Here is a 72,089-nt window from a genome sequence, read left to right as displayed (position 1 = left end):
TTCCAGTGAAAATGGGATCTCTGTCACTTACAATAATATTTGGGTTGCCATGTAGCTTTTGAATTGTTTCCATAAATGCAGTAGAAACTGTACTGGCTTTAAATGCATGTGATAATGCACAAAAGTGTGCATACTTGGTAAGTCTGTCAACTACCACCATGATGACACTCTTTCCCTCAGACTTGGGTAAACCTATGATAAAATCCATTGAAACCTCCTCCCAACGTTGGCTTGGAATGGATAAAGGTTGTAATAGACCTGGTGTCTTAATTGTTTCAACTTTGTTTAGTTGGAAAACCAAACATTCAGCCACAAACTTTTGAATATCTGATCTAAGGCCATCCCAAAAAGATTCCTTCTTGAGAGTGCATCTGCCACCACATTTTGCTTCCCTTTTTTGTACATGATTTCAAAGTCATAACCCAACATCTTTGTGACCCACTTTTGTTGCTCTTCAGAGGATAATCTTTGTTCTAAAAAGTATTTAAGGCTATCATGATCCGTTTTTACCTTGAAGTGTCTACCCATTAGGTAGGGTCGCCATTTCTTAAGTGCATGGAGTATTACCAACATTTCCTTCTCATAAATAGCTTTGCTTAAAAACTTTCCCTTGATTGGACGACTTTCAAAAGCAATGGGTCTTTCATCTTGCATTAAAACAACACCAATTCCATTTCCTGAAGCATCATATTCCATAATAAAGGTTTTTGTGAAGTCCGGTGTAGCTAAGACCGGTGCTTAGCACATTGCCTCTTTAAGATGTTCAAAGGCCTTTGTTGCTTCCGGAGTCCATGAAAATGCATCTTTCTTCAATAATGTTGTTAGAGGTGCTGCTATTCTCCCATAATTCTTAACAAACTTGTGATAATGCCCTGTCAACCTGAGAAATCCTCGTAGATGCTTTATGGATGTGGGGATTTTCCATTCCTTAATGGCTTTAATTTTGCTAGGGTCTACCTTAACTCCTTCATGAGATACAATATGACTCAAATATTCCACCTCCTGGACTCCAAAGAAACATTTGGATCTTTTTGCATATAATTGTTTCTCCTTCAATAGTTGTAGCACCTTGTCAACATGTTCAACATGATCCTTCGAAGACTTGTTGTAGATTAGTATATCATCAAAAATACTAACACGAATTTTCTAAGGAATTGTTTGAAAATTGAATTCATCAAACCTTGAAATGTTGAAGGTGCATTGGTAAGGCAAAAAGGCATGACCAAAAGCTCATAATGACCCTCATGAGATCTAAATGTTGTTTTCGGAATGTCTTCAGTCTTCATTCTGCTTTGATGATATACTGAACGAAGATACAACTTGGTGAAGTAAGTTGATCCATGAAATTCATCCAGTAATTCATCAATGACAGGAATGGGGAACTTATCTTTAATAGTGAGCTTATTGAGCTCCCTATAATCCGGACACATGCGCCATGATCTATCCTTGTTGTGCACCAATACTACTGGAGCAGAGAAAGAACTTTGACTCAGTTGAATTATACCACCCTCTAGCATTTCTGCAACCATATGTTCAATTTCACTCTTTTGGACATAGGGATATTTGTACGGCCTGATGTTTGGAGGAACACTTCCTGGAATCAGATGAATAGCATGATCATGATCATGCATAGGTGGGAGACCTTTGGGAGTCTCAAATACCTTGGAATGATTGTCCAAGATTTTTTGGAGATCTGGAGAAATAGATGATTTCGATGTGGAAACATCTAGCGAGCATAATTTTTCAATTACACCTCTTTGCTCCTTTTTTAGAAGCTTTGTCATACTATTAGAGCTGATTATCTTTCCTGGTTTCCCTGCAATACCCCTTAATTCAACATCCTTTCCTTCCGTATAAAATTTGATGAGAATTTCTTGAAAATTAAAAGCTATTGTACCCAGGGATTGTAGCCATTGGACTCCTAGTACAACATCAACAACTCCCATTGGAATGGAAAGCATTGGGCTAGTCAATACATATTCTCCCATGGATAGCTTGATATTATGGAACTTTCTAGAGCAATTTATTGTTCCTCCATTTGCAATCATCACTTGACATTTTGGTGCTGGATATAGGAAGCAATTCAATTCTTTTGCTACCTTACAATGAATAAAATTTTGGGTGCTTCTTGAATCAATCAACACTATTATCTTTTTCTTCTTGATTTGTCCTTCTATCTTGATGGTTTGAGGAGTGTTAATTCCCCCCAATGCATTACAAGATATGGTCGGATTTATTTTTTCTTCATCTAGGCTTTGTTCCTAGAGTATATCCTCTTCTTTTGACCTTTCTTGCTCCTTTTCTTCTTCCTCTTCACAATCTATGTAGAATAATTTCTTCTCAAAACACTTATGACCTTTAGTGTATTTTCTATCACAACTATAACAACGCCCTTTTGCTCTTTTTTCTTCCAATTGTTGTGGTGTCAACCTTATAGGTTATGGAAGACTAGGGGCAACAACACTTCCATCTTTATAGTTGTGAGTGGTATTCTTCCTGGTTGCCATAATTTTGTTTTCCATTTTTCTTGCTAACCTGAATGGCTTCTCTAATGAATCAGGTTCCCAAAGGCAAACATCATGTTGGATATTATCCTTTAAAGACCCTATGAACACAACAATCCTATGCTCCTCTGGAATACCTTTTACCCTTATGTTTAATTTTTGGAACTCCTCAATGTGCTACATTATTGAACCCTTTTGTTTGAGACTTATCAATTGGCTAAAAAAAGTGTTGCTTTCTGTATCCTCATAATGTGCTATCAATTCATCCGTAAAAATTGGCCAAGTGATAAATGGTTTACGAGAGCAAAGCCATTGACACCATACAAACTGATTTGGTTCCAAATATAAAGTTGCCATACGTACTGATGGCGGGGGTGCAGGCGTTAGGGACAATCTCCCTAAACTGTCAGCAAGTTCCTCAATGTCTTGATCAACTTCCCTTTCCTCAGGCGTATCAGTCATTAAACTGATATTTCATTTCTTCCTCTAAAAACCCACTTTTTTGCTTTATTGACAAAGAGTGGCTTTATTCGGGAATTCTTAAAAGAATTACCCCAGTGCTATTGGCTTAAAACAGTGGCTGTAATTGTATCGGCAGTAATTCTAAAAGAATTACGCCAACACACTATTGAAGGCCTTATAAGAAGGGTTATACCCCAACACTATCGACGGCGTCTTTGCAAGTGGAGGACTTACACATATAATATATCCCGCCTTATATTCTCCCTTTTCTCTTTGGCCTGATGCGATACCACATCGACGATGGTTAGCGGTGAGGCTTTATAATGGACATAGGCTCCGATATTATGGACCTGACGGCTATATATATCCTCCCTCTATGCTGATTTCGGGTCCAATATATATATCGGCAATTTCCCAAATAGTGATCCTCGTTCCTCCGAACTAACGGACCCGGTGACCCCTTTCCGAGCCGCCCTATAAAGATTTCGGGTCCGGATCTTTTCAGCGGTCTCGTTAGTCACTCCCCCGAAGTGTTACAAGTCCTCCGTGGACCCGATCCACTTATATACACTGCCTTTATAATTTCGGCGGTTACGCTTTTCGGCGGTCGCCACAATTAACAATTCTCCCACCTCCGAAATGGCGGACCCGCCGATAAATATATCGTAATTTATATGACTTCGTCTCCGGATACGGAAAGCTCAGTCGGAGGTTTTGCAGACTCGACGCCTTATAGAAAAAGCTCAATGATATTTCAGCGCCGAATATCGGAGCTTGCAACCTTATTGTGCCGAGGGTTCCTTTCGGACCCGAAAGGGTTATATGCTGCCTTTATAATATATCGGCTCCGGGACTTCGGAGCACACAATTATAATATCCAAATGCCCTTTCCGACACTGATATGGGTTCGGACCCAATAAGGGTAAGAACCAGTCACTATAAGATCTCATGTCCGCTCCTGTTCCGCTTAAAGGAAAAACATCATAACTTCTTTGTATAAACAGAGTTATACACAAAACTTTAATAAAATGACTTTGAGAGCCTACGGAAGCAGCAGTGTAAAGGAGATAATCACCAAGGCTTTAGTCAAGCACTATGCGGGAAAACAAGTCAATTTCACCAACTTCTTATGTACAGTAAATAACCATCAGAGACGCACACACATTAACGGAACCATTAACAATCATAGAGCAGGCACTTCATACGTCCGAATATCATTAGAACTATGCATATATTAATCTGAATGCATTAATTTACATTGAAAGACTTGGGTTTCTCATACCTCACAGATACACAGGCACGCAGGCCAAACATTCAATGCCTCCCTCTCTTACAGGCCAATTATCAATTTTAATGCCTCTCCCCTCTGTCTACTCTATCTCTCTCTCTCTCTCTCCCTCTCTCTCTGATGAGAGCTTCGCTGCCTATTTATTTATAATCATGGATAGGCCTTCTCGGTCCTTATTCGATACAAAAGCATGCTTTACAGAATGATTTAAAGCGTGAAAATCTTTACTACATCTTAGCATAAATAGCATGTTTTATTTCTACTTTATCCTATTTTTTAACTAAGAAAACATAGAAATTGCAGGCTAAAGGACCCCACTCCCTTGCCTGTATATTTTTTTGGATTTTTGGAATAATTTTGAAGATTTTTTCCCTCTGAGTCATATGCTCCCGCATCAGACTCCCAAGTTAGAAAAATTTCATGATCTCCTGATCATGTGTTCAGATCTATATTTGTGTGGATCCCATATCTTGTGCTGCCATTTTCCACTTGTCGATGCTTCTGTTTGTTGTTCCTCTCCAAGTCTCCACACTTTATGCTGCATCGCCGCACTGAATAGGCTTTCATAATCTTTTGATATCTTTCTTTTGCTACTTCTCCTTTGTTTTACTGCTGTTGGCCTCTTCTGGGATACTGCCATCATCAGTTTTCTGATGCTTTCAATCTCTTGGTCCAATAAATCTCCCCGCGGTTGATTTCTTGCTTCTATGTTGGTCTCTGTTCTGACTGCCACCCGATCATCCACAACCTCTTGTCTTCTAGAACAGAGAACTTCTTTTCCCTTCATTTGACTGCTCAACTCAGTCAAATTTTCCTCAGCACCGACGACAATACCTGCTCTAGTTGTCACTGTAGATGTTGCTGCCATTGATGTTGCTATCACTGCTGCCATAAATGTTGCTGCCGTTGCTGCCATAGATGTTGCTGCCACTGCTGCCATAGATGTTGCTTCCTCCCAAACTTCCTGCCCCTCTGCAACATTCTTTGGCTCACCATCTTCATCTTCCCCTTCGACAATCTTCAGTAATTGTCCACCATCATCTTGATTGATTTTCTCAATCAAATCAAGTTCTTCAAACATTGTAGCCTCGTCTTTTAACATTGTAGCAGCTCCAAAATTCTGCATACTAGTCTTCTCTTGGCTATTTAGGTAAGCCAACTCTTTATTGTCACCCATAGAAACAAGTTTCTGCATATGAGACATGACTGTCTTATCTTCTTTTTGCAACAGTTCTTCTTCTCTCGAGACAATTCCAAGTGATGGACTGTCTTCTACATCACCTGCACTCACAAAATACTTGTTAAAATTAAAAACACAAGGCTGCTGTGCCTTATCTTCTTTTGGCGATAATTCAATTTGCTACTTTGTCTTCTCCTTCTTCTCTGTCAGCATATCAGCATGCTGATTCGAATTCTTAGCAAAATTCATGAGACTGTCCATTAGTCTTTCTTCTACACCATCTATTATAATGATGCCTTCTTGCTCTTGTCCACTGTACTGAACTCTTTTATTTGCAATCTCCCTGTCATACTCTCGATTCTCCAACAAGTATTCCAACAATGCAATTTCTCTGTGACATTGTTGCAGCATTTCATCATCACTTATAGTCCCTGCATTCACACACAAACTGTCAGTTTGAAAATCACAAAGTTCAACAGTCTCAACTGTTGCTTCACTTATCTGTGCTACAGACTGATCTACTTCATCTGCATCCATAAGAATTTCCTCTTGTGTTGTAGCAGCTTCACAAGATTGCACATCCTTTTCAACCCCTGTAACCATATCAAAAGTATTAGCTACATTATCCAAGTATTCCTTTCTTCCAAGTAACAGGGTTTTTTGATTAGTCTTCTGTTTCAGCTCATCTTCTTCTTGCAAAGGCAACAATGTATGATTAACACCATCTTTTCCAAACTTGTAGGTGTTTCTGTTTCCATCATGTATGGCTCCTCTGTCATATTGCCAAGGTCTTCCAAGCAATATGTGACATACGTCCATTGGCATCACACCACAAACAATTTTATCTTTGTACTTGCCCACTTGAAACTCCACTTCACACTGTTCACTTATCAACAGTTGATGTCCCTTTTTCAACCATGACACTTTATAAGGTGTTGGATGCTTCTCTGTCTTCAACTTCAAATTCTCTATTACTTCTGTAGAGACTAAATTATCAGTGCTGCCACTATCAATGATCATCTGGCAACATTTCCCTTGGACTTTGTACACTGTCCTAAATAAAGTCTTCCTTTGTGGCGGTTCAGCCATCTCCTTTGCTGGCTTAAGCAAGACTTTATTAACTACCAGAGATTCTCCTCTTTCTGGTGCATTTTCTTCTTCTGCTACTGCTGCCATTGGCATCTCTTCCTCAGCTGGAGCAACAATTGCATTCCTCTGCTTTGTTTTTGCACTCTCTGGGCACTCAAAAGCTCTGTGTCCCAGATTGTTACATCTATAACATCTTATTTCTCTGCCTCCTCTTCCTCTAGAAAAACTCCCTCTGCCTCTTGCATCACGTCCTGTGGGTGCATGCTGGGTTGAGCTACTGCTAACTCCTTCTTTAGGTGCTGTAGATCCTCCTCTACCACCTTGACTTCCTTTTCCTCTGAAAGTCTCTCTCCCTCTGGCAGACTGCTTCCTCATGAGTTTTTCCTCAGCTTTCAGCGCTATCTGATAAGCTTCCTCTACTGTTTTAGGAGACAACAGACTTATCTCATCCTGAATGTCCATCCTAAGGCCATTCATATATCTAGCCACCTTCTCATCTGTGTCTTGGGTTTCTCTAGCTCTTATGCTCACTTTATAAAACTCTTCTTTATATTCTTTTACTGTTAAAGCTCTCTGTCTAAGATTTTGCAATTGTCTAAACAACATTTGCTGATAATTACTTGGCAAGAACTTACCTCTTAACTTTGCTACCATCCTGCTCCAATTCTTGATTGGCTGCTTACCAAGTCTCTTCCGTTCTACCTGTACACCATCCCACCAGAGTGTTGCGTGGCCTTTTAACTTGGTGACAGCAAACTTTACTTTCTTCTCATATTTTGTTTCTTCGTAATCGAAGAATTTCTCCATGCTGTTAATCCAGTCAATCAATTCTTCTGGATTCAGTCCTCCTTGATATACCGGTACTAATTGATTCCATGGCCTGGCTGTGGCTTTCAACACTGACTGAAAGAACCTCATCTCAGGAGTAACCTGTACAGCTTCCTCCTATTCTGCAACATCAATTTAGGGCTCACTGACATCTCCATCATCTATGTTTCTGTCTGAAGTTAACGCATCCATTCTAGCTCGTAGCTCTTCTACTGTTTCCATTAGTTCAGCATTTGCAACAGGCCTTCCTCTTCCACCACGTCCTCGTCCTCTTCCAACTCTGAAAGCCATCCTTCTCCCACTCCTGAGAATCAATTCAATGTCAGTTGATGGCTCTGATACCACTAATGATGGCGGGGGCGCAGGCGTTAGGGACAATCTCCCTAAACTGCCAGCAAGTTCCTCAATGTCTTGATTAACTTCCCTTTCCTCAGGCGTATCAGTCATTAAACTGATATTTCGTTTCTTCCTCTAAAAACCCACTTTTATGCTTTATTGACAAACAATGGCTTTATTCAGGAATTCTTAAAAGAATTACCCAAGTGCTATTGGCTTAAAACAGTGGCTGTAATTGTATCGGCGGTAATTCTAAAATAATTACGCCAACACACTATCGAAGGCCTTATAAGAAGGGTTATACCCCAACACTATCGGTGGTGGCTTTGCAAGTGGAGGACTTACACATATAATATATCCCGCCTTATATTCTCCCTTTTCTCTTTGGCCTGATGCGATACCACATCGGCGATGGTTAGCGGCGGGGCTTTATAATGGACATAGGCTCCGATATTATGGACCTGACGGCTATATATATCCTCCCTCTATGCTGATTTCGGGTCCGATATATATATCGACAATTGCCCAAATAGTGATCCTCGTTCCTCCGAACTAACAGACACGATGACCCCTTTCCGAGCCGCCCTATAAAGATTTCGGGTCCGGATCTTTTCGGCGGTCTTGTTAGTCACTCCCCCGATGTGTTACAAGTCCTCCGTGGACCTGATCCACTTATATACACTGCCTTTATAATTTTGGTGGTTCCGCTTTTCGGCGGTCGCCACAATTAACAATTCTCCCACCTCCGAAATGACGGACCCGTCGATAAATATATCGTAATTTATATGACTTCGGCTCTGGATACGAAAAGCTCAGTCGGAGATTTTGCGGACCCGATGCCTTATAGAAAAAGCTGAATGAGGTTTTGGCTCCGAATATCGGAGCTTGCAACCTAACTGTGCCGAGGGTTCCTTTCGGACCCGAAAGGGTTATATGCTGCCTTTATAATATATCGGCTCCGGGACTTCGGAGCACACAATTATAATATCCAAAGGCCTTTTCTGACACTGATATGGATTCGGACCCGATAAGGGTAAGAACCAGTCACTATAAGATCTCACGTCCACCCCTGTTCCGCTTAAAGGAAAAAAATCATAACTTCTCTGTATAAACAGAGTTATACACAGAACTTTAACAAAATGACTTTGACAGCCTACAGAAGCAGCAATGTAAAGGAGATAATCACCAAGGCTTTAGTCAAGCACTATGCGGGAAAACAAGTCAATTTCACCAACTTATTATGTACAGTAAATAACCATCAGAGACGCACACACATTAATGGAACCATTAACAATCATAGAGCAGGCACTTCATACGTCCGAATATCATTAGAACTATGCATATATTAATTTGAATGCATTAATTTACATTGAAATACTTCGGTTTCTCATACCTCACAAATACACAGGCACACAGGCCAAACATTCAATGCATCCCTCTCTCATAGGCCGATTATCAATTTTAATGCCTCTCCCCTCTATCTACTCTATCTCTCTCTCTCTCTCCCTCTCTCTGTGATGAGAGCTTCGCTGCCTGTTTATTTATAATCATGGCTAGGCCTTCTCGGTCCTTATCCGATACAAAAGCATGCTTTACAGAATGATTTAAAGCATGAAAAGCTTTACTACAACTTATCCATCTAAGCATAAATAGCATGTTCTATTTCTACTTTATCCTATTTTTTAACTAAGAAAACATAGAAATTGTAGGCTAAAGTACCCCACTCCCTTGCATGTAGATTTTTTTGGATTTTTGGAATAATTTGGAAGATTTTTCCCCTTTGAGTCATATGCTCCCGCATCACGTACCTTTTGTGTGTTTTGCACATTATGTAGATCGAAGAATTGCTCCATCTGTAATATCCATGTGGCAGGATCCTTGCCATCAAACTTCCTCATATCAATTTTTGGAATATGGTGAGTCTTCGGTCCAACATTAGCGTTTATGGAATCATGATTAACATTTCTTTTCTTCTCATCATGAGTTTCCTTTAGTACCCTTTCACCCTTAGGGACCATTTCTTGTAGCAACTTATTCATATTTATCTTCAATTCGTCGATGTATGTCTTCAAATCTATCTTCAAATCATCCATCTTAGCTTCCATGTCAATCATCTTAGCTTCTACGCCTTTCTTTAAACAGTCCATCTTAAATTCTACACCTTTCTTTAAACCATCCATATTAGCTTCTACATCTTTCTTTAAACCATCCATCTTAGATTCTGTTCCCTTTTGTGCAAGGGATGGTTGGTGCACTTGGTCTTGTAATTTCGATATATCATGTTGCATTTCTTCCTCTTCTTCATGAGTCATGCTAGAGCTTTCAGGTTCCTTACTAGGTGTTTGCATTTTTTTTCCTTGAGGCATCAGCTACCAATAATAATTCTCTATTATGCCCTTTGAATTCCTTCAAAATAAATTTTCAAACCAAGCTTAAGCAAAAATTTAAGAAAATCTACACACCTTTTTTCACTTTGTAGGAGCTCGATATTGCCTCTGATGTATCTCTGTACTTTCTAGTCATCCAGTTCTAAATTTGTGAGTTGTAGTAGCCCTCTGTGTCCTCTTTCCAATGCCACAAGTCTGAGCCAAATTGGATTCTCCAAGGAAGAGCTATGTGAAATCTCCCACAGTGACTTGCTTATAGACTAGTTCAGTAGAGAGAACTTGTACGACATGCCACGAGTCACTGTTTCGACATTGGATCTAAAACATCCATAAAAGAAACTAAAATCTGTCCTCTTTCTGTACCTTCTTACAAAATTTAATTCTGATCCCCAGAGAGAAAGTCATGATGATTCTCCCCATGTCACCTGTTTTGAATGTAATTCAGGAGTCTACAAAAAGACCAAATTCCTCAGATCATATATCTGCAAATATCACTCGAAACGCTCTGAAATTCAGACCCAAGGTTCAGCGTGATTTCTTCTCAAATGGATTTTCTTTGTGACTTTTGAAACGTCACAGAAAAACAGTTATAGCGAAAATGCCACAATGACATGTTTGGAGCAGCGAAACCCTAGAATCCAAAGCTCTGATACCAAATGTTATGAAACTAGCTCAAGAAAAGATAGAAAAGATAGATCAAAACCTTGGAATTCAGCCTCTTCGAGGGGGCAACCTCCTTTACATTACATGAGTGAACAATTCTTGGATGATTCAAATGACAAAACCTCCTTTCTATATATAGCAGTCTAAGGAGTCACAATATAATCCAGCCGACCTAACAATAATAATATAAAGCCACAAAAATAAAAATAGAGGGATTCTATGGGGCACAGTAATAACAATATGGGGGCAATAGGGGCACAAAAATATTAATAAGGGGTATAACTACAATAGTAATGGGGTAATCACTAGTATTATAGGGACCCAACAAATTGAGTGAGCAAATATTGCAAATTATTTTCAAAGATTTAATGAAGTTGTGAACACCATAAGAGGGAAAACTATTTTCAAAGAGTTAATGAAGTTGTGAACACCATAAGAGGGCTTGGTGATAAGGTACATGAATACGTGGTAGTTCAAAAAGTTATGAGATCTCTTCCTAAGAGGTTTAATCCCAAGGTGACACTAAAGAAATGGAAAACCTTAGCACTCTTACTCTAGATCAACTCCTTGGAATACTCACTAACATTGAGATGAGGACTTCTAAAGGAAATTCTGCACTGAAAGAATCAACCTTCAAAGCAATGAATAAGTGCAAGGGTGAGCATGATGACTAATGATGTAAAATAAAGAAGAAGCTAACTTTTTGAGGAATCTTAAGCGGGGATGAGGCAAAGATAAGGGTATGTTCCCCTTTAAATGTTTTAACTATGGTAAAGTTCACCATTATGCATCAAAATTTCCCCAAAAGAGGAAGGATTATGATCCAAAAAAATATTCAAGAAGGTGTAAAGTGATAGAAATAAGGCTAAGAAGAATTATTTCTATGTTCAAGAGATATCCTCTGAAAGTGATACCAACCAATCCTCATATGAGTCCAAGGATGAGGATAGGTGTAAAGAATTCATTTTTACTTCAATAAAATTCCTACAAGTGGAGGTTATTTTTGATGATGAAGGAGTAGTTGACCTTGAAGGAGAACTAGTAAGTGTACTTGAGGAAATTAAGATACTAAGAAATATAAACAAAACCCACAAGAAATGTATGAAAGCTAAGGTTGAGGCTTTGGAGCCATTTCTTGTGAAATTAGAATAAGGTAAGAAAATCCAGTAAGCCTTAAACCAAAAGTTGAATGAGAAAGTTTAGTTATGATAGAAACTAGAAGGAGAGATTGTGGTGGTGAGAAATGGGCTAGAGAAGGCCAAAACAAGAGTCATTTTGAGCTAGAAGTTTAGCAAGGGAGTGTGAGATTTTTTATTCTCAGCTCATCTCTAAAGATAGTAGTGGTCATGATTTTGATGATGAATCCACTGCAACAATTGAATTAGTAGGTAAAAATAAAATAACTTGTTTTCACGTAGCAAAAGAAGGGCCCAAAATCTAACCATTTTTTAATAAATTTGAGTTTTTCCATAGTAAAAGAACCAACAAAATTTGTATATTGAGCATTGAATAACTAGTTGAGTGATTATATATTTGGTGTATGATTTTCTTCCCCATGATTATACATTTGGTGCCAAATACTTTTTACCAAAGAAAGATTCTTAGTCTTAAATAATTGATGGCTTTAAAGCTTGTGGTACTCTACTCTTTAGAATTAGATTCCAAACAAATTCAAAGAGTGAATATTTTGAGTTTTATGAGTCTTTTATTGTTGTTTAGTTCATTTCCTTCAATAGTGTCATTTTTCTTTTTATATATTTTCACATAATTTTTTATATTGCATCTATATTTATCATTAAACATGTGTATAGATTTTAAGGTTCACTAAAAGAAATCTATATATCTTTTTGATATTGTATTTTTGTTTTGGGGTAAAAATGATTGAATTAATTATATTTTCTAGTATCATTTAGGGTTTTGAAACATTATTTGAGCATGTTTGGGCATAATTAGGCATAATGTATTTATTCTTAGTTAGGTACAAAAGAAGAAAAAAACATATTAACAGACATTTATCTTCTATTATTTTTCCATGGATTTTTTATGTTTTTGTTTTAAACTAGAAATGGTTGAATGAGTTATATATTCTAGTGAGATTTATGTTAGTAAAACATGAATGTGAAAAATAAAAGATAGTTAAATATTTAAGTGAGCACCTATATACCAAAAAGTAAGTAGAAATGAAATTCTATATGCACATATTATTTCATGTGGTATACTCCAAAGAGTGCCACAAAGGATTTCCAACATGGTGAAACATGTGTAATTACTTCATGTATTGTTTGGCACTACAATTTTAATTCCTAAGCAATAGATCATCACTATGTAATTCAAAGGCACTAAAAATATATATGTAAAAAAAGGGCTTTACATCAACTTTCCCAAAAAAATTAATAATGAAAATTATAATATAATTTTTTAAAATCTAATTTCTAGATTATGGAAGAATTTATCTTCAAATAAATTAATCAATTTACAACTTTGTAAATAAGTATACATTTTTTTGGGTTAGATTTACAAATTAAATTGAATTGGCACACTTAATATTTAATATTCTAAATTTACTAGTTAATTATAATGTTTTAAAATATATTAAATGGATATTAAAGGTATAAGTGTATCTATCTGGAAGGTATAAGTGTACACTTTGGAGTCTCACTTAAGTTAGGGCATAGTTGTGTTGAGCAGAGATTGGTGGGACGTGACTTGTAGAATCAATTTTATGTTGCTACGAATGCTTACAAATATGCATAGCATGTAGAAATTTGGTTTTTCCTACATGAAGGAGATTTGAGTTGTTTGAACTATATTGAAGTTATATTTTGTTAGCATACATTCTTGGGCTGTTATATGCTAATATTAAATAGGCAAAGTATGCATGAGTATGTTAAGACTGAGGTTGAACAAGGAAATTGTAGGTTATTAATCTTAATGATAGGAAAATTTTTATAACTAAATTTGTTATACTATGCAATAGGGAGAAAATGCCTTAAAAGTAATGTTGTTTGATTTTGTTTAATATTAATAACAATTAATGCATATGGGAGGAAGATATAATTCTCAAGTGGCACACTTACATATCTTTCCATAAAGTCATCAATTTTCCTCATGTTTTTATTAGCACTTTTTCTAGTGATCCAGAATCCTTCTAAATAACATAATGTGTGGGTCAGGGGAGTGAATAGAATAGTGCAACCACCCCAAGATCGTTGAATCACAATTGCTTGCCATTCATTCAGAATAAATAAAAACTACTTTACTTCTGAACCCACATCATTAAGAACAAAAAAAACTAAACTCAACATTTAACAAAATACGAAATAGGAGCAAAGATGACCAGAGGCTTACCTCACTCAGAAGGCTATCCAAAGTTAAAAACAAGAAAAATCTCTAAAAACAAGCTTAACCAAGGAGATTAAATAAAATGATTTTGAGACAAAGTGTGTGTTGCACTCACTTGTCGGTATGTTGTTTTCAGTGATCATATATTGCAAAAAGAGTTGGTGGTTGAGAGATTCACTTGTTTTGTAAGCGCAAAGGCAATTTTGTTGTTTCCCAATGTGAAAATGGATGAGATATTAAAACAGTGAGTGTCTAGGAAGTCGAATCTTGTTGATTAAGGCATGATTTTCCTTAGAACTGGTGGTGGAGAATTAATGTGGATGTATCTCTTTTGAGTTTTAGGTGATAAATCAAGAAGTTATAGCTTAGTGTTGGTTGTAGCGATAACATTGTAAGTGCAAGTTGTAACTTTTCCTATGAAAGAGAGATAAATTAGGAAAGTTACTTGTTCTTGTGTGTTCCATTGTGATTGTTTACTTTAATGGTTGTTATGGTAATATAAAGCCATTGTTGAAATATTTAGGGGTGTGCACAATGTAAAAATAAATTTAATTTGGTAAAATTCATACTATATTGATTCAATATTTAAATGGTTTCCAACAATTGGTATGAGGAAAGTTGCTTCTAATCACCCTAACACCTAGAATAAATATCAAGTACCATGGTGAACTAGGAAGGATGATTTACGAATAAGGTAGCTATGCTCAATGGACACAATTTTGTGTTCTAGAAAGTGAAGATGAGCACCTATGTTCAGTCACTTGGATCAAATATATGGGATGGTGTGGAAAAATAATATATAAGACCTCCAACAATGATAACTAAATATAAGAAATTGGAGTTACAATGCAATGCTAAAGAGATGCATGACCTCTTAGTTTCCCTAATTAAAATAGAACCTATCAAAGTAATGGATTTCACATTTTTCAAAGCTATCTAGGAGAAGATGAACAATTTCTCTGAAGGAGACAACAAGGAAAATAAATCTAAAATCCAAGGTTCTAGGATCCCATTTAATTGAGTGAGCGGATATTGCAAATTATTTTCAAAGATTTAATGAAGTTGTGAACACCATAAGAGGGAAAAGTATTTTCAAAGAGTTAATGAAGTTGTGAACACCATAAGAGGGCTTGGTTATAAGGTACATGAATATGTGGTAGTTCAAAAAGTTATGATATCTCTTCCTAAGAGGTTTAATCCCAAGGTGACACTAAAGATATGGAAAACCTTAGCCCTCTTACTCTAGATCAACTCCTTGGAATACTCACTAACATTGAGATGAGTTCTAAAGGAAATTCTGCACTAAAAGAATCAACCTCCAAAGCAATGAATAAGTGCAAGGATGAGCATGATGGCTCATGACGTCAGATAAAGAAGCAGCTAACTTTTTGAGGAATCTTAAGGAGGGATGAGGCAAAGATAAAGGTATGTTCCCCTTTAAATGTTTTAACTATGGTAAAGTTCACCCTTATGCATCAAAATTTCAAAAGAGGAAGGATTATGATCCAAAAAAAATATTCAAGAAGGTGTAAAATGATAGAAATAAGGCTAAGAATAATTATTTCTATGTTCAAGAAGAGAGATCCTCTAAAATTGATACCAACCAATCCTCATATGAGTACAAGGATGATGATAGCTTTAAAGAATTCATTTTTACTTCAATAAAATTCCTACAAGTGGAGGTTATTTTTGATGATGAAGGAGTAGTTGACCTTGAAGGAGAACTAGTAAGTGTACTTGAGGAAATTAAGATACTAAGAAAGATAAACAAAACCGAGAAGAAATGTATGAAAGCTAAGGTTGAGGATTTGGAGCCATTTCTTGTGAAATTAGAATAAGGTAAGAAAATCCAATAAGCCTTAAACCAAAAGTTGAATGAGAAATTTTAGTTATGAGAGAAACTAGAAGGAGAGATTGTGGTGGTGAGAAAGGGGCTAGAGAAGCCCAAAACAAGAGTCATTTACAGCTAGAATTTTAGCAAGGGACAGGAAATTTAAGTGAGATTTTTTATTCTCAACTCATCTCTAAGCATAGTAATTGTCATGATTTTGATGATGAATCCACGGATACAATTGAATTAATAGGTAAAAAGAAAATAACTTGTTTTCATGTAGCAAAAGAAGGGCCCAAAATCTAACCATTTTTTTAAGAAAAATAGATTTATCCATTCTTTGAGTTTTTCCATAGTAAAAAAACCAACAAAATTTCTAGATTGAGCATTGAATAACTAGTCCAGTGATTACATATTTGGTGTATGATTTGCTTCCCCATGATTATAAATTTGGTGCCAAATATTTTTTACTAAAGAAATATTCTTAGTCTTAAAGAATTGATGGATTTAAAGCTTGTGGTACTCTAGTCCTTAATATTAGATTCCAATCAAATGCAAAGAGTGAATATTTAGAGTTTTATGAGTCTTTTATTGTTGTTTAGTTCATTTCCTTCAATAGTGTCATTTTTCTTTTTATATATTTTCACATAGTTTTTTATATTGCGTCTATATTTATCATTAAGATTTTAAGGTTCACTAAAAAAATATATATCTTTTTGATAATGTATTTTTGTTTTGGGGTAAAAATGATTGAATTAATTATATATTCTAGTAGCATTTAGGCTTTGGAAAGATGATGTGAGTAAGTTTGGGCATAATTAGGCATAATCTACTTATTCTCATTCAGGTACAAAAGAAGAAAAAAATATATTAACCAACATTTATCTTCTATTATTTTTCAATGGATTTTTTGTGTTTTTGTTTTAAACTAGAAATGGTATATTCTAGTGAGATTTATGTTAGTAAAACATGAAGGTGAAAAATAAAAGATAGCTAAATATTTAAGTGAGCTCCTATATACCAAAAAGTAAGTAGAAATGAAATTCTATATGCACATATTATTTCATGTGGTATACTCGAAAGAGTGCCACAAAGGATTTCCAACATGGTGAAACATGTGTAATTACTTCATGTATTTTTTCGCACTACAATTTTAATTCCTAAGAAATAGATCATCACTATGTAATTCAAAGGCACTAAAAGTATATATGTAAAAAAAAGGTTTTACATCAACTTTCCCAAAAAAACTAATAATGAAAATTATAATATAATTTTTTAAAATCTAATTTCTAGATTATGGAAGAATTTTTCTTCAAATAAATTAATCAATTTACAACTTTGTAAATAAGTATACATTTTTTTGGGTTAGATTTACAAATTAAATTGAATTGGCACACTTAATATTTAATATTCCAAATTTACTAGTTATTTATAATGTTTTAAAATATATTAAATGGATATTAAAGGTATAAATCTGGAAGGTATAAGTGTACACTTTGGAGGAGCTATTTTTTCAATTAATAAAAATAAACAACAATAATGAAAAATAATTTGGTATTCATATTGATAATAATTTTCAAACTAAAATATGAGTATATGTGTACTTTTAGGGCATGTAGAGGATGTGCTTATGTAAAAAATGAATAAAACCCAATGAATTGATTCAATAGAAGTATCATAAATTATGCATTATTTGATATCCACATATAGAACCAAATACTAAATGTTGACATCCAAAACAATGATGATCTTGGTTCAAATTATAGACTTTTAATGTACTATCAAATAAAGACAACTTTAAAAAATTCTATCATAATTTTACAACAACCCTATGTATTTTAGTCAACAATTTTTTTATCAAGGTACTTCATTAAGGTGTAATAAAAAAAAAATTAACTCATCTATGCTATCATAAAAAGTGAAATACTAGAAAAACCCACTAAAAAATTTTGTAAACAAATTCATAAAATTTAATAACACTGTATTCTCCTTATGATTTCAATAACTTTAATATTTTTTTTAAAATCATAACTTATTTTTTATAATATTTTTATAGTGCTCATGGTATATAATGAACAACTCTCCTTATATTAAAACTATGTACGTTCATGTATTTATTATGTTATATTAATTTTTAAATAAAAAACCATTAGCTAACAATAATATTTTAAATAACTTAAAATTAAAAAACAAAATAAAATAAAAAACTTAATATAAAAAATAATTTAAAATAAAATGAGATACAAATATATTTTATATTTTCATAATGAATTTTTATAATGCATAAGGAATACAAAACTTTACAGTCAGTAGATCAACATGATCATTCATTCGTATGTTCATATTATGCTTAATTTTGACCTTAGAAATCCTACTGTATTGGTTCATTATTTAAATGGTTCCCAACAATTGGTATGAGGAAAGTTGCTTCTAATCAACCTAACACCTAGAATAAATATCAAGTGCCATGGTGAACCAAGAAGGAGGATTTATCAATAAGGTAGCTATGCTCAATGGACCAAATTCTGTGTTCTAGAAAGTGAAGATGAGCACCTATGTTCAGTCACTTGGATCAAATATATGGGATGGTGTGGAAGAATAATATATAAGACCTCCAACAATGATAACTAAAGATAAGAAATTGGAGTTACCATGCAATGCTAAAGAGATGCATGACCTCTTAGTTTGCCTAATTAAAACAGAACCTATCAAAGTAATGGATTTCACATTTTCCAAAGCTATCTAGGAGAAGATGAACAATTTCTATGAATGATACAACAAGGTAAATAAATCTAAAATCCAAGGTTCTAGGATCCCATTTAATTTGTGAGGACCTAATCCAAACTATATACATTTTTTTTTTTTAACAAAAAATACAACCAGAAAAGAAACGCATTGAAATTCAAATTTATTTAGCACACACATTCCTGCCACTCATTTTAGGAAACATATCATGACATTTTCATACTTTTAACTAAGATCAATAGTAATGAAATACATATGTACCGTTCACCAGAAGGCAAGAGTCCACTTGCTCTACTGTTGCTGGTATTCCCTTGTAGCTGTCACCTCCGCGAGTGAATGATGACGCACTTGATCCGAATGCAAAGGCCCACCGGTTAACCTCCCAGCCTACTCCGTGGGTACTCTTCTTCCCCGCGGACTCCCGAGCTGCAATGGGGTTGTACAATGGAGGAAAGAACTAGCTGGTAGAGGAGAGCCCACCTTGGCTCCAGAGTCCCCTCTCTAACATCCTCTACCTCACCAAACTCACTATAGCTTCGTAATCACTGCTTTGACATCATCTCATCCATCCAACAATAGGGTTCCTAATCCTCCCTTCTCCCATGGCTTGCCCCTTCTTTTATAGGAGTCCTCATAGGTGACACTTGTCATGTTATGCATAATTAATTATTTTTATTATAATTCAATAGCTTGATTATTCACCCACCCATGTGTCATTCTCACATCAAGGGTCTCCCAAAATTATTTACTTAAATTTTTATTTAAAACTAATATTTTCCTCACCTCTACAAGATTCCTATTTCTTCTCCTAGTTGTCTCTTTACTCCCCCCTTTATTTCTTAATTTGTGTTCATTACTTGAATTCAATTAATGAGTCAAGATTTTATCCCCAATCTACTCCCTAATTTAACTCAGGTTATCTCCTAGATGGATATTCTTATGTTGGTTGTTGACACATGGAGCTTCTGTACATTTCTCTAAATTTAATTTATTATTCTCATTTTAATTCACCTTCCTCTTTTCTTAATTAGGTTTAAATTAGTTTAGGATTAATATTTATCCTTACCATTATGTTTGTCTTTCCCCTTTTTCCTAATTAAACCACATATTCTTCCTAGTATTTTCCAAAATGGGAAGGGTAGAGTTTTTAAGGTACTCTATTTTAATTCTTCCTATGATCCTCCTTATTCCAAGTTTTATTTTTGATTTAAATGCATTGGTTTCTAATAATCATTTACCCTTGATGTAAATTTACCTAGTTTTCATTCCTTGCTTATATTTATTTATTATTATTTATTTTTAATGATTCCACGGATGCCAAGTGTGGTTGTGCCCTTCAAGAACTTCCCTAGAAGTTCTAAGGGTGCCACACCTAATAGCTTATTTTTGATGTCAAGGATGCCAGTTTGGTTGTGCCCTTCAAGAACTTCCCTAGAAGCTCCAAGGGTGCCACACCTAATAGTTTATTTGTGATGTCAAGGGTGCGAGTTTGGTTGTGCCCTTCAAGAACTTCCCTAGAAGTTCCAAAGGTGACACGCCTAATAGTTTATTTGTGATGCCAAGGGTGCCAAGTTGGTCGTGCCCTTCAAGAAATTCCCCTGAAGTTCCAAGGGTGCCACACCACTTGCCCTTCAAGCATCCAGTGATTACGAGGGGAAAGTATAATGCAACGTCATAGACCACTATCATCTCTTATGTTGCCTGCTATAGTGAGACTAATGGGGTCGGGGATCAAGGAATCCGCCTTGATGCGCGCCCCCCGGTAAAGTCCTCATGAGCGACCCAACTTTGGAACCTGCCCTCATGGCATCGTGATCTTCAAGGCGAAGGTGTTTCAACCCTTCTAGCCCAAGTCACGGCGAGAGTGCCAGTGGGTGAGATCAGGGACTTTGTCCCACCCCTCCCATGTAGTTCCATCCACTTGTACAATCCCATCACCCATATGTGAGTCATTCGGTCAAGCAACTAATATGTGCCTGCAACCATTAATATATCATCAGAATATAATTAAACATATATGGCAGATTCCAAAATCAACTTAGAATTTCAAAGATAAAGTAATATAAATTTTCATCAAACCAGGCGTCATCGACATGTCATATGCGAGTGCCTCTGATGGTTTCCTGCCATACTCAATCATCATCAGTAACAAGGTTTCTTAATGTTAGTCAATTATCATACTAGCATCATTAACAATTCCTGGTCATTCACACCATTGTCCATTGTAAGTCTGAACTAAAGGAAGTAGGTAACATAGGAGACACATCCCTCATGGCTATCATCAATAATCATCAATGGAAACATACATATTCATTAAGCTATCAACATCGTAAACTCGTATAAGTATACCTATCCATAAAATTTGTCCTCATTATGTTTTTAGTAGAGCGCATACATATTCTTTACTACCCTCATCATAATTTCAAATAGAGACCAACTTAAATATTTAATATTGCAATCATGAGAATACTGATAGATAAGATACATAACCATTCATGCTACCATAATATCAATGCAAAGAATTCATAAACATCACAACCATGAATATCTCAATCGCTAATAATAGTGTCATGGGTCCAGATCCTCAATCTGAGGTCCTCGAAGAAAAAGTGTCTAAGATAATGTCGTATTAGGGTCAGGAAACAGAGTGGGCACTACATACACCCCCTCTTAACAATGGACTTTGTCCCGAAGTCCTTAGAACATAAAGGAGAAACGGCGACACATAATCTTAGGAACCCTTCCTGTAACTCTTGCCAACCTTCTGATGGGCAGGTTAAAATTTTCCCAAGGTCTCTATGACACAAATTCCATTATAACTGAAGGACTATATCTGGGGAACATTGCAACCCACTTTTTGTATAAATGTACAAAACATACATTATAGATATTATTAAAGTTAATAGTTAAAGGAAGCGTCATATATAAACCTTTCCAACAAAATCATCATAATCTAAATCACAACTAATTAAAGCAACAATTAATAACGCCCACCTTCCTTCAAATGACAAATTTACTAATTTAGGAGAAATCTCTCTAGTTTTATTCATTCAATCACGCAATTAAGATAGCAATAATTTTGTATTAACTCAAATTCATAAGGGATGCCTATGCCCTTTTTCATAGGAGGAACTACCCACCTTAAGCTTGGACTTCAATATTTGTAATGGTCAATAATAATTGTGTTAATTATGGTTTGATATTTCACCTATGACGTAATCCACCTTTGTTTACCATGTTCTAAATCTTCAATTTTGTTAGGAACTACAATCAGTACTTTGAAAATAAACATATGCCACTGCTTGCTAGGGGGACCTAACAATGCCTACTACACCTTCTTAGAGACTTGATTTACCTTCATGATCCATGTTCTGAAAGTTCAATGTTGTACAACTACCATTAGCACTTTAAAAATAAATACATACCATTCCTTTCTAGTGGATACCTAATGGTACACACTATCTAGAGATAATAAAAAAGGATCTTAACTACATAGAACATAATCATCACTTGCAATGAATGAGTAGTCCAAACCTTCATCCCTTCAAACCCAGCTACCCTACTTCCTTTTGCTAGGGTAAGCGAGTGAGGCTATCTGGGGCCTATCTTCATTTAATCCTACTGATTCTAATGACAAGGAATGTAATATTGTTGCAATCTTTAAAGGTGTTGTGACTATTAAGGATCTTAATTTCCTGGTGATGAGGAATGCATATTCTCGCAGTTTGGCCATCCAAGCTAATGGAAGACAAAGCATATAGCAAGTTTCACTAGTGACCAAAGATAGCAGGAAGACATCATTTACCAGGCTTTGCTTGATTCCAAGCAGAACTAAAACTATATGGATTGAAGCCTTTAAGGTTGGATGATCAATTTCAGGCGCATCAATTCATTAACAACATGGAGCATAGAACCAAAGCCCAGTTGTTGTGGTTCGAAAAGTAGCTAGAAATACTCTTAAATGAAGATTTCCTATCAAGATTTGACGCCCAGATTTGCAGCTGCGTCGACCTTTTGACATCATGCGAATGAAGTTGAATCATTTTGTTTCTAAGGTCATGTGTCGTCGTTTCTCTTTTATGTTCTAAGGACTTCGGGATGAAGTCCATTGTTAAGAGGGGGTGTATGTAGTGCCCACTCTGTTTCCTGACCCTAATACGACATTATATTAGACACTTTTTCTTCGAGGACCTCAGATTGAGGATCTGGACCCATGACACTATTGTTAGCGATTGAGATATTCATGGTTGTGATGTTTATGAATGCTTTCCATTGACATTATGGTAGCATGAAGTGTTATGTATCTTATCTATCAGCATTCTGATGATTGCAATATTAAATAGTTAAGTTGGTCTCTATTTGAAATTATGATGAGGGTAGTAAAGAATATGTATGCGCTCTACTAAAAACATAATGCGGATAAATTTTATGGATAGGTATATTTCTACGATGTTACGATGTTTATAGCTTAATGAATATGTATGTTTCCATTGATGATTATTGATGATAGCCATGAGGGATGCGTTCCCTATGTTACCTACTTCCTTTAGTTCAGACTTACAATGGACAATGGTGTGAATGACCAGGAATTGTTAATGATGCTAGTATGATAATTGACTAACATTGAGAAACCTTGTTACTCATGATGATTAAGTATGGCAGGAAACCATCAGAGGCACTCGCATATGACATGTCGATGACACCTGTTTTGATGAAAATTTATATTACTTTATCTTTGAAAGTCTAAGTCAATTTTGGAATCTGCCATATATGTTTAACTATATTCTGATGATATATTAATGGTTGCAGGCATAGATTAGTTGCTTGACCGAATGACTCACATATGGGTGATGGGTTTGTAAAAGTGGATGGAACTACATGGGAGGGGTGGGACAGAGTCCCTCATCTCACCCACTAGCACTCCCGCCATGACTTGGGCTGGAAGGGTTGAAAAACCTTCGCCTTGAAGATCACGATGCCATGAGGGCAGGTTCCAAAGTTGGGTCGCTCATGAGGACTTTACTGGGGGGCGCGCATCAAGGCGGATTGCTTGATCCCCGACACCATTAGTCTCACTATAGCAGGCAACATAAGAGATGATAGTAGTCTATGACGTTGCATTATACTTTCCCCTCGTAATCACTGGATGCTTGAAGGGCAAGTGGTGTGGCACCCTTGGAACTTCAAGGGAATTTCTTGAAGGGCACGACCAACGTGGCACCCTTGGAATCACAAATAAACTATTAGGTGTGGCACCCTTGGAACTTCTAGGGAAGTTCGTGAAGGGCACAACCAAACTGGCACCCTTGAGATCACAAATAAACTATTAGGTGTGGCACCCTTTGAGCTTCTAGGGAAGTTCTTGAAGGACACAACCAAACTGGCATCCTTGACATCACAAATAAGCTATTAGGTGTGGTACCCTTGGAACTTCTAGGGAAGTTCTTGAAGGGCACAACCAAACTTGGCATCCTTGGAATCATTAAAAATAAATAATAATAAATAAATATAAGCAAGGAATGAAAACTAGGTAAATTTACATCAAGGGTAAAAGATGATTTTGAAACTTGAGTAATTTGATTTTAGAGAAATACAACCAGAAAAGAAACGCATTGGGTATTTCTCTAAAATCAAATTACTCAAGTTTCTAATCATCATTTACCCTTGATATAAATTTACCTAGTTTTCATTCCTTGCTTATATTTATTTATTATTATTTATTTTTAATGATTCCAAGGATGCCAAGTTTGGTTGTGCCCTTCAAGAACTTCCCTAGAAGTTCCAAGCGTGCCACACCTATTAGCTTATTTGTGATGTCAAGGATGCCAGTTTGGTTGTGCCCTTCAAGAACTTCCCTAGAAGCTCAAAGGGTGCCACACATAATAGTTTATTTGTGATCTCAAGGGTGCCAGTTTGGTTGTGCCCTTCAAGAACTTCCCTAGAAGTTCCAAGGGTGCCACACCTAATAGTTTATTTGTGATTCCAAGGGTGCCACGTTGGTCGTGCCCTTCAAGAAATTCCCTTGAAGTTCCAAGGGTGCCACACCACTTGCCCTTCAAGCATCCAACGATTACGAGGGGAAAGTATAATGCAACATCATAGACCACTATCATCTCTTATGTTGCCTGCTGTAGTGAGACTAATGGTGTCGGGGATCAAGGAATCTGCCTTGATCTGTGCCCCCCGGTAAAGTCCTCATGAGCGACCCAACTTTGGAACCTGCCCTCATGGCATCGTGATCTTCAAGGCGAAGGTGTTTCAACCCTTCTAGCCCAAGTCACAGTGCAAGTGCTAGTGGGTGGGATCAACGACTCTGTCCCACCCCTCCCATGTAGTTCCATCCACTTGTACAACCCCATCACCCATATGTGAGTCATTCGGTCAAGAAACTAATTTGTGCCTACAACCATTAATATATCATCAGAATATAGTTACACATATATGGCAGATTCCAAAATCGACTTAGACTTTCAAAGATAAAGTAATATAAATTTTCATCAAACCAGGTGTCATCGACATGTCATATGCGAGTGCCTCTGATGGTTTCCTGCCATACTCAATCATCATCAGTAACAAGGTTTCTCAATGTTAGTCAATTATCATACTAGCATCATTAACAATTCCTGGTCATTCACACCATTGTCCATTGTAAGTCTGAACTAAAGGAAGTAGGTAACATAGGGGACACATCCCTCATGGCTATCATCAATAATCATCAATGGAAACATACATATTCATTAAGCTATCAACATCGTAACATCGTAGAAATATACCTATCCATAAAATTTATCCTCATTATTTTTTTAGTAGAGCGCATACATATTCTTTACTACCCTCATCATAATTTCAAATAGAGACCAACTTAACTATTTAATATTGCAATCATCAGAATAATGATAGATAAGATACATAACCATTCATGCTACCATAATATCAATGGAAAGCATTCATAAACATCACAACCATGAATATCTCAATCGCTAATAATAGTGTCATGGGTCGAGATCCTCAATCTCACGTCCTCGAAGAAAAAGTGTCTAAGATAATGTCGAATTAGGGTCAGGAAGCAGAGTGGGAACTACATAATTGAGTGAGCAGGTATTGCTAATTATTTTCGAAGTTTTAATGAAGTTGTGAACACCATAAGAGGGAAAATTATTTTCAAAGAGTTAATGAAGTTGTGAACACCGAAAGAGGGATTGGTTATAAGGTACATGAATATGTGGTAGTTCAAAAATTTATGAGATATCTTCCTAAGAGGTTTAATCCCAAGGTGACACTGAAGAAATGGAAAACCTTAGCACTCTTACTCTAGATCAACTCCTTCGAATACTCTCTAACATTGAGATGAGGAGTTCTAAGGGAAATTCTGCACTGAAAGAATCAACCTTCAAAGCAATGAATAAGTGCAAGAATGAGCATGATGACTCATGATGTCAGATAAAGAAGAAGCTAACTTTTTGAGGAATCTTAAGCAGGGATGAGGCAAAGATAAAGGTACATTCCCCTTTAAATGTTTTAACTATGGTAAAGTTCACCATTATGCATCAAAATTTCCCCAAAAGACGAAGGATTATGATCCAAAAAAAATATTCAAGAAGGTGTAAAATGATAGAAATAAGGCTATGAAGAATTATTTCTTTGCTCAAGAAGAGAGATCCTCTGAAAGGGATACCAACCAATCCTCATATGAGTACAAGGATGATAATAGCTTTAAAGAATTCATTTTTACTTCAATAAAATTTCTACAAGTGGAGGTTATTTTTGATGATGAAGGAGTAGTTGACCTTGAAGGAGAACTAGTAAGTGCACTTGAGGAGATTAAGATACTAAGAAAGATAAACAAAACCCAGAAGAAATGTATGAAAGCTAAGGTTGAGGCTTTGGAGCCATTTCTTGTGAAATTAGAATAAGGAGAAAATCCAATAAACCTTAAAGCAAAAGTTGAATGAGAAAGTTTAATTATGAGAGAAACTAGAAGGAGAGATTGTGGTGGTGAGAAAGGGGCTAGAGAAGCCCAAAACAATAGTCATTTTGATCTAGAAGTTTAGCAAGGGACATGAAATTTAAGTGAGATTTTTGATTCTCAACTCATCTCTATAGATAGTAGTGTTCATGATTTTGATGATGAATCCAATGCAACAATTATACTAATAGGTAAAAAGAAAATAACTTGTTTTGATGTAGCAAAAGAAGGGCCCAAAGTCTAAACATTTTTTTAAGAAAAACAAATTTATCCAATCTTTGAGTTTTTCCATAGTAAAAGAACCAACAAAATTTCTAGATTGAGAATTGAATAGCTAGTCCAATGATTATATATTTGGTGTATGATTTGCTTCCCCATGATTATACATTTGTTGCCAAATATCTTTTATAGAGTTTAGGCTTCTATGATCCATATCAAGTTTGTGAGAGATTTTTCGGTGAAAATCACATGGAATACTATTTGTCTACGCGTTTCGAACCAACTAGTGTGATTCATCATGAGGACAAGTTGAAGAAACAGATGCAGATTATCATGTTAAATAGAAGAAACAGATCCAGCTTAGCATGTTAAATAGTCTCAGCAAGCCTCCAACGTCTAACTTGACCAATAGCTACTTTGACTCTAGGACCCCGGTCAAAATTATTTTATTAAATTAATTAGTAATATTTAGGACCAATCCCTTAAAAATATATAAAATATTTTTAATGGCTATTTAGTTCAAAAAATATTATTAAAAATTATAAGTTAAATAGTATTTAAAAGGAAATTTAGTTAAATAAGGACCTTATAATATATGAATAAATTAAACGCCTACATACAAATATATAAAGTAATATATAAAATAATTAAAATAATAAGTTAATTAATAATTAAATGGAAAATTTAGTTACATAAAGGACCTTATAAAAAGTAATATCAAAAGGATATTAGGTTAGTTAGAAAATTATTTAAAAAGTATAAGTTAATAAGAATATATAAAGGACCTAATAATATAAGAATAAATTATATGCATAAATATAAATATATGAAGCATATATATATATATATATATATATATATATATATATATATATATATATATATATATATATATATATATAAAGTAATTGAAATGGGTGTTTATTTAGAAGTATTAAGCTAAATAATATTAATCATAAAATACCTGAAGTAATAAGCTGTTAGAATCAATAAAAAATAAGAAATGAGAAAAATTAACTCTAAAAAAAAATAAAATAACAATAATAAATAAATAAATAAAAAATAAAAATAAAACATAAATAAATAAATAAACCTTAAGAGGAGGGCTAAAAAACCACTAGCAACACAGTGCTTGGACCCAACACCTACTATTTTCCACCATCCTCTCTATTGAGATTGCTCGGCCTCTTTTCAATATCAAGGGCTTCCCTAAATTTTAGATGATGGAAATGCCAAACCTTAGCAATAACACTAGCGTCTTCAATACAAACATGATGATTGGTTTTCTCACCATGTTCACCTAAAGAGGAAGACTTAGCTCTCCTATGCTTAAGGTCCCTGTGCTGGCTAATCCTTTGATTAATGGAGTGACCAGTCATCACAAATATTTTTTTACTAAGAAAGATTCTTAGCCTTAAATAATTGATGGCTTTAAAGCTTGTGGTACTCTACTCTTTAGAATTAGATTCCAATCAAATTCAAAGAGTGAATATTTTGAATTGTATGAGTCTTTTATTGTTGTTTAGTTCATTTCCTTCAATAGTGTTATTTTTCTTTTTATATATGTTCACATAATTTTTTATATTGCATCTATATTTATCATGAAACATGTGTATAGATTTTAAGGTTCACTAAAAAAAATCTTTATATATTTTTGATAATGTATTTTTGTTTTGGGGTAAAAATGATTGAATTAATTATATATTCTAGTAGCATTTAGGGTTTGGAAACATGATGTGAGTATGTTTGGGCATAATTAGGCATAATGTATTTATTCTCATTTAGGTACAAAAGAAGAAAAAAAAACATATTAACCAACATTTATCTTCTATTATTGTTCCATGGATTTTTTGTGTTTTTGTTTTAAACTAGAAATGGTTGAATGAGTTATATATTCTAGTGAGATTTATGTTAGTAAAACATGAAGGTGAAAAATAAAAGATAGTTAAATATTTAAGTGAGCTCCTATATACCAAAAAGTAAGTAGAAATGAAATTCTATATGCACATATTATTTCATGTGGTATTAGTTGAAAGAGTGCAACAAAGGATTTCCAACATGGTGAAACATGTGTAATTACTTCATGTATTGTTTGGCACTACAATTTTAATTCTTAAGCAATATATCATCATTATGTAATTCAAAGGCACTAAAAATATATATGTAAAAAAAAAGGCTTTACATCAACTTTCCCAAAAAAATTAATAATGAAAATTATAAAATAAATTTTTAAAATCTAATTTCTAGATTATGGAAGAATTTATCTTCAAATAAATTAATCAATTTACAACTTTATAAATAAGTATACATTTTTTTGGGTTAGATTTACAAATTAAATTAAATTGGCACACTTAATATTTAATATTCTAAATTTACTAGTTATTTATAATGTTTTAAAATATATTAACTGGATACTAAAGGTATAAGTGTACATTTTGGAGTCTCACTTAAGTTAGGGGAGCTATTTTTTCAATTAATAAAAATAAACAACAATAATGAAAAATAATTTGCTATGCATATTGATAATAATTTTCAAACTAAAATACGAGTATATGTGTCCTTTTAGGGCATGTAGGGGATGTGCTTATGTAAAAAATGATTAAAACCCAATGAATTGATTTAATAGAAGTATCATAAATTATGCATTATTTGATATCCACATATAGAACCAAATACTAAATGTTGACATCCAAAACAATCATGATCTAGGTTGAAATTATAGACTTTTAATGTCCTATCAAATAAAGACAACTTTAAAAAATTCTATCATAATTTTACAACAACCCTCTCTATTTTAATTAACAATTTTTTTATCAAGGTACTTCATTAAGGTGGAATAAAAAAAAAATTAACTTATCTCATAATTTTACAACAACCCTCTCTATTTTAATTAATAATTTTTTTATCAAGGTACTTCATTAAGTTGTAATAAAAAAATAAAAAATAACTTGTCTATGATATCATAAAAAGTGAAAATACTAAAAAAACCCACTAACTTTTTTTTTTAAACAAATTCACAAAATTTAATAACACTGTATTCTCCTCATAATTTCAATAACTTTAACATTTTTTTTTAAATCATAACTTATGTTTTATAATATTTTTATTTTATTTTTATATTGCTCACGATATATAATAAAAAACTCTCCTTATATTAAAAGGATGTACATTCATGTATTTATTATGTTATATTAATCTTTAAATAAAAAACCATTAGCTAAAAATAATATTTTAAATAACCTAAAATTAAAAAACAAAAAAATTAAGAAACTTAATATAAAATTAATTTAAAATAAAATGAGATACTAATATATTTTATATTTTCATAATGAATTTTTATAATGCACAAGGAATACAAAACTTTACACTCAGTAGATCAACATGATCATTCATTCGTATGTTCATATTATGACCTTAGAATATTATCTAAAAGATTAAGCCTAATTTTATAATTATTCTTAAAAATCCAAATCCTCTGAAACATCCTATTTTATTTTCTTTAACAATGTGCAGAGCGTCAGCCATCAACTTTGTTGTGCTTCCTGTTGCTGGCTTCGTTGGAAATTCAAAGGTTTTCTGAATAATAGAATGTGTCGTTCAGGGCCGTGAATAGCATAGTGCACCCAGCCCCTAGACTGCTCAATCCCAAATTTTCGCCATTCATCCTGCATAAATAACAATTTGGTTAGTTCAAAACAATTTAACTACAACATTAAAAGACAAACTATAAACAACATCCAACTCCGTGTTACAAAATAGATAGGTATAGTAAACTTAGAAGAGTAAGCAAAGTGCTCTCCCACTCATTTCAGAAAAATACTGAGAAGATAAATACTATGCGTGGAAATAAGAGCCCACACTAACTGTTAAATTCATAAATTGTCGTTCCAACAGTGTAACTAGGCCCTACACTGAAACCTAAATATTAAGTATCGAACAGTGTAACTAGGCCCTGTTGGAACTACTACAAACCTACATGCAGACTCTTAGTTAGAGCATGTGACTGCATGCAAGATTCCTTTTGCATGTTGGAACTACTACACATCTACATGTGGTCTTTTAGTTAGAGCATGGGATTGCATGCAAAATTCCTTTTGCATGATTTACTCCTTTATTTACTCCTTGATTTTCTCCTTCTTTAACTCCGCAACTGACTAGTTATCTCCGGAACTTGTTGTAGGTGTTGAGTCTTCTCATTGATCACCACTATAGTCATTACCTTGGGATCTTCACCCAGTAATGCTATATCATGAGCATTGTAACATAATTTTCTATAGAATCATTATTTTCTTCTTTCGATTTTCTTTTAGTGTTTTTGCTCTGCAAAGCTGTGTGTTCAACCTTTACTAGCTAGATTCATCTGTGCAGGTTTTCTAACACATTTACATGGTATCAGAGCCCACAGGTTGCTAGATAAAAGGCACACCAATACTTTATTTTGCAAGTATTACAGCTTGGAGATCGAAGATTGACAGAAAAATGGAGTTTCCCAAAGCATCGATCCTAACACCGTACAACTATCATGAATGGAAGGACCAAATGGCTTGATACCTTCGTCATAAAGGGTTGTATAGGATTACCATGGCTACAAAAGTGGAACCCACTTTAGCCATAGAGAAATCCAAGTACCTCAACCGTATGGATGAGGCCCACGGATCCATATGCATGTGCATCTCTCCAGAGTTGCAGTTTCATCTATCTGCCTGCAATACTCCCAATGAGATTTGGAAAAAGGTTGAAGAGCTCTACGGGAAATAGGATGAGATGAAAGGACATCTGCTCGAAGTGGAGCTGCTATCATTGGATCCATGGAACTATGACAGAATTCAAGATTTCTTCACCAAATATAATGATCTATTGCTACAACTCAAGGGTTGTGGAATTGACAAATCCAAGGAGGAGAGTCGCCAAGTTCTCTCTATTATGTCAAAGCTCGGACCGGAATACTCTGTCTTTGTGTCTACATTTCATTCAGTAAGGCTCGCAATAGGTAAATCCTACACTATGCCTTCTCTCAAAGAATTTATGGAGTCCCTTATTTTTGAGCAAGATAAACTCATTGGCATGGGGAAAATCAAACCTCCAAAAGCACATGCACTTGCTGTGCATGATGGCAGCCACAATAAAAATCACAGATCTGATTCAAATCAGAAAAATCAGCAGCAAAAAGACAAAGGAAAAGCACATTCCCATCCAAAGAAGGAAGGTACACCAAGCCCTTCAATGACTCCTCCGACTCGAGAAATGAGAAAGGGAAGAAAGGAAACAGATGCACCTATTGTCAAAGAGGATTCCATCCAGAATCCTCTTGCATGAAGAAACAAATTGACGAAATGGAAAAAATCCTTCAGAAGCACAACCTTGGGGACCACATCCCTCAAGGAGCCAAGAAGAAAACTGAGGATCCGCCACACGGGAAAGGTAACAATTTTCATGCTTTAGTTGCAATTAATTCTTCTCCTGATGCATGGATTATAGATTCTGGTGCATCACATCATATGGCTGCTGCAAAGGAAGTCTATTCCTCTTTGGATGCATGCAAAGGACCTCCCATCCTCATGGGAGATGACTCATCTATTGAGGTCACCGGAAAAGGTAGAGTGGAACTTTTACACGGAAGCTTTGAAGATGTGCTTCATGTTCCAAAACTTTCGGTAAACCTGCTTTCAGTTTATCAGATCACTCATTCCGGCACCGGAAAGAGAGTGGAATTCACTCCAGATGCAGTGAACATATATGATCTACATAGCAATGCCAAAATTGCAACTGGTGAGGTAAACAATGGAGCCAGACTGTATACATTTTCTGAATTTATTGAATCTGAATCCTCCTTATTGCTTACACATGCTGATGATAGTAGTAGGCATTGGCACGAGAGGTTTGGTCACTTAAATTACAGGTATATGCAGCAGCTAAGCAAGAATGAGATGGTGGAAGGCTTGCCAAATATCAGTTTCTCCAAAGGAGTTTGTGAAGGGTGTGTTCTTGGCAAACATCCCAGAGAAAAGTTTGACACCGGCAAGACTCACAGAGCATCCTCTCCTCTAGATCTGATCCATAGGGATCTCATGGGGCCTTTTCCTCATCCTTCCATCAACAAAGCAAGGTATGTGCTTACATTTATTGATGATTTCTCACGGTATACTTGGGTGTATCTTCTCAGGAACAAATCTGAAGGTTTTGAGCACTTTGAAGATTTCAAAGCACTAGTTGAGACACAGTCAGAGAGAAAGATCAAAGCCCTCCGTACAGACAATGGGGGGGAATATGTTAACACAGCACTTCAGAACATTTGCCTTCAGTCCGGCATACAGTTGCAGTATACAATTCCATACACTCCGCAACATAACGGAGTTGCTGAGAGAAAGAATCGATCTCTCAAAGAGATGGCTTCCTGCATGTTGCATGCCAAGTCACTGCCTCATAAGCTTTGGGCCGAAGCACTTAATTGTGCTAACTACATCCAGAACAGATATCCTCATAGGTCTGTCAAGGACCAGACCCCCTTTGAGGCTTGGAGCGGCACTAAACCAGAGGTCACTCACCTTCGTGTTTTCGGTTCTTGAGCATGGGCCCGGATCCCCTCTGAAAAGAGGAAAGCTCTTGATCCACAGAGCATTGAGTGCATATTTGTTGGATACCCTGATGGTGTGAAGGGATATCGACTCCTGATTCCCTCTACGGACAAGCTCATCATTGAGCGAAGTGTCAAATTTGAGGAAATTCTCTCGCATGCACCTCAAGCACCGTATGCAGACACTTTTTATCTACCTCATGTCCGAGATGATGACTCAGTGCATTCAGATGCCGATACAGATCATGCAGATGCCGAGGAAGCGCATGCAGATGCAAAGACAGAGTCTTTAGATACAAATCTAGTGCATGCAAATGATGATCCACATCCAATCCCAGATCGGGCTTCCAGCAGTGAATCATATTCCCCTGTCATAAATCAGAGAACAAGGAGCTTACGTGAGATATATGCACAAGACCAACCAGCTGCTAGAAATGGTCTTGTGGGGGATAATTCTGATCTACAGAGGACTAGCTCAGAGTTTATTGAGCCTCCTCTTGTCCTCACTGCCACTGAACCATCGCCCTCCTGGCATTGTCATTTGGTTCAGTCTTCTGATCCACAGTCTTATGCTGAGGCTGTTGGGCATCCTTCTTGGGAGTCTGCCATGGAGAAGGAGTATAACTCCCTCCTCGAGAACCAGACTTGGGATCTGGTCCCCCTTCCTTCAGGAAGGAAACTTGTCCGATGCAAATGGGTCTACAAGACCAAGAGTGCTGCAGATGGGAAAATCACCAGACGGAAAGCAAGGCTAGTAGCCAAAGGCTTCCAACAAGTGCATGGCATTGATTATGACGAGACCTTTTCTCCAGTAGCAAAGATGGATTCCATACGCCTTACACTCGCCATTGCAGCTGCCCAGCGGTGGGAATTACATCAGATGGATGTGAAGAATTCCTTTCTTCACGGAGACCTATCTGAGGAGATCTACATGGAGCAGCCACATGGTTTCATTCAGGATTCATCTTTGGTCTGCAGACTGAAGAAATCTCTCTAGGACCTTAAGCAAGCCCCGAGAGCTTGGTACGCGAAGATGGATTCTTTTCTCTTATCACAAAACTTTGAAAGATGTAAGTCTGATCCGAATGTTTACATGCTTAGGACACATGATTCTCTTCTTATCTTAGTTTTGTATGTAGATGATCTCCTAATCACTGGCAGCTCGGCTTCAGCCATTGCTACAGTCAAGAGGGCCCTGCATGATAGGTTCTTGATGACGGACATGGGTCCATTACACTTCTTTCTTGGTCTTGAGATCAGCCAGAATGCCACAGGCATCAAACTATCTGAGGCTAAGTATGCACGGGATCTCCTCAAGAGATTTCGCATGACTGATTGCAAGCCAGCACCGACTCCTTTTCTGTCTGGGGTCCGCCTTGAGGATGGAGGTGACACTCCATTAGTTGACAGCACTCTCTACCGACAGCTAGTGGGGAGCTTATTGTACCTCACCCACTCCAGACCAGATCTCTCATACGCAGTAGGGGCAGTTTCCAGATACATGCAGGAGCCGCATGAGCTACACTGGAATGCTGCCAAGCGCATCCTCCGAAATGTGCAGGGCACCATCACCTTCAGGATTCACTATGCAGCAGGAACTTCATTGAATCTCCTTGGCTTCATAGATTCTGATTGGGCGGGAAACAACATTGATCGCAAGTCCACCTCCGGATATTCACTCAGTCTAGGATCTAGCCCTATCTGTTGGTCGAGCAAGAAGCAAGCTGCTATTGCTCTCTCTTCAGCTGAGGCTGGGTACCGAGGAGTAGTCAACATCACCATTCAGGCTCTGTGGCTACAACACTTCGTCACTGAGTTGGGCGTCCAGTTCCACCAGCCCATTGTCATCTGGTGTGACAACCAGAGCACTCTCAAATTTTGCAGGGATCCAGTACAACGGCAGCGGAGGAAGCACATAGAGATCCATATGCACTACATCAGAGACTTAGTACATGATCGGGTCATTGATTTGCAGTTCTGTCCTTCAGCAGAACAGACTGCAGACATCTTCACCAAGACATTCACTGAGCAGAAGTTTCGCTCTTTGCGTGATCGTCTTGGAGTGAAGGAGACGATTGCTTAGCAACTGTATTTTTCTTCGTCTTCTCTTTTGATTACATTGTATTTTGAGGGGGGGTTTTTCCCATGAGGTTTTCCCTCTTTCCTCAATTTTAGTACAAGTTGCACTGTATTTTGGGTGACCTTTGGCCTTAGTTTCCACGGCCCATTTTCTATTTTTTCCCATAGTGGTGTTCAGGGGGGGTGTTCGAACTACTACAAACCTACATGCAGACTCTTAGTTAGACCATGTGACTGCATGCAAGATTCCTTTTGCATGTTGGAACTACTACACATCTACATGTGGACTTTTAGTTAGAGCATGGGATTGCATGCAAAATTCCTTTTGCATGATTTACTCCTTTATTTACTCCTTGATTTGCTCCTTCTTTAACTCCGCAACTGACTATTTATCTCCGGAACTTGTTGTAGGTGTTGAGTCTTCTCATTGATCACCACTATAGTCATTACCTTGGGATCTTCACCCAGTAATGCTATATCATGAGCATTGTAACATAATTTTCTATAGAATCATTCTTTTCTTCTTTCGATTTTCTTTTAGTGTTTTTGCTCTGCAAAGCTGTGTGTTCAAACTTTACTAGCTAGATTCATCTGTGCAGGTTTTCTAACACATTTACAGGCCCTACACCGAAACCTAAATCTTAAGTATTCCTATTCGCTGAAATTTAAAGAAACAACACCCAGAAAATAATGACATTAATTTCGACAGTGCTATCACCCATATGAAGATGGAAGCCTTACCTCAGTCAAAAGCCGATCCCTCGGAAGATGCTGCGCAACATCACGGGGAAGTGTCACATGCCTTGAGCAAACAAAGAAACATCACACTCAAAGCGTTATCCCTAAGCCTCAACAGAAAACCTTTCTTGACCTAATTTTCTCTTCAAACCCTAACCCTAAAAGACATATTTCATTAAATTTGGAATTAAATAATGGATCTAGAATTTCAAAATAACCAAAAGACACAATTCTAGTGATGTCCTTGTAATAAAAAGATTCCAATTTTAATGAAATATGTGTTTTAATTTGTAGATGCTTAAAGGAGTACGTCTGACTATAAATCTTTAAAATACCTTCGAATGAGAAATAAATATTATCACCTGTACTCATAGTTATCGTCGTAGTATTTTTCAGAATACCGAATCTCAGGCATGTTTCCGGCCTCTACAACAATCAAGAATATTTCGCAGATTGGATTTCAAAATACGTCACAGAAAATTGTGTGAAGACTGCTACGAAATAAGAGATACGTCACTGAAAATCGTGAATACTGCTACCAAATATGACTTTGGTTTCAAGTGTAGAAGCTAAATGATATTTATAATGTTAGGGTTGGAACGACGCAACTTTATAGTGGCTTACTTTCCCATTTTTAATGAATATTTATAGTGGCCTGCTTTCCAATTTTTAATGATTATTTTGATTTTTTTTTCTTAAATAATTAAATATTTTTATTTGTTTATTTTCCTTTTAAGACTATCTCTATCTCTTCATAATGTCTAATATACCACTTTGATATTGGAGGGAAATTTAAGTCTTGAATTTACACTATGGAGTGTCTTAAAAGTCAATCCTATCACTTTCCGTCCATCCAACCATTCAAGACAAGTGGATAAAGGTTTTCCAATATTTTAATTTGGCCCATAATTCAATTTAATTATTATGTAAATGGCTTCACACCACATTTTTAGTGAATCTTTAAATTATATTTTCTAAATAGTCAACCCTTTTTTTAGATTCTCCAAAATTTTAATTTAAGTGTATACTTAAATTTAAATTTAAGTATTAATAAACTTGTACTTTCCCACTTAATTAGACTCTTGTATCACACTATTTCATTTAATATAGCTTTATTGTTGCTATACATAATGCTATGAGAGCTATATTGCTGCTATTCATAATGATATGAGAGTGTGGCTAATCAATATCACACATATTAAATTCATTTTACTATATTAACCTTAAGACACAAAACAAATCACATAATAAGTGCTCAGCCCAATACATGAAAAGAGAGATAAATGTGTAGATACAAAATTGAAGAAAAAACACTTAAGTTCTTTCCAAATGGTCTTCAATTTATTACAATTTCTCGTGAGGAAGTGAATGCTTTGTAAGCGCAAACTTACAAAAATAGCAAGCTCGAAGCACTCAAGATGACGAGGATATCAATAGTTATGAAAGACTAAATTGTAGTTGTTTTACCCTTCACGAGAGAATATTTAGACTTAGAAATTGTTCAAAAGAAATCCTCCCCTTCTAGCATCTTGTACCCAACTCTAGAACCCCTCCTTTGTGTACTAAATGTTTGTAGACCTAAGCTAAGTAAAATCTAGGTGTGATATTCTCCCTTGTGTGTTAAATGTTTGTGAAGCTAAGTTGAGTTAAAGCTAGGTGTGACACCCTCCTTTGTGGATGTTGAGGCCTCGAAAATCGCTGCAACAACATCGGGGATAACCACCCGGTTCGGACCTTAGTACAGCTCCTTTTCCGTTTGGAATAGTGGCTCCTACTGGGGATAATGGGACCAATTTCCCAGAAGTGGATAAACGGGATGAATGGATGATTTATAAACTGAGCTAGCGATGAGCGAATAACTAAATCTGTTGACAAGAATACAAAAACTATGAACTATCCCGGGAATCTATTGAGCTTTAAAGTGTAGCGTTTGATGGTCTGTGTCTAAAGACATGCATATAGATGACTCAATCTAATAGACATAGATAGTAATTCATTCAAGATTACTGTGCCTAAATAGTTAAGCAAAGCGATTAAAGTGATATTACCACACTCATCATTTATATTATCGACATATACATGATTAAAAGGAAAACATATCATAAAACATCCAATAGTGGAAAGAATGTAGAATTGTTGTTAAAGCGCATGCGTATAATCAACAATAGCAAGGATAATCAAATAACAATTCACATAACAGGAATGAATTCAGACATAGATAGAAATACCATATGAGCTGCTTTGACACTCCCAATATCAATCGCTACTTGTAATTCTTTCTTCAACGCAAAAACATTCTCAACAAAGTCAATAGTGCACAATTGCATAAAAAACCTCTTTGTTGAATTAAGAACAACTGGTCCAGTTTCATAAAAAAAATATTGACTGAAGCACAATAGTGCAAACTTCAGTCTTTAAGTCTGGTACAAAACTTTACAACCCTTTCCAAAACAATGAAAGGGTCTATAAATACTAAATTAATCTAAATATCTACTAAACTGAAATCCTACTAAATTGGTATCAATAAATCTTGATCCTATTTTCCTCAGCGATCTGGCAATCGGTGGCATCATTCATCAAGTAGGCTGCTTGCCTTTATATCTGAGCTGACTTATCGCAAGCATTGGCTCTACTTCAGGAGGTTTGTTGAGGCGCGAACTGAGCTGGGCGGCATATGTGGCATCCTGAATATCGGGAATTATATACCCGATCACATCTGTTAGGCACTTAAGGGCGGCTCTCTGTGTATGCGGCTTAATCAGGAAGAGCCAATATGCCTCGAAGCTTAAACTGTTAATCCTGACGATTAATCTCCCCTTTTCCTCTAAATCTGGATAACATGATTGCTCCAATGTGTTTGTTGTTGTCAACTTTCCTGGTGTACATTGGGAAATCATATTTGATAAGTAGAGAGTGTTGTTAACTAGTTCAACGAGATTGCTGGAAGTTGATTTACATCTTGAAGCCACCCTCTCTGCTTTCATCATCTGAGACTGCCATTCTGTGAAGAGTATATCTTTATGTGTTTCTAAGATCCTGGGAAAATTTGCTGCTCTCCCTTGTTCAGAATCTTGCCAGTCAAGAAATGCAGCTATGATCTCTTCGGCTTGATCCAATTCATTTTTGGCCTTCTCTACCTGGTGATTTATGGATGTCATTAATTCACACATTGGCTCTGCCTGAGTGATTTGTTGACACAGAAGCCTAATTTGAGATATCAATGCAGTGTTTATTTGTAATGCTTCTGCTCTGAATTCAGGCACTTGTGGAGCGCCCTTTATTTTTTTGAGCTGCGATGACAATTGAGCAATTTGCTCATCCTTTGTTTTCATCATTTGCTCGTTTGTTGCCTTCAGTTGTGCCAATGCCTCTGATAATTCCTTCTGTTTCTTGATCGCGCTTTGGTCGATACTTTGATTTTCTGCCTGCAATTGCTGAGTTAGTTGACTGTTCATTTGCTGTTGTGTCAACAATTGCTGCTCTCCCTACTCTGCCTTCTACTTTGTCTCAGCCAATTCTTCCTGTAATGCGAACATTTCTTGATCCTTGCTTTTTAGTAGAAGACTTACCTCCGATGCCTTATCGATTGTCGTTGCCGAATAGGCTCCCGCATATTGCGACAGTTTTGTTAGGTCATCGGAGGGGTCAAATTCCAACTTCCAAACCACGCTGCCCGTAACAGTTTGCTCTGGGAGAAGGGAAGGTTGATCAATCCTCCTTCTTTTCCTTTGTCGTTTTACCACTGCTTTATGCCTCGGGCTGTAGAAAACATCTAGGGGAGGAATATCTTCTACCTGGAGAATGATTTGGTCCGAGGGGTCTTTTGGTATTACCTCAACATCCTTAGAAATGGGTGGGCCGCTAGTTCCACTCAGAACCTGTGATGAAGTGATTTCTGGTGTGTCTGTAGTCTTGGAAGTGTCTGTATCTTTTGAACATTCCAAACCACTGATAATGGAATCAAACTATTTCCACTCCTGGAGCAATTTAGGTTCAATATAAGTATCTATATTGACATCAATGGTGGTTTGTTTTTCCTTTTCAGCTTGGGACTCCTTCCGTACTTTTTCCTGCTCTCTCTTCTGTTGTTCCTCTTGTTCTCTCTTTTGCCTTTCCTCATGCTCTTTCTTTTGCTTTTCCTCTTGTTCTCTCTATTGACTTTCTTCCTGTTCTTTTCTCTGTTGCCTTTCTTCCTGTTCTTTTCTCTGTTGCCGACCAGGCTCGCTTGATGATGTTGCTAGGGTTGTTGCTAGTAAATCTAGAGGCAGAGTTTGCAACCTCTGTTCTCTAAGTTTATTAAATTCAGTTAACCCTTCATCATTATATTTCGCCTTGGTGAATGCTCTAACCTGGTTTATTGACTCAGCTGAAGAGAACAGGTCGTCAAATATATCTTCCTTATGGTCAAATCTTGTCAATTTGGCCTGTTCTAGTGCATTATAGACAACCTTGTTTGGATCAAATGGCCTATTTGGGATAGTCGCCAGAATTAAGGATTGAATCTTTTTGGCTTCCTTTTCTGCATGTTTGAGATCATGCAGAGTATAGACACCACACCTCAAGGGAAAAGAGGGCCAGCCCCTCTTCTTTTCTTTCTTGAGAGTCTGTGTAACACTCTCAGCCATAATCTGGTAAGCGATTTCCCTTGCCAGCAGTTTATCAGGTATGTATAAAGGGAGGACATGGGGGTTGGCTTGGCTGCTGAAAACTCTTATGTAGGTAAATCTCTCCTCTCCAAACCATCTACCTAATGCGGTTAAATCAAATTGGGCTTGATAAGAAATCCTGGGAGCAGGTTTATCGAAAATGGAATAATAAATGGGCAACATAAAGCCATTACAGACTTGGTATAGATGATGTTTATAAGAAGATTTCCACAGTTTCTGATGATATATATGAATAGGCGTGGGGTCTTGTGCAGTCCACCTCCATCCGAGTACGGGGAATTCAGAGTTAAAACAAAGGGTATCTAGAATATAGGCACTGTAGTAAAATGGGGGAATTACCCTTTCGGAAACACGGGTCTTGCTTCTAAACTCAAGCATAGCTTGTGCTAATTTGTCAGAAAGGATAGTGGCCCAATCCATAATTATATTGTTGCATGCTGCTTCCATTAGAGGGACCATTTCTATGGTAAAATTAGCAGAGCCATGCAATCCCCATAATCTACACATCATTATTCCAGCATAGCAATAAGGAGAAGCCAGAGAATCAACCGAGTACTTACCTGAAGATTCGTGTTTGTGCTTGGCCGGATTTTGTCTCCAATCCCGGATGGGTTCGGATTCAACTTCATTTTCATTTGTGAATTTCTCCAGGAACGCCTTATTATATATCTTCTCTGGCTCGGGCAAATGGTACATTTGCCTTAGATCATCCGCCCTGAATGACCCGAAAATTCTCCCGTCTCTGGTGCTGAAGGTTCTATCCAAGATTGGAATTTCTTCAATCGCCCACCGCACTACGTCTGTGTATGGGAGAATTTGCTCCCTGGCCGCTATCCTGTGAAGGAAAGAGTCGGCTAAATCCTTGAGAGTACTCTCAGACTTCCGAGTTGGATCCACAGTAGCTTCGACTATTGTCCTTGCTAGTTCTTCGGCTTCAATCAGGTTGTAGGTGCCTTGCCAAGTAACTCTGACGAGACCCGTACATGTAGTATCAGATATCAAGCCCTTATTTTTGTCCATGACAGCTTGTCCTACAGCTGGTTTAGCGGAAGCGCCTGTGGTCTTCTTGGATTTCTTCCCCATCTTGTTTGAGCTTTCTCCTATGGATGAATTCTACACAGTGGTGAAAATAAACGTAACACAGAGATATGCTAATGAAAAATCCAATATGGGAAAGATATACTGATCAAAGCGTGCTGAGAGATTAACTCTTAAAAATGGCTGCGGATACAATCCATGGGAAGATCTTACAATTACATTAAATGGTCGTTTAAGACCTGCCATCCTTTAAATGCTCATTATACCATTATTCGGCTGAATGGCCCGCTTAAGCGTGCTATGGATATTTTGGCGGTTGAGTGCAGGTGATCGACTATCTAAGAGATCAAGCTTTAAATATGCATGGATCGTAATATCCCTCCATTTAACGGCTTTTTTTAAATCTGCGCTATATCATAATCGGGCGTCGGGAACACCTAAATCCTTATGTCGACAATTATGAAACCCCGATCGCCGATAGCGATATCGCATCGCATCGGGAGAATTGGTGTTATATAATCATATGGATAGCATACTACCAACTGCCGATAGCGAAATCGCATCGCATCGGGGTGAATGGGCATAACAATGTGCATAGATAGTGTATCGCCGATTGCCGATTGCGATATCGCATCGCATCGGGGGTATGACCTGGGCGCCTTATTATTGTGCATAGGATATTGCCGATTTCTGATTGCCGATTGCGGTATTGCATCGCATCGGGGGTAAAGGATTGGGGTGCTTTAAGACTTCCATAGAGTATTGCCGATAGCCGATAGCGATATCGCATCGGCGAGAACCCATATGTCACTTATTTATGCTCCCTTATGTCATTGCGATATGTGATCTTGCGATCGCTTTATCGCAATGAAAAAGGATTGTTTTATTTGATCACATGGGTTTTTCAAAAGGTTTTTTATAATGTATTCATTTGGTTTTCGGACCATTTTGAAAGATACAATGTTGATACCAATTAAACTCTAAGGGACCCATTTCATATGATAATTTTGGGAATAAAAATGTTATGAAATGGGGGGTTGTTGTGGAGCACAACAATTGGCGATTCACTGGAAGAAACAGTTATCTCTGAAAAATATAGAAATACTTAAACTTTTTTCACAATAGAGTTCTAATCAAAGGGGAAAATTCTAATATAACTAGGCATATATGCATTCTGAGTAAAATGAAACTATTTTGCTAACTTCCTTTCTTTTTTAAGAAAATAAATACATTCTAAGTTTTAAATAGGCCTTTATTGGTTTATAATGATAAAACAAAAAACCTTTCCAAATAAGCTTTTATAGTAAACTCATATGTCATAGGTAGAGCCTCTGTTGCTAGCAAACGTTTATAGTTTCGACAAGGATACCTTTTAACCATGCTATTGTCCATTGTTCCATCCAATTAAGAGTGTGATTAACAGAATGAATTCAAAACATGTTTTCATATTTTGTATTTCATTTCCTTTTTCTGTTATTGATAAGATAAAAAGCCATTGTCCTGGTTTGGTGGCTAGCTATTGACAATGCCATTCACTGGTAGTAATCTAACCGAACAAGCTGGCTCATGATGAGACCCCTTGTCTTATAATTTCAAGCCATTACCCTGTTTTGGTGTGCAGTATTGGTAATGTCAGTTAAACTATTTCCCTATGAACATGGTAAGCAGGCTTGTAATAAGACCTCTTATCTTTAATATCAGATATTTTAGAATTACACTCTCAGTAATCATAAACTTTAGTGAATGGGATGAACAATCTTCTCCTTAAGAGTAAATGGATGACAGGGTAAGAGTTGAAGATGCTGAAATTGGATTAGCTTCTATCTTGATATTGATAACTTTTTGAGACCAATTTGAAAACAGAAAATGATTTACAATACTTCTAAACTTTGAGAGGAGTTCAAAAAACTTGAACTGTGGTTTCAAAATACAATGATACCTAATTTCCTAGAAATTATCCCTTTTGGTTAAGAGTTCTATTATTTTAAAAGAAAATATCACTGTACTCCTGTAGATCAAATTTTCAGACACAGCAAAGGTCAATAGTAGATACCTTACAACATTATTTTCTACAAATCCTACAAACTACAAAAATCTATCAAACAAAAAGGAGAAGGGGTTACCTCCTCAATTAAATAATTTCTTCAAGATAAGGCCATTAACAAGGAGAGAATCTCTCAACCCTGATAAGTCTTGCAATATAAAGGTCGAATGGCCTATCTTTTCGCAGATCTGACACAGTCCAAGCCACATCTTCTGGAACTTGGTGTGTTTACCCTTGTCCTCATGGGCTTTGTCCCATTTCAGAACTAAATCACCGACTTGAAATTGTTTTGAACCGGATGAGACTAAATCAAAAGCCGCTTTGATGACTTGTTGATGTTTGGCATGAATAACCCTGGCTTTTTCTCTTTCCTCTTCTAATTTTAGAATTTGGTCATGTCTAAGCTGAATAGAAGAGGAAGGACATTCCTCAATGAATTGAACTAGGGCTAGTGAAGGAAGAACAAGATTTGTGGGAAGTACTGCTTCTTTTCCATACACAAGATTGAACGGAGAAGATCCTATAGAAGCTTTATGTGTTATCCTATCAGCCCATAATGCAAACATTAAGGATTTGTGCCACTTTTTATGATCTGTTCGATAATTCGCTTAATGATCTTGATCAGATTTTTATTAGTAGACTCTGCTAAACCATTACCCTGGGGATAGTAATTAGCAGAATATTTTAATTTAAATCCTCTTTTAATAGCGAAATCAAATACAGCATTGCCTGAAAAGTAAGATGCATTATCAAAAACAAGAGCATTTGGGACACCAAACCTGGTAATGATGAATTGATCTATGAATTCAATGATTGCTTCAGAATTTGCTGTCTTTAAAGGGATTGCCTCAACCCACTTAGTAAAATAATCGGTAGCGGTAAGGATATACTTATGATGTTTGGAAGATGGTGGAGTAATTTCCCCAATGATATCCAATCCCCATTGCTCAAATGGTTGTTCAATGTTGACTGGTTGCAGAGGGAAAGCTGGTTTACGTTGTCTTCCACTCGAAGTTTGACAATTGAGGCATTTCCTTACATACTCGTGGGCATCTTTAAACAAAGTGGGCCAATAGTAACCAGCATGAATAATTTTGTGAGCTGTTGTATCGGCTCCAAAATGTCCTCCCGCTGGTCCACCATGTAACTCCTGAAAAACCTTTTGTGCTTCAGTTTTCTCAAGGCATCTCAATAAGATGGAATCATAATTCTGCTTAAAAGCACATCATCAATAATTATAAAATTCTTTGCTTTCAACCTAATGGCCCTTTTGTTCTTGTAAGATAGGTTTGGAGGTGCATAACCATTCTTTAAATAAAAGATTAAATCTGCATATTGAGATTCAGAATCAGTAACACTTATCTTATTGATTTCTTCAGTTTGATCTGTATCGCTTGATTTTGGAATGTTGGATACTCCTGCCAATATCCTGCAAAAACCTTGACCTCTAACAATCTTTGCTGGTTTAATTTCTAAGTCATATTCTTGAAGCGTTGTGACCCAATTTGCCCTTTTTTCACCCAGTTCTTTTTGGATTAATAGTTTCCTAACTGCAGGGAAAGGAACTATAACTTTGGTGTGGGTTTTCAAAAGGAAGGGTCTATAATGCTTGACTGCTTTAAATACAGCAAAGGATTGTTTTTCTACATTGGAGTAATTCAATTCAGCACCCTGAAGATTTGAGCTAAAAAATGAAATGGGTGCTTCCAGATTGTGATCATTTAGTTGCGTAAGTACTGCAACATACGACGAGTTGGATGCGATGGTATACAATGTAAAATGATTAGAAAAATTTGGAGTATTTAAGGCTGGGGCATTGATTATTGATTGCTTGATTAGATCAAAAGCTTCTTTTTCTGCTGATCCCCACTTAAAGACTGAATTCTTCTTAATCATTGTTTGAAGTGGCAAAATAATTTGAGAAAAATCTGGAACAAATCTTTTAACAAAATTGATGTGGCCTAAAAATGACTGCATCGATTTTTTTATTGTGTGGGAAAGGGATTTCAGAGATTTCTTTGATCCGATTAGGATCAATATAAATGCCATCTTTGGACACAATAAAACCCAAGAGCTTCCCTTGATCAAGAGCAAAGAAAGACTTTTTAGGGTTAAGAGAAATACCATATCTTTTGCAACGTTGAAAAATTTGATTTAGATCATGCAAATGATTATACCTCTCCTTAGAGAATACAGTAATATCGTCTAGATAGACAACTACTGTTCTATTAATCAACCCTCTAAAAGCTATATCCATAGCTCTTTGGAATGTCGCTCCTGCATTTATAAGTCCGAAAGGCATTTTCTGATATGCATATGTTCCCCATTTTGTTCTGAATGTAGTTTTAAGTTGGTCATCAGGATGAACTAAGACTTGGTTATATCCTGAGAAACCATCTAGAAAGGACATCAATTCAGAGCCTGCTACTGATTGAAGTATTTGCTCCATAGTAGGCAATGGGAAATTGTCTTTCAAGCTTGCTTTGTTCAAATTTCTGAAATCAATACAAATTCGAATGTCGCCATTTTTCTTTCTGACTGGCACCATATTAGAGACCCAGTTTGAGTGTCGGACAGGAAAAATAATCTTGGCTTTCAAGAGTTTGTTAAGTTCTGATTTTATCTGGCTCTCTAAGTTTGGATGTATTTTTCTTAACTTCTGCTGAATCGGTTTCTGATCGGGAAGCATTGGAATGGTATGCTGGATTATGGATGTATCATAAGTCTTCAAATCATCATATTTCCAAGAAAAGACCTGTTTATTTTTCCTTAACAATCTTATGAATGCCTCCTTCTCTTCCAAGGAAAGTCCTAGTCCTAAATTAATATTTTGAGGAGCATGCTCAGTACCTAGATTTATCAATTCAAACCTAAGGATAGAACTTTGGAGCTTTGCATTAGTTACAGGTTTAAACCTGTCTTTAATATCATAAAGATCTTCCAGTTTTACCACAGGCTTAGGAATTGCATTTTCCTGAGGTGTTTCTCTCATTTGTAGATCATGGTCATTTTCCTCAATAATTTGATCATCATAGGACTTTTCAGAAGTTAGAAATTGTAAAATATCCTCATCATGGTTGAATACTCTCCAATTAGTGACATTGTCAGGAATTGAAGGCCTAAAAAGCAATTCTACGGAAAATCTATCTAGGCTGTAGTCTTCAGAAGGTAGAAGCTTGGAAGCTACATTGGCTAGGAGATCGGCTGTCGAGTTTTGAGACCTGGGGATGGAGGAAATGTTGAATGCGGAAAAGTACGAAGTAAGTTCTTGTACTAGCGATTGATAATGCTTGAGGTGATTTGAAAATAATGGATTGCATTCCTCACCTGTTTAACAATAATTTCAGAATCGCCGAATACTTTCAGATATTGCACTTTAAGGCCGATTGCTTTATATAATCCCTGGACTAAGGCTTCATATTCGGCTGTATTGTTAGTACATTCAAATTCTAGCCTACAGGACAGCATTGTCTTTTCTCCTTGTGGGCTAACCAAAATACATCCAGCTCCTGAGCCCTCGCTAGACTTGGACCCATCGAAATATAATGACCAAAATAAAGAAGTATTAACAAATGTATTTACAGTTTTCTCATCATCATTGAAACATCTAGACCTATCTGTTTGTGAAAAATTCTCAATCTGAGATGTAAAATGATTGACTGAGAAAGGGGATGGTTGGGCAACAAAGTTACCAAAAAATGACTCTGATGAATAATTCCCCAAAATGTTGTTGTTGAATGCTACCGGCTGGTTTTCTTGCTCAAATTCAGTAACTGTATGGGCCATATGTTTTTCCCGATCGATCCTAATTTGATTTGGCTTACCCTTATAGGGAAGCCACATATGTGACCAATCAGTAGAAATATACCCATGCAGTTTTTCAGACCAATCCCTACTCAAAATTAGACCGTAAAATTCAGGAATATCGGCTATTAGGATATCAATTCTTTGTACTACTCTGGGATCAGCAGATAACCTGATGGTTACGGAATTAATCTCTCCAACAACCTGTACCTTGGTCCTGTCCAACTGTATAATATGAATGGCAGACTTCTGGGGTTCAATGTTCAGTTTAGAACAAACTGAAGCTGGCATTATGTTAGATGATGGCCCTGAGTCAATTAAACAGTTGTGCAGGTTTCTGTTGTAAATCTCATAGGTTAGAAGGAAAGGTGGAGTATGAGAATTTGGTCTATCGCCAATCAGAACTGAATCGGTAGCTTCAACCGTACCGGGAGGAGGTTGGCCTGAATCATTAGCAGCTTTTGCACTGGGAAGAGGTGTAGAAGGAACAACATTCAATTCTTTAAGAAGTAATTTCTGTTGATGCTTTAATTTACTAAGCCCAAACACAGTAATGTTTGCTTTAGTTTTCTTCATGTCATCAACAATGTTATATTCCATTGAATCGGATACCACTAATGTTTTAGATGTTGAAGGAGTATTAGAAGTTGAAGGCTGGTTTTGGGGAACTACTGTAGGTGATTTCTTTGCAGGTACCTTTTCCTTGGTTGTAGCGGCACCAGCACTCCTTTTCTTTGATGTCACTTGAACAGGTTCGGAAGTACTTTTACTTCTAGTAGTGACCAGGAATGCTTCTTCTTCGTTGTCGGTATCGGAGTTGGGGAGTATAAAATCCCACATTCCATGACATTCTACTACTTCTTCTTCATCATCAGTCGGTGCAATTGTTTCCTCTTCCTCTTCTTCTTCTTGCTCTGAGTCAGCATTAGATATGACATTTGGTGGCTTTGATTCATTTTTCTTAAAAGTTCTAAAGGGCCTTTTGGTAGATGTCTCAGCTACCTGTTTCTTTATTTCAACCATTTCGTTTGATAAAGTTTTTAGGACTTTTTGTAAACCCTCCATGTCATATGGGTCTTTTGGGGTTTTCTTTTTCGAGTCATCTTTAAAAGAGACTTTTTTGGCTTTTCTGTCTTCGAGAGCAGCCTTCTTCTCTAGAGCATTTATGCGCTTTTCCACAGCAAGTGCTTCTCTCATGTTTTCGACTAAGGTAGGTTTCCGAGCCCTGTCTACAAAAATGGCTATATTGGCAGGTAGGGTGGTGATATACCATTCGCTTCGAATTTGTTCACTTGGTTTGGAAGCTGTAGGGATTTTATTCAGGAGTTTATTGAAGCAAGCATTAAATTCCTTAATTGGTTCCCTATGCTCTATTCTCAGATTGGAGAGATCGTTTATTAATGTAGCCAAAGACCTATCATCTCAATATTTGGTAAGAAACTGCTCTTGGCAAGTGTTCCAACTGGTAATGGAACCAGAGGGTAAAGAGAAATACCAGGATCCTGCTGATCCTTGCAAGGTGTAAGGGAAAAGTCTAACAACAACATCTTGTTCTGTCACTCCTTTTAAGTTGACTGCTAACATGAAATTATTAATGTGTTCCTGAGCCTGGGTCCCATCATCTGGATTAAACTTGGGTAGCCATTTTTCAGGATAATCTAGTAATGGATGCAATGGTGCAGGCATATTGACTGCACCAGGCCTGGTCCATGGATCTGCCATTGTAATAGCAACAGTGGTTGATACTACTGTTGGAATTCCAGATGTATGGGAAGGAAATAATGTTGAGGAGTGAGCAGGTTGGGATGTTGAAGCTTCTAATCCCTGGTGAACAACAATATGTAATGGAGGAGTGGATGGTTGACTTTGCAGAGGGGAAGATGCAATGGAGGATATGGATGAAAGCTCTTCACTGTTAGATCCTTCAGTATGTTTCTTCGCCTTTTTCCTTTTGGGTAAAGGGAACTCAGTGGGTTCAATATCGAGCTTTTCGCTCTGAAGTCTGGTGAGAGGGTGAGGTAAATTGAACTGCAAAGTCGCACTGCTTTGTGATACCTCAGATTTCTGTGGTAAAATCGAGAAGCTCTGAAGTTTGTGGATAAGAGACTGGACTTCATGTGATTCAAGACTTAATTGTTCTGGAGTATGATGGGTTTGAGCAGTGGTAGTTGATTCCTCTTCTTCTTGTTTGGATACTGGAGAGCCAGCATGCGAATGAGAAGTTCGAGGGGATTTGGAGGGAGATTTACTCTTAGAATGGCTTGCAGATTTGGGTTTGTTTGCCATTCACAGTTAGGCCCTCCTTCTAGCGCCAAAAATGTTGAGGCCTCGAAAATCGCTGCAACAACATCGGGGATAACCACCCGGTCTGGACCTTAGTACAGCTCCTTTTCCGTTCGGAATAGTGGCTCCGACTGGGGATAATGGGACCAGTTTCCCAGAAGTGGATAAACGAGATGAATGGATGATTTATAAACTGAGCTAGCGATGAGCGAATAACTAAATATGTTGACAAGAATACAAAAACTATGAACTATCCCGGGAATCTATTGAGCTTTAAAGTGTAGCGTTTGATGGTTTGTGTCTAAAGACAGGCATATAGATGACTTCATCTAACAGACATAGATATTAAGTCATTCAAGATTACTGTGCCTAAATAGTTAAGCAAAGCGATTAAAGCGATATTACCACACTCATAATTTATATTATCGACATATACATGATTAAAAGGAAAGCATATCATAAAACATCCAATAGTGGAAAGAATGTAGAATTGCTGTTAAAGCGCATGCGTATAATCAACAATAGCAAGGATAATCAAATAACAATTCACATAACAGGAATGAATTCAGACATAGATAGAAATACCATATGAGCTGCTTTGACACTCCCGATATCAATCGCTACTTGTAATTCTTTCTTCAACGCAGAAACATTCTCAACAAAGACAATAGTGCACAATTGCATAAAAAGCCTCCTTGTTGAATTAAGAACAACTGGTCCAGTTTCATAAAAAAAATATTGACTGAAGCACAATAGTGCAAACTTCAGTCTTTAAGTCTGGTACAAAACTTTACGACCCTTTCCAAAACAATGAAAGGGTCTATAAATACTAAATTAATCTAAATATCTACTAAACTGAAATCCTACTAAATTGGTATCAATAAATCTTGACCCTATTTTCCTCAGCGATCTGGAAATCGGCAGCATGATTCATCAAGTAGGCTGCTTGCCTTTATATATGAGCTGACTTATCGCAAGAATTGGCTCTACTTCAGGAGGTTTGTTGAGGCGCGAACTAAGCTGGGCAGCATATGTGGCATCCTGAATATCGGGAATTATATACCTGATCGCATCTGCTAGGCACTTAAGGGCGGCTCTCTATGTATGCGGCTTAATCAGGAAGAGCCAATATGCCTCGAAGGTTAAACTATTAATCCCGGCGATTAATCTCCCCTTTTCCTCTAAATCAGGATAACACGATTGCTCCAATGTGTTTGTTGTTGTCAACTTTCCTGGTGTACATTGGGAAATCATATTTGATAAGTAGAGAGTGTTGTTAACTAGTTCAACGAGATTGCTGGAAGTCGATTTACATCTTGAAGCCGCCCTCTCTGCTTTCATCATCTGAGACTGCCATTCTGTGAAGAGTATATCTTTATGTGTTTCTAAGATCCTGGGCAAATTTGCTGCTCTCCCTTGTTCAGAATCTTGCCAGTCAAGAAATGCAGCTATGATCTCTTCGGCTTGATCCAATTGATTTCTGGCCTTCTCTACCTGCTGATTTATGGATGTCGTTAATTCACACAGTGGCTCTGCCTGAGCAATTTGTTGACACAGAAGCCTAATTTGAGATATCAATGTAGTGTTTATTTGTAATGCTTCTGCTCTGAATTCAGCCACTTGTGGAGCGCCCTTTATTTTTTCGAGCTGCGATGACAATTGAGCAATTTGCTCATCCTTTGTTTTCATCATTTGCTCGTTCGCTGCCTTCAGTTGTGCCAATGCCTCTGATAATTCCTTCTGTTTCTGGATCGCGCTTTGGTCGATCCTTTGCTTTTCTGCCTCCAATTGCTGAGTTAGTTGATTGTTCATTTGTTGTTGTGTCAACAATTGCTGCTCTGCCTTCTGCTTTGTCTCAGCCAATTCTGCCTGTAATGCGAAAATTTCTTGATCCTTGGTTTTCAGTAGAAGACTTACCTCCGATGCCTTATCGATTGTCGCTGCCGAATAGGCTCCCGCATATTGCAACAGTTTTGTCAGGTCATCGGAGGGGTCAAATTCCTCCTTCCAAACCACGCTGCCTGTAACAGTTTGCTCTGGGAAAAGGGAAGGTTGATCAATCCTCCTTCTTTTCCTTTGTTGTTTTACCACTGCTTTATGCCTCGGGCTATAGAAAACATCCAGGGGAGGAATATCTTCTACCTGGAGAATGATTTGGTCGGAGGGGTCTTTTGGTATTACCTCAACATCCTTAGAAATGGGTGGCCCGCTGGTTCCACTCAGAACCTGTGATGAAGTGATTTCCGGTGTGTCTGTAGTCTTGGAAGTGTCTGTATCTTTTGAACATTCCAAACCACTGATAATGGAATCAAACTGTTTCCACTCATGGAGCAATTTAGGGTCAATATGAGTATCTATATTGACATCAATGGTGGTTTGTTTTTCCTTTTCAGCTTGGGACTTCTTCCGTACTTTTTCCTGCTCTCTCTTCTGTTGTTCCTCTTGTTCTCTCTTTTGCCTTTCCTCATGCTCTTTCTTTTGCTTTTCCTCTTGTTCTCTCTGTTGACTTTCTTCCTGTTCTTTTCTCTGTTGCCTTTCTTCCTGTTCTTTTCTCTGTTGCCAACCAGGCTCACTTGATGATGTTGTTGGGGTTGTTGCTAGTAAATCTAGAGGCAGAGTTTACAACCTCTGTTCGCTAAGTTTATTAAATTCAGTTAACCCTTCATCATTATATTTCGCCTTGGCAAATGCTCTAACCTGGTTTATTAACTCAGCTGAAGAGAACAGGTCGTTAAATATATCTTCCTTATGGTCAAATCTTGTCAATTTGGCCTGTTCTAGTGCATTATAGACAACCTTGTTTGGATCAAATGGCCTATTTGGGATAGTCGCCAGAGTTAAGGATTGAATCTTTGTGGCATCCTTTTCTGCATGTTTGAGATCATGCATAGTATAGACACCACACCTCAAGGGAAAAGAGGGCCAACCCCTCTTCTTTTCTTTCTTGAGAGTCTGTGTAACACTCTCAGCCATAATCTGGTAAGCGATTCCATTGCCAACAGTTTATCAGGTATGTATAAAGGGAGGACATGGGGGTTGGCTTGGCTGCCGAAAACTCTTGTGTAGGTAAATCTCTCCTCTCCAAACTATCTACCTAATGCGGTTAAATCAAATTGGGCTTGATAAGAAATCTTGGGAGCAAGTTTATCGAAAATGGAATAATAAATGGGCAACATAAAGCCATTACAAACTTGGTATAGATGATGTTTATAAGAATATTTCCACATTTTCTGATGATATATATGAATAGTCATGGGGTCTTGTGCAGTCCACCTCCAGCCGAGTACGGGGAATTCAGAGTTAAAAGAGAGGGTATCTAGAATATAGGCACTGTAGTAAAATGGGGGAATTACCCTTTCGGAAACACGGGTCTTGCTTCTAAACTCAAGCACAGCTTGTGCTAATTTGTCAGAAAGGATAGTGCCCCAATCCATAATTATACTGTTGCATGCTGCTTCCATTAGAGGGACCATTTCTATCGTAAAATTAGCAGAGTCATGCAATCCCCATAATCTACACATCATTATTCCAGCATAGCAATAAGGAGAAGCCAGAGAATCAACCGAGTACTTATCGGAAGATTCGTGTTTGTGCTTGGCCGGATTTTGTCTCCAATCCCGGATGGGTTCGGATTCAACTTCATTTTCATTTGTGAATTTCTCCAGGAACGCCTTATTATATATCTTCTCTGGCTCGGGCAAATGGTACATTTGCCTTAGATCATCCGCCCTGAATAACCCGAAAATTCTCTTGTCTCTGGTGCTTAAGGTTCTATCCAAGATTGGAATTTCTTCAATCGCCCACCGCACTACGTCTATGTATGGGAGAATTTGCTCCCTGGCCACTATCCTGTGAAGGAAAGAGTCGGCTAAATCCTTGAGAGTACTCTCAGACTTTCGAGTTGGATCCACTGTAGCTTCGACTATTGTCCTTGCTGGTTCTTTGGCTTCAATCAGGTTGTAGGTGCCTTACCAAGTAACTCTGACGAGACCCGTACATGTAGTATCAGATATCAAGCCCTTCTTTTTGTCCACGACAGCTTGTCCTGCATCTGGTGTAGCGGAAGCGCCTGTGGTCTTCTTGGATTTCTTCCCCATCTTGTTTGAGCTTTCTCCTATGGATGAATTTTGCACAGCGACGAAAATAAACGTAACACAGAGATATGCTAATGAAAAATAAAATATGGGAAAGATATATTGATCAAAGCGTGCTGAGAGATTAACTCTTAAAAATGGTTGCGGATACAATCCATGGGAAGATCTTACAATTACATTAAATGGCAGTTTAAGACCTGCCATCCTTTAAATGCTCATTATACCATTATTCGGCTGAATGGCCCGCTTAAGCGTGTTATGGATATTTTGGCGGTTGAGTGCAGGTGATCGACTATTTAAGATATCAAGCTTTAAATATGCATGGATTGTAATATCCCTCCATTTAACGGCTTTTTTTGAAATCCGCGCTATATCATAATCGGGCGTCGGGAACACCTAAATCCTTATGTTGACAATTATGAAACCCCGATCGCCGATAGCGATATCGCATCGCATCGGGAGAATTGGTGTTATATAATCATATGGATAGCATACTACCGACCGCCGATAGCGAAATCGCATCGCATCGGGGTGAATGGGCATAACAATGTGCATAGATAGTGTATCGCCGATTGCCGATTGCGATATCGCATTGCATCGGGGGTATGACCTGGGCGCCTTATTATTGTGCATAGGATATTTCCGATTGCGGTATCGCATCGCATCGGGGGTAAAGGCTTGGGGTGCTTTAAGACTTGCATAGAGTATTTCCGATAGCTGATAGCGATATCGCATCGGCGAGAACCCATATGTCACTTATTTATGCTCCCTTTTGTCATTGCGATATACGATCTTGCGATCGCTTTATCGCAATGAAAAAGGATTGTTTTATTTGATCACATGGGTTTTTCAAAAGGTTTTTTATAATGTATTCATTTAGTTTTCGGACCATTTTGAAAGATACAATGTTGATACGAATTAAAATCTAAGGGACCCATTTCATATGATAATTTTGGGAATAAAAATGTTATGAAATGGGGGGTTGTTGTGGAGCACAACAGTGGGTTAAACTAATCCAAACATAAGCTGAGAAATGCTAGGTGATATGTAATATGAAAAGAAAAAGTGTTACTAAATAAATTAATAAAATAAATCACTTGGAGGGTGGACCATCAAGAGAGAGGAGATTCTTGCCAAATCCCATGAGGAATGGGATAGAGATGAATCTTTCATGATAAAGCTTCTATATGTGATTCTAGATAAGCTTGTATGTATTATCCATCAGATGGATAGGAGATAAATATCCATCGGAGATAAAATCTTTTCCAAAGATAAAGTAAAGCTTTTATGAGGAAAAGCACGAGGTTTTATGACGAAAAGCATGAGCTTTTCTTGAAAACACCTAAGCAAATGGAAAAATTCTCACGCTCTTTAATTACAAGGAATATGCAATGAATATATGTGAATGTTAAGTGGTATTAATATAAAAGGCTACGATATTTGTAGAATATGAAAATGTACATGCAAATATTGTGAACAATGTAGTAAGTACAAGAACAGGAAATTGGTTAATAGTAGTGTTGAATTGGTATTCCTTTTTAAAATGGTTTATCCATCATACAGTAAGGCACAAACCTAATCAAGATGTGAAAGTAACATCTGTTGGTGTAGTGGTGATTCCTTTGTTTATAAGATTTATTAAACCTAAGTGAAGATATATATGTATATGCTTGCCTAAAATACGATTGGAGTCTATTCTCACTTTCTCCATTCTTACTTTGGTGTTATTAAAAATTACATGGACAATTATACTATTAGGCACATAAAGGCAAAAGCTCTTGGCCATCAAATATTTTTTTGTGTGTAGCCATGAAAGTCTTTAGGGCATTTCAACTTCAAGATTCACAAGGCATGAAGTAATATATTGTTTTATGCGTAAATCTTAAATGGAGCCACTTTTGTGGAATTATTACATTTCTAAGATACTACATTTACGGGTGAGTCTATGACAATCCTGCCATCCTGTTGTGGCCAGCAACAACCCCCCCCCCCCTTGTTCATTTAAGTGTTGTCCAAAATACTAAATGAATGGGGACCCTTAGCTAAATTTTAGAAAAAAAGCAAGAGTTTCCTTTCTTCAAAATAAGGTTTCCATCGTAAGCTTAGGAAGGTCTTTTGAATATTTTTTTAACCTAAGTCTATGATAAGGGAAATATCTTTAAAGCCGCGTTGCAAAAAAGATAGGAAATGCCTCCATTTCTCTATAATATCGGTATGCGCAAGACTCTCGTGTTAAGCATAATATCGCATCGCAATAAAGTAATACTCATAAGGAAAAAACTTCAAGATTTACCGATCTGCGATAACACCGATCGCAAGATCACATTGTTAGGATATTCCGACACATAGGATATAGTTAAGTTCAACTTGGTCTAGTATAGAGTTAGGTTAGAGTTAGGTAAAGTGTGTTTCTTTACCGTTGTACATTTTGTAACTTACAATCCGACGGTCACGATATGTAGTGATCCGACGGTTCACTCTCACCTCGGTATTACCGACACTTGATCCGTGGCTTGACACCCGATTGGTCCATGAGTTCTATTTAAAGTGCATGGAGGGTCATTGTTCGGGCAATCCATGCATGAGAGAAGCTTATGTAAATTTTCATTCTTTGATTAATAAATTGCCTGTAGTACCCACGTTGGGACAGGCCGTGGACTGTTTCCCTCCTTGCACTTTGAGGGTTTTAACCACGTCAAAAATACTGGTGTATTGATTTGAGATCTGGTTGTGAGCGGTGTCCTTTTGGTGTTCTTTTTGAGGAACTTACCCTGTAAATTCCTACATGGTATCAGAGCTATTTGAGGGCCACGTCCGTTGGTGATCCAAATCTGAAGCCGGTAGAACTGCATGCGGCTGTCGTTTCCTAGATCTGTTGTTTTTGACTGCTTTCAGGCCAAGAGGACTGCTCTGTTGCGTTCGGAGCATCTGTTCCAGTGAGGAACCCCTTTCGTTTCACGCGAAAAGGTTTCCGGTAGCCCTAGCTGCGTCATTTTTCAGATCGGGAGGTATACAGTGTTTTTTGCAGTTTACTGTTATTTTCTCTCTGATTATTTCGGTCTCAGTTTATTTAGCTTTTTTTTAACCGGATCTATACCTTTCATTTCTGCGTATGCTCTTTGCCCTGCGACTCTGTGCGATCTGGGCAAATCAGAAACAGAAAGGAAGGATTTTTCTCATGCGTATGCTCTTTTCCCTGCACCTTAGTGTGATCTCGGAAAATCAGAAACATTGAGAAAAATATTTAGTTTTTCGGTTAAAGCTAACTTTGAGATTTTTTTTTTTAAATTTCTAGTTTTTTGGCTAAAGCTAACTTCGAGCCGTAAGGTTTGTTTTTCTTTGCATATTCGTGTTGGGTTTTGTGTTTTGTGTTTTGTAGGGAAAAAGAGCTTTCTCAAGGCAAGCACGCAAACCAAGGCCCCCCCCCCCTCTCTCTCTCTCTCTCTCTCTCTCTCTCTCAAATTTTTTGTATAGATCAATTGGTTCAAAGCTATTTTAAGAGAGTAGAGGTCTTGGGTTCAAGTCTCCATTTTGTGGGGGCGGATTTTTTTTCATTCCCGCACATTCGCGCACTTTGCCGGCAACGTCAACAATTTTTTTTCAAAAAGCCATAACTTCTTCATCCGGAAGCCTTTTTCAGAGCCGTTTTTTTTAAAAAACCGCCTATTTTTTCGAGATCTATCCATTGGAACACTTACTTTCAGCATCTTCAGCTTCAGTTTTTTTAAAAAAAATGGAAAGTCCATGCCAAGTCATTCTTGACAGCACTAACTACTTCCAATGGGTACCCTACATGGAAGATTTACTTAGAAGTAAAGGTCTCTTCAGAATAGCCACAGACCAAGAGAAGAAACCAAAAGATGAAGACAAGGTTGCAAAATGGGAAAATAGACAAGATCAAGCACGTGGTTTGATAGGGATGTCTATTTCTCCTGATCTTAGATTCCACATTGCAGATCTTGAGACTCCTCATGAAGCATTAGAAAAACTCGCTAAAGTTTTTGGGATTAAAAATGAAATTAGAGCCCATCAACTTGAAAATGAGCTGCTTACTTTGGATCCTAATAATTTTTCTTGCATTGAAGATTTCTTGTCCAAATTCAAGACCGTTAGATATCTCTTGGAAGGTGTTAAAGTTAAGAAAGAAGATGGTAACCTTATTTATTCCATCCTTACTAAGTTGGGACCAGCCTACTCTGTATTTGTTTCCACTTTCCATTCTATAAGGGAAGCTTTCATTTGTCAAGGAAAAGACTACAAGGCCCCTTCCTTTGACTCCTTTTGTGATTCCTTAATAAGAGAACAAGAAAAACTCTTACACCTTGGTCTTCTTAATCTTGGAAACTCTTCCACGAAAGCGTTAGCCGCCCAGCAGCAACCAAATTCAAAGAATCCTAAGAAGTCATATCCTCAAAAGAATGGTCCTAAACCATCTCAGCCTCAAAATGAAAGATCATTTCAGCAAAATGATAAGACCAATAAAAACAAATGGAAGAAGACTGATAGACATTGTAACTTTTGTAATCGAGATGGCCACTTAGAATCTAAATGCTTTAAGAAGATGGAAGCCTTGGAAGCCGCAATGAAGAAACATAACATCCATGTGGAGCCTACTTCAACTTCAACTTCTGGAATGGCACTTTCTGCATGTCATTGTCAATCATCTCAGTCTGGTTATGCATTAAATGTATCTTCTTCTTCTTCTCATTCTCATGAGTGGCTCATTGATTCTGGAGCCTCTTGTCACATGGCAAAAAACCAAGCCATGTTTTCTTCTTTAAATGATTGTAACACCAAAAATATATATGTTGGTGATGATAGATCTCTTAATGTTGTAGGGACTGGAACTGTTCATCTAGACAATGGTCAGTTTAATGATGTATTATGTGTTCCAACCTTATCCTGCAACCTTCTATCTGTCTATCAGATAACTCATTCAGGTGAAGGTAAAATTGTTGAATTTTCACCTCATGATGTTGTAATCAAGGATCTAAAAGATCCTAAACAGATTCTAGCTACTGGTCTTGCTGATGATTCCAAAAGGTTGTATAAGTTTCACAACTTTGGGTCATCAAATCTTCCCTCAGTATTTATTGCTCATAATGATGAAGTGAGCAACTTTGGCATGAGCGATTTGGTCACTTAAACTATCGCTCCCTTCAGCATCTATGTAAAGAAAATATGGTGACAGGTCTTCCTATGGTATCTTGCAGAGATGGTGTTTGCTCCGGATGTGTACTCGGAAAACATCACCGGGACAGTTTTGACAAACGTGCCTCTTGGCACGCCTCAGCCCCTTTACAGCTTGTGCACAGTGATTTATGTGGTCCTCTTCCTGCTGCTTCATTCTCTGGCTGCAAGTACTTCTTAACTTTCATTGATGATTTCTCCAGACGCACTTGGGTATACTTCTTAAAACTCAAGAGCGAAGTATTTAACACCTTTTTGGCCTTCAAAGCCTTTGTTGAAAAACAATCTGGACATCAAATTCTTAAGCTAAGAAGTGATAATGGTGGAGAATATGCTAAAAACACATTCATCAACTTTTGCACCGAAAATGGAATTCAAATGCAACATACTGTTCCATACACTCCACAACAAAATGGTGTAGCTGAAAGGAAAAATCGCACCTTAAAGGAAATGGCTAATTGTATGCTGCAATCTAAAGGACTCAGTCTTATTTTTTGGGCCGAAGCAATTAATTGTGCAAATTATATAATCAATCGCACTCCTACTAAGGTTCTAGAGAATATCACTCCAGAAGAAGCTTGGAGTTCCATTAATCCAGATGTAAGTCACTTTCGTGTGTTTGGAAGTGAAGCATGGGCCCATATTCCAGATGAAAAGCATAAAGCTTTAGAACCTAAGAGTGAGAAATGTACTTTTGTTGGATATTCTGAAGATGTAAAAGGTTATAGACTTATTCCATTTAAGTCCAAAAATGTTATCATTAGAAGAGATGTAAAGTTTGATGAAAATAAATCGGCCTGCGAGCCTAGTCCGGCGGATGTGCCACCTCTTCCTATCTCTTCTACTTTTGAAAACATTTCTTCTTCAGATGATGAAAGCGAGGATGATAATCCTCCCCCACCTTCTCAGGATCCTCAACTTCCACGATGGGTCCGTGCTACTCGGGATGCAGCAGGTGATCTTGCCGGTGATCCTACAGATCAGCGACGTACACGTTCTCAGTTTGAAAGAGCCTCTTCTTTACTGGCTCAAGCTCCAGTAAATCATGATCCTGACACTTTTGCAGAAGCTTCAGGCCATCCACATTGGGAAGCAGCTATGAATGAAGAATATCATTCATTGATGACAAATGATACATGGGATCTTGTTCCTCTACCACAGGGACGCAAACTTGTTAGATGTAAATGGGTTTACAGAACCAAGTATGGACCAGATGGGAAAGTTGATAAACATAAAGCTCGTCTCGTTGCTAAGGGCTTTTCACAGGTTGAAGGCATTGACTACACTGAAACCTTCTCCCCTGTTGCCAAAATGAACTCTATCCGCCTTGTTCTTTCCCTTGCTGCCTCTTTAAAATGGGAAGTCCATCAAATGGATGTTAAATCTGCCTTCTTGCATGGGGACTTGCAGGAAGAAATCTATATGGAACAACCCATTGGCTTCATACAAATAGACTCTAGCCTTGTTTGTCGACTTAAGAAATCCCTTTATGGCCTCAAGCAAGCTCCTCGGGCTTGGTATGCTAAAATGGATAGCTTTCTTTTAGAATCTGGCTTTTCTAGGTGTCATTCTGACAATACTGTCTACACCAAGAAAGTGGGCAACTCTCTTATCATCCTTGTTCTTTATGTTGATGATCTTATTCTTACTGGTAGTGATCCCAACATTATAAACCATGTGAAGTCCAGCCTTAAAAAGAAATTTGAAATGACAGACTTAGGACACTTACACTATTTTCTCGGTCTTCAAATCTTGCAATCCCAGGAGGGTATTTTCCTTTCCCAGTCCAAGTATGCTTGTGATATTCTTCGTCATTTTCACATGGAAGACTGTAAGCCAGCCCCTTCTCCCTTTCCGTCTGGAGTCAAACTTTCAGTCTCTTGTACTTCTCCTGAAGTTGATGCTACCTTATACCGTCAACTTGTCGGAAAACTCTTGTATTTAACCCATACTCGTCCTGATCTTTCCTTTGTTGTTGGCCTTGTTGCTCGTTTTATGCAAAACCCCCGTGAAAGTCATTGGAAAGCAGCTAAAAGAATACTTCGTTATGTTCGAGGTACAGTACAGTTTGGGATTCATTACAGTGCCAAAGCAGCTCCTCTGTTAGTTGGTTTCACTGATTCTGATTGGGCTGGTGACCCTGATGATCGGAAGTCTACTGCCGATTATGTCTTCACTCTTGGTTCAGGACCTATTACATGGGCTTGTAAGAAACAGGCTGCCATTTCTCTTTCGTCAGCAGAAGCAGAGTATCGTGGTGCCGTGGAAGCTAGTAAGGAAGCCTTGTGGCTTCGTCAGATCCTATCAGAGTTTGGCTTTGAGCAGCAGCATCCAACCACACTTTGGTGTGATAATCAAAGTGCCATTCAGCTATGCAAAGATCCAGTCCAGCATCAGCGCAGCAAACACATTGAACTACACATGCACTTCATCAGAAAGCTCATTCATGACCATGTTCTTGAAGTGCAGTATTGTCCAACAGATGATCAGGTTACAGACATCTTTACAAAGGCTCTCACAGAGGCGAAGTTCACTAAACTTCGATATATGCTTGGAGTTCAAGAAGTTGTCACTAAGGGGGGATAGGCTCTAGTGCCTCCTTCCTTCTCCTATTGTGTCATATTTGTAAATCCTTCAATCCTATCCCAAGTTGTTCTTAAGGGGGGATGTTAGGATATTTCGACACATAGGATATAGTTAGGTTCAACTTGGTCTAGTATAGAGTTAGGTTAGAGTTAGGTAAAGTGTGTTTCTTTACCGTTGTACATTTTGTAACTTACAATCCGACGGTCACGATATGTAGTGATCCGACGGTTCACTCTCACCTCGGTATTACCGACACTTGATCCGTGGCTTGACACCCGATTGGTCCATGAGTTCTATTTAAAGCGCATGGAGGGTCATTGTTCGGGCAATCCGTGCATGAGAGAAGCTTATGTAAATTTTCATTCTTTGATTAATAAATTGCCTGTAGTACCCACGTTGGGACAGCTCGTGGACTGTTTCCCTCCTTGCACTTTGAGGGTTTTAACCACGTCAAAAATACTGGTGTATTGATTTGAGATCTGGTTGTGAGCGGTGTCCTTTTGGTGTTCTTTCTGAGGAACTTACCCTGTAAATTCCTACACACATATCGCAGAAATGAGCTGACAAGATTCGGCAAACATTAAACTTCTGCGACCTGCAATGTTGCGATCGCTGCGATATTATATTTGTATGTTTGCGCGATCTACAATGGTGTGATTTGCGATGGCGCGATCTACGATGTTATGTAAGCAAATCATAAATCACTTCATCACGAATCCTTCGGGCACGCTATTCAAAGAAAAGCCACTTACCATAATCTGACAAAAGATCATGCGCTTTTAATGGTAGTAAAGGAATTAGTTGTCAGCTATTAAATGAAATGAAGACACGTGCTTTTGTAAAGAATTACTTCACGTAAGGTGGAATATTTGATATATCTGTTGCATTTAAAACTCTCCCATCACCTTTCTTAGTCAGTCATTTCCATTTCACTCGTAAGCTGCAGGAACGAAGAACTAAAGATGATTCAAAGCCAAACGCAGGAAGAAATGGGAAAGAAAAATAAAGCTCAAGGCTCTGAGGTGAAGGAAAAGACGAAGGAGATGGCGCCTTTGTATACAGACACAGCCTGTAACAGAGACGCAGGGATATCGACATGGGGAAGCATGTACAGACTGCTTGAAGAAGATAATCCCAGAATAATGAAGGTTGCTGCTGTCGCGGGCTCACAACGCTCTTCCGAGGCATCCTTAGAGGAGCTAGCATGTTCATTTCTTCACCGGATAGCAGCAAGGCCCAAAATTCTACCATATACGGATATGATCAAGTGGATACTTGACAATGCAGAGATGAACAACAAAAAATTCAAGATTCAAGGACATGGGCTCATCAGATCATTCGCTGCACAATATTTAAAGCTTATGTATCATCTTCCTGAACCACAGGCGACTTACAATGCACAATTCGTTAAGAAATTTGTGGCAAAGAACCCAAACCTAGCAGAGACCACCAAAGATTGGTCTAGAAAAGAGGAGCCACTCAAAAAAGACAAAAACGGTATGTACAGCACTCGTTGCCTCACCTCTCCGTATTGTTTTGCTGCGGCCATGCTTTGTAGATTATTTGGGATGCGGGATATCAATAAGTTTTCGTCTGAATGGCTACCATTAATAGATGCTGCCACAAATGCTGATATTATGGATTGGGCCAAGATCTTTTCTGATAATCTATACACGGCTATTATCAATTACCGGTCTAAAAGATCCTTGTCTCAAAGGATCTATCCTCCTTTTTATCTGTCCGCATATGTTATGGATTCTATTTGTTATGTGTCTAAATTTCCCACTATGGGTTGGAAATGGACTACCCAGGACTCATTACCTATCCTTGTTTATCATAAGATGTTATGGGATTCTCAGTTCGTCCCACACTTCTACCAGATTTGTCACGGGCTTATCTTACCCTTGTATAGAATGATGTATGATGAAGACCCCCCGAGGTGCTCACCCGAGGCACAGATAGATATCATCCCCATCGCAAGATGGTTCGGGGAAGAATGGTTCACCTATATTAGAGTGTTTGGAAGCACTGTACCTCTTCATGTCCTGCCTCTGTATATCCCCGATAAACTTTTGGCTCGGGAAATTGCATATCAAACCTGTTTAGAAGGCGGCCTGACCAAAGACCTAAAAGACAAAAAGACAGCGGCCACGCAAGCAAGCATTCTTATCGACTATGTAAATGAGAATTTACATAGGGCCAATTTAATCGAAGAGACCACCCCGGGGTACCTACCAAATAAACTACGACTAGAAGCAGAAGGCGCAGGAAAAAGGAAAAGCGATCCAAGCATTAAACAGGTTAAATTAGGAGTGTTACTGGGCATACTTGGTCAAGCCGCATAGTCAATGGATGACTGTGAAATGCATCATTAACGCGGCCGAAAAAGTAGTGCTAGCTCTCATAGATTCTGTTTTCGCAGCCCAGCTCAACGCAGAAGTCAGCCAGTCGACTCTCCTCAAGCCCATGATGAACACTTGCAGCTTTAAAGACCAAATTCAGAAGTAGCCTTATTTTAGAATGTTGTTTTTTCTTTAAAATTAGATTAGAAAAAGGACGGTCATTTGAAAACCGCATCCTAAATTTTGTAAATACACTATTATTAGAATTAGGAAGTAGCATTTTAACCCTTCTCATTGCATTTGGAGAAGGGTCCAGAAATTTGTCAAAAACCTGTCCTCGGAACATGCACTTCTGCACCCTCAGAGCAGGTTTTGATGAATGGATGGATCGAGATTTATTAATGTTTGCATTTGATGTCTGCTACTGATGTTGCACTTTTGTACTCTTAGTAGATGTTAGAACAAGTAGAGATAAATCGTTTTTTGCTTGAAGCTTATGAGTAGGATTAGTCATAAATGGTACTTTTATCTCTTGGCCATTTCTGCTTATATTCTTAAAGTGATATACAATTTTTAGTTGTTTATATGTTACTGCATGAATGTTTGAGTTACCATTTGGCACTTTTGTACGGTGGAGTCATTTATTTATGTTTGATATATGAATAACTTATTATGCGATATGTTGTTCACAACTGTTTTGCCTAACTTTTTATGCAAAGTGGTTTATCTTAATTGATTTCTATTCTTATGATAGCTGAATGATCTTTATTACCAGTTATTGTTTGAAATCTCTTTAGATCGCATAATAGAAGAAATACACCCCGGGTTAGCATAGTTTAGATGTGTTGTTTCTCATTAGATTACAATAGCATAGAGTTAGTTTAAAAGTTTGAAGTAAATTAGCTTTAAGTATTCCTAGATCAGCAACATCCAACTCTGCACACACACACATACACCCTTAGATTGGGAAACTGGTCCGATTATCCCCAGTCGGACCCGCTATACCAAACGGATAAGGAGCTGCCAACCAAGGTCCGGACCGGGTGGGTATCCCCCTTGTTGTCGACCCGATTTTCGGGGCTTCAACACATCCATGGTCCAAGATGGTTAAAAAACTAGATATATGATTTTATGAAAATGATATTATTAAAAAAAATATTACTTTTCCAAATTGTTTTGCATGTAGTTACAATGAATTGTACAAATAGAACTGCATAAGTGAAGGACTCACAATTTGAATTAGGCCAAAAAATCTATAGATATAAGCAAAAGAGAGAAAATTAAGTTTGAATAATTAACATGCAAGAGGGAAATCTATTTTAACATGTTATTATATATACCATAATCTATGCATTGGATATGCATATTAGTAGTCTTGTGTACAACAAATAAACCACGGTAATTAAGAAGAAGCAATTCTTAATGCTTTTGACTGATGGAAACTAGATCATGTTAAGATTATAAGTATATTCTTAAAAGTATGAAATTATGAAAATTAAGAGCATACCTTAATGCATATATCTTATATAGATAAGGTTCTATGGGAAAATATCTAACCAATATGAATTATTCTAAATTCGAAAAGAAATTGAGACATGACGAGCATTCTTCTTAGTAAGAAAAATGGTACAATTGTTGTGTCTATGCCTGGCTTAATAAATCACGGAATACGTGAAAGGAGGATTGTATAATAGAGAGACCAAAATTGTGATCTGAAAATCACCCTATGAGTGACCTCAGTTAAAGAATTATTAAATGAAGGTATTATAGACTCATGTGCTCGTGTGTGTCTATGTTATTTTAGGCAACGAATCGATCAGATTGCAAAATACACAGACACTAGGAATATGGAAAACAGCAGAGAAACACAGTAAGTAAATACAAGAACACAACAAATTAATAAGGATTTCACCCTATCCTCCAGGGCTACATCTCCAGTCTAACTTTCAGTGGTGGACTTCTTTTATTGTGGCTTTAAAGCGGAGAATTACAATGAGGAGCTCACTTTGAGTCTCCTGAAATAGAATTGCTTGGCAGGGTGGTTTCTTGGATTCCCCAAGCCACTAGAGTGCATAGACTCCTTTCCCTACCAACTCTTGACCTCTCTGGTCTTTAATGGGAGGAGCCCAATGTGGTGCTCAGTTCCCTAACAGATCCTCTGAGGGATGGCTTGTTGCTACCTTACGCTGCAAGTCAGCTTGGCTCTCTGTCTTTATGTTTCCTACTCTTTGCTTCACTGTCTCTTCATTCCTTGTCTTCATCTTCTCCTTTTTGTTCTCTCTTTCTCCATGTGTTCTTTGTTCTCTGTTCATGGCTTTAGAGCCAGTTGCTCTCATGGCTCCTCATTTCCTCTTCCACCTTCGTCGAATTGCCTACTGTTGTTCGCTTGGAGTCCCCTATCTCTACGTCATCCTCAAGGGCTCATAGGGAGTGACCACTTGTCCTCATACGAACTATGCCAGCTTTTCGTCGTTAGTTCAGTTCTTCAGTTACGTCAGGAAATGACTCATCCACCACCCCAGCGGTCAAATCAGACCTCAAATCCTTATACATCGCGGCTCAATCCCCTGTCAAATCTGGTTTACCCATTGGGCGCGATCTCAGCCCCCAGATCTGACGCCATTCACTTATTTTGCTCGGTCGAATTGCTCGACTGTTAGCATGCAATGAGTGGCGGTTTTCTCTCTCCTCCACTTGCCACGCGTCAAGTGCAGAGTGGAATCACTCATTTTTCTCCAATTTCGCTTACTGCTTAAGGGTGCCACCAATAAATACTGCCAGTTTTGGAGCGTGGGTCCCACCTTTAGCCTTTAGGATTTTCCCCACGACTTTCCCAGCTTCCATGCAACCAAGGGCTTCGGGGCTTTTCCTTCTCGAGGCGTTTTTCGGAGCGATGCTCGATTAGCACTAAGAAACTACCTCCTTTCCCCGATCTGGGCTTCCCAGGCACTAGTTTCGCCTCCTGCGCAGTCTCCATGGGCCTTGGTCGGCGCGCTTTGATCGAGGTCCTCGTCAATCTATGCTGGCTGCCAACTACCAGTGTTCAGAGGTTTTTCTAATCGCTCCATGCTCTTTGAATTTGAAGTTTTGTCCTTGATCCGATACAGTCATGGTTCTCTAATTTTTCTTCATGGATCCAACTCGGATCACAGCGTTCCCACTAAAAATCTTTTGGACCACCAAAAGTTGGTTTTCAAGCATCGACTAAGTGAGGGTATTGTTGTCTCACTTGTCCAATCTCAATCCAGTTTACACTGCTCGGATTTGAACCCTTTAGCCCAATCCTGAGGTCCTCAACATCTCCCCTGTGCATTGTCCTCACCTTCCTGTCCAGCACTGTGTCTTCTTGTAATTCATTAAGATGTTCAGATAGCATGTCATCAATAGAAGGCAATTGACTCTGCTCCTCAGGATCCTCAATCATTGAAGGTTCAAACAATCTCAAGAAATATGCATTTACGACTGAGTCCATACCTGATATGCTTTAGCTTCTTACTTTCACCTTGCATCATGTCCTTGCTAATATACAGCCAGACTTGGTCACCAACTTGCAAACTATGCTCCATCCGATGCTTGTCATGCCTAGCCTTGTATTTGGCTTGGCTCTTTTCCAGCTGTTCCTATATTTCCTAGTGGATCTCCTCGATTTGTTCAATGAACCTAGTTGCCTTGTCCACATCACTGTGTCCCCCAACTATGTTATCTTTACCAAAGACAAAATCCAAAGGAGACCTCGGTGTGAAACCAAAACATGTCTCAAAAGGCCATCTCTGTGTACAAGAATGTTTGGCTTTGTCGTAAGCATGCTGCACATAACACAGATGTTCATCCCAAAGCTTAGGAGGTTTGATACAATATCCTCTGAGTAACTGGATTGCTGTCCTGCTAACTACTTCTGTGTGGCCATCATTTTGTGGATGAAAATTTGTGCTCTTTAATTTGGTGTTCATTGGTTCCCACAGACTTGACCAAAACTTCCCCACAAATTGGGTCTCTCGATCAGATACAATAGAAGTGGGTAATCCAAAATAAACCCATACATGTTCAAAGAATAGTTTTGCAGTTTGTTCAACTGTAATCTATTTATTACAAGGTATAAAAATACACATTTTGTTGAACCTATCCACAACAACATATAGATAATCATGACCTTTTCTAGATTAGGCAGTCCCCCAACGAAATCCATGGAAACACTTTCCCAAGGGTGTGAAGGTAGTGGTAATGGAGTGTACAAGCCTAATTTTCTATTGTTGGGCTTCCTTTTAGCACACATAGGACACCCTCTTACATAACTAGAAACTGTCTCATTCATTTTTGGCCAATAACAAAATCTTTGCAACTGTGCAACTATTTTACTCACCCCAAAGTGAGCTGATATCAGAGAAGTGTGTGCTTCCCTAATTATCTTTATTCTGTCAGTTTGTGGAATGCAGAGTTCTGCACAATGGTATAAGAGTCAGTCCTTTACATGATAATCCAATTCTTCTACTCTTTTTCCTTGACTGAAGTTGCATATACATCTCTAAAGTCTATATCTTGAGCATATTGTTCAATGTAGCTTTCATGTAGCACAAAATTATGCTTAAGTATAGTAGATGCATTTATAATGGGTCTAGATAACATGTCTGCAACTTTGCTATGTATGCCCTTTTTATATGTTATGACTAAATGAAACTGTTGTAGAAAAGCCATCCATCTGTAATGTCTTGATTGCTACAACTTAGTTTGGGATTGTAGATATTGAGGTGGTTGATGATCAGTATGTATTACTATCTGTTTTCCCATTAAGTAATGTTTCCACTTTTTCACACTCTGAACTAATGCATACAATTCTTTTGTCATATGTAGGATAGTTAAATACTGAAGAATTAAATGTATCAGAATGATAACATATGGGTTTACCGTGATGTGTCAACGCTACTCCCATGGCATATTCACTGACATCTGTTTGGATCTCAAATGGTCTTTGAAGATCAGGCAGTGCTTATACAGGTGTTGTACTAATCTTTTCTTTCAAGGTGTCGAAGGCTTTCTACTGTTTGCCTCCCGACTAAAACACCTTGTTCAATCATGTCAAAGAATGTAAGGGAGCTGCAATTGAGGAAAAGTTAGAAATGAACTTCCTCCAATCTGTAGCAGACTTGCGTTTAGGCTAGTTCACAATGATTGCCACTTTAGAGGGATATATCTTCAATTCACCACCTGCTACTATATGACCCAAATAATTCAGAGATGTTTTGCCAAATTCACATTTTGAGAGTTTAACATGAATTTTTTGTCTTTTCAAAACATCTAAGGTCTGATTAACATGCTTTAAGTGTTCTTCCCATGTTCTTCTAAAAATCAAAATGTCATCTAGATACACAATAACAAAATCATCAAGAAAAGGTCTGAGTACATCATTCATTAATCTCATGAAAGTAGCAAGAGCATTAGTTAAGCCAAAAGGCATAACCAGCCACTCATACAATCCCTGCTTTGTCTTGAAAGCAGTCTTCCATGCATCTTGTTCTACAACTCTGACCTGATGGTATCCACTATGCAAGTCTAACTTGGAAAAATAAACAACTTCTTTCAATTGATCTAAAAGATCATCTATGCAAGGAAGGGGATAACGATTTTTTATTGTTATGGATGGAATAATGCATGTGATTCATGTGTGATCACATATGCATGTTAGGGTTATTATGATCATATTTACATTTGTTAAGGAGGGATAGTATTCTATGGTATTATGCAAAGGTTCATGCATGTGGAATAGTTATGCAAGAATGTCTCCCATAGAATTTTATTGGATTCACCACTATCTATGTCCTCCATAATGAAGCTTGATACTCTTGCATGCTTGATAAAGAACTCATCGCGCCATGTCACATATGGGTATTAGGATTTTAATCATTATTCCTAGCCTTATTAGTTAAGCAAAAATCAACATTTATTCCAATTACGCTCACATAGGGATATCAAAGATTTCAAATAAGTGTATTCTTGAATTTAACCCTTTGTTCTAGTTGCCTCTTAATGACTAAGGGCTAATCTAAACAGTATTGTAATCATTGTATCTATAATAATTAATTTAATACACTTCTGATGGCCACTATTACTTAACTCTAAATGAAGAAATCTTTAATTTAATGGAGCCTAAGGGCGAAATTTCGGAGTAGGCTAATGAGGTTCATTACACTGAGCTATATGGAGTAGTCCACCTCAGTAGAGTTTCATTGATCGGTTTTAACTATAAAACCTCTATAAAGAGGAAATTGAATCTTGAAACTTAAAACATGTCAGCACCATATTGGTTTATTGTCATTAAAAAAGATTAGGATTCCTTAAGGTTAAATCCAAATGTTAACATGGTTTATTGAGGAATCATTAACATATGCATGATAATTAAATTGGATCAAGAGATCAAATTTAACGAAGAGTTCTATTCATTATGGGAATATGTTAACTTTTACCCCATCTAGATTGTGTATCGAAGCATGATTTCTTTACAAACCATATGGTGTCAAAAAATTTGTTTTAAGTCAATGCGAAAATAAGTGGCGAAATACTTCCCTCAATCTCGAACCGCTATCAACACCTACCTTTAAGGTTGATACTTTTGGTATACATAGTGTGTAGCTATATATATATATATATATATATATATATATATATATATATATATATTGACATGGCATAAGAGGCCTCATACATAATACTGAAATGCCGAGGTAAAATCTGATTTGTGCCTAATTCATGTTGAGTATGAGGATGAATAAAAAAGATCTCCATAGAATAAATAACACTGAAAACATAACCATCAAGTTTTTCCTGGTTAAAATCATGGAGTTGTTGCGCGTTAAAGTTAAGGTTTGAAGTCGCTAATGCAAAATATTACTTGTTCGACTTTTGACATAAAATTCCTATGTTGTAAATCGAACGTGGAATTGCTTCCAAGAATTAGAAATGAATGAAAGCACTTGGAAGAGTGTTTTTTTTTTTTTTTTAAATCTGTAGGTATATAATATAATTGATTCATAAGAACAATACAAAATATGGCGTATCTCAAAGTGACAGATGTAATTTGGGCAATTAGATCTTCAGATCAATAAAAATTAGAAGTGATAACACCGATATTAGAGTTAAGATCAAATGTGGTTTTCGTTTATCCATTGATTAGATGGATTCGATAATTTCATCATAATCCAAACGCCTCAGTATCCTATGCATGGTCCAATAGGTTATGGACAACCATAGATATGGCATTAAATTGAAAATGCAAAAAAAAAAAAAAAACTAGCATCACTATTTCCTTTTGTGTAAGCCACCTCTGTGTCTAATGTACATTCAGTTGATGGTTTTTTCTGCCACTCACCTGCATTCCATTGATCGTGGTCACCTTCTAGCTCCCTAAAAGGCGAGAATTCCACATGTTCATTACCCATATGGATTCGATATAGTTTCCATGATATCCACACCTTGGGAAACATCCATGAGAGCTCAACCTCATCTAATGATCCAGAGAGGTTCCATCCAAAAATCTGACTTTTTGGGTTAAGGATATAGGGACGCTATTGTCTCTCTGTGCAAGATATGGATAGGACAAGGATTTGCTTTAATATTATAAGCCTTGCAACCGTGGAGGCGGTGGCATCCATTCTTGTTTGAGGAGGATGTGATGAAAAAATCCATAGGCTTTCGAGTCATGCCAGCAGTCCAATTAAGAAAAGGCTACTATAAAAGTAGCGCTATAAAAAGTTAACTCCTAAAAGCTCTCCTTCCTTAGCTTGCAAACTACTCATAGATTAAAAGAATCACTAGAAAA

Source organism: Pinus tabuliformis, chromosome 9 (assembly GCF_031772625.1).
Source record: "Pinus tabuliformis cultivar Carrire ecotype Pingquan chromosome 9, CPIR1, whole genome shotgun sequence".
In the NCBI taxonomy this organism is placed as follows: Eukaryota; Viridiplantae; Streptophyta; class Pinopsida; order Pinales; family Pinaceae; genus Pinus; species Pinus tabuliformis.
Note: the sequence above shows the minus strand (reverse complement) of the source record.